Source organism: Glycine soja, chromosome 11, assembly GCF_004193775.1.
Source record: "Glycine soja cultivar W05 chromosome 11, ASM419377v2, whole genome shotgun sequence".
In the NCBI taxonomy this organism is placed as follows: Eukaryota; Viridiplantae; Streptophyta; class Magnoliopsida; order Fabales; family Fabaceae; genus Glycine; species Glycine soja.
This window is the reverse complement of record NC_041012.1, coordinates 44,439,776-44,500,723: the sequence shown is the minus strand read 5'-3', so window position 1 is coordinate 44,500,723 and position 60,948 is coordinate 44,439,776. Positions and strand designations below refer to the sequence as shown.

Here is a 60,948-nt window from a genome sequence, read left to right as displayed (position 1 = left end):
AAGAAGAGAATTTTAGGAGGGGAGAAGAAAAAATAAATTTTGAAAGGAAGAGAAAGCGCAGAGATGTATCGTGAAAATTGACCTAAGATGTCTCTATTTATAGCCAGAGTACTCTCAGCTTATTATTTACTTAATTTATTTATTTGTTTTATAAAAAAAGAACTATTTTATTTCCTGTCAAATGAATAAATAAGATATTTTTTTATTTTCTTTCAAACTATTATTTTAATTAATAAATTCATTTCTCTTTATTTATTTAATTACAAAAATCTCATCATTTTTTAAAAACTATTTATTTTTAAATAAAAAACATTTTTAATTTATTTACGAAAAATGAGACGTTACAAGAACTGTTATTATAGAGAGTATCACAGGTACAAAACAAATTTATGATATTTTGTATGTGCTTGACATTGATAAGAATTTACTAAGTATTGGAAAGCTACTTGAGAAGGGATTCAAAGTCTTCTTTGAGAACAATCAATGTAGATTCAAGGATCCATGTGACGATGAGGTCATGAGAATTAAAATGAGAGGCAAGAGTTTCTTACTTGACCCAATGGAGGAGGAGCAAGCAACTTATGCGACTGCTATGACCAACACAGAGACTTGGCATAAGAGACTAGGTCATTTTCATCACCAGCAACTTTGAATATGCAAAAGAAGGAGTTAGTTCGTGGCTTGCCCCATATTAAGTTCAATCTGCCAAGCTGCAAGGCATGCCATTTTGGTAAACAAGCAAAGCTTTCTTTCCAAAAAGGAGCTTGGAGAGCTAACATAAAGCTGCAACTCATTCATACATATGTTGTCGGACCTCATAAAACTCTTTCATTAAATGGGAGTAAATATTACATTGTTTTTATTGATGATTATACAAGAATGTGTTGGAACTATTTTCTTAGGTTCAAGTCAGAGGTTGCAGGTGTGTTCTTCAAATTCAAGAACTGGATTGAGAACCAAAGTAATTTTAGAATTCAAGTTTTGAGGTCAGATAAAGAGAAGGAATACACCTCAAATGAATTTGATAAATTCTATGAGAAGGTTGGAATTGAGCATCAACTTACAGTATCATACACTCCACAACACCATACACGACGATGTATGTTTTTCCCTCTTTAACACTATTACAGATTTTTAATTTGTGACAGTAACACAATGAGTTTTGATGGCATAATTCAAGTGTTTAGCACCGTCTAATTTATATTTGGCATGAAGTATACATAGGTTTGGCTCCTTGACTCGTACTTCTAGCAAATCTGATCTCTCTTTATGTGAATAGAAATTTCTGTTTGGGTAAGGTATTAGTTTGTTGTGTTCTATAGTTTGCCTCAAATCATTTTGGATTTTGGTGCACTTATATATGATCGAATTCCTAATTATTTTGCATATGTAACTTAAAGTGGGATTCAAATTAAGTTGTGGGAGTATTTCTCATTAATTGTTTTCCCTTATATTAGGTATTTAGTATTCCTATTCTATAGGTTATTAACTTCTTAAAATTTTTAAACTTCTCGATAAGAGGTTTTTGGCCAAGTTATAAAAAAAATACATTTTAGGTAATTTTCACTTTCATAGAAATTAATATTACAATTTAATGTGAAGCATATGTCTGAATACTATTTGTTTTTTCAAACAAACTTTTTGTTTCTAGTTTTATTTTACTTATTTGTTTGCCTAATTCGATTTTTTGAATGTGACTAGCTAAGAGACTCGTATCATTTTTCTATGTTCAGGAAATATTATCTCTAAGTGATTTATTTATTTTCAAATATATTTACTTGTTCTTACAAAACCCTATTTTTTCAAATAATTAATATCTTCACACAAGATATAGAAGATTAATTAACATGCCTTGTCAGAAATATTCCATAGATATGCTTCTCTGATGAATAGTATCTGTCAGAAAATTGCTTGCCAGTGAAATCTTCTTCTCGGCCACACTTTTCGTGAAAGCAATCAGTGTTTTAACCCTAAACCTTATAAGGTTGTTTTGCTATTTTTCCACCTTGCTAATTTTTTAAAAAGATTTCCTTGTCTATATTCAAATAGAAAAAAAATGGGTCAATTTGAGAGAAAGATTAAATGGATGTCAAATAAAACCTTCAAATACCTCATAATAAAAAAACAAAAAATGGATTTAACAAAATTACTGTAGATTTTAAATCTGTTAACCAAGATTCATTTTTCATTTTTCTATAAGCCATTGGCCTTGCCTTCTTGTTTTTGGAGAAAACAAATAATTAGGCCTGACCTTTTGATGGCCAGGCTATGCGCAACTACCTACCGTGTTAAAATGGCGTGACGAGTTGACTCAGTTGGTCGACAAAATATGAGTAAGTTTTTACTTTTGGTATTAATACTATAAGTGTTAGTGATTCAATTATTGATTTTATAAAAAATTTACGTTAGTATTTAATTTTACAAAGCAAACTACAGTATCATTTGATATAAATCCTTATTGTTAATGAAAAATATAATAGAAATTATTAATATATTTTACAATATTTTATAATTCAAAAAATAAAGTAAATATTTTTTAAATTAAAAATTAAAAATATTAACAATAGACTCATATTTAACCAAACCTATAACGAGTAGTTAGGTCCGAATACATCGATCATCCTGATTCCTGGACCTAAATTAGCTAGTTGTGCTCAAACTATCCTTCACTTTAGAAAATCCTAATATAGTTAGACTAATATAATTTCAAATCAGTTGATATATGCGTTCAATGATAACAGAAGGAAGAGTTTAGGATTAATATATATTTTGATAGAAACTACAAACTAATATTCTTCACAATAGAAAATCTTGTTTGAATCATATAGAAATATTACTAGGGACAAAATTCTAAGTATTCAGACATCTACATATAAAAAATTTGAACTAAAAATTATTAGTTAGACAAGAACAACTATTATTTTGTACAGAGACCGGAGCAACCTTGTACTTGATCCACACGCTCAAATATAAATGATTAGTATAAATGCATTTATACAAACACCTAACAAAATTTGATTACTTTCTATAAAAAAAATTGATTACTTTGTCGTGCCACCTTATTTATTAATACAATGCCATTATAAAATAAATTACTATTAAATAACTGTAAGTTAAATTAACAGCATACATAAATTAAATTAAACTGTTGAAGAAAAAGGAGTCAAAGGACTTAGTTGGTAACAGTTGCTATGGTAATGTTGAATTAGTCTCCTTAGCTTGCTGGTCCTTAATTGACACGCCTATGAGACTTTAAAGTCTTCCCTGAACTGGACCCTTCTACACTCCTTCCTCCTTTATTATCTGCCTTCTCATTATTCTTCCTCTTCACACTTTCTCCATTGCAATGCCAATCAGCATGAAGACCATCATTTCCTCTCAATTTGTCCTCCTTTCACTCCTTCCAATTTGCTTCACATGGCTTGCTTTTGGAGCCAACAAACTGCCACAAAATGAGGGTAGGAAATGCATATAAATCTCTTTTAAATATAAATGAATCAAAATATTGTTTAAGTGATCACATTGCTTATGGCACTTCAATTTTGGGCGTTTATTTTAGTGGATGCGCTGAAGGAGATAGCTAAAACACTTGGTAAGGAGAATTGGGACTTCAGTGTAAATCCATGCTACAGCTGGAATCTTTCCAAAGACAATATGGTTTCTTGCAATTGCGATATTTCTAATGACAGTTTCTGCCATGTCATGAAAATGTATGTCCCTTTCTCATCAGTGTCTTTAAAATCGGAAGAGGCTTCACTATTCACTTGGTCTTTATAGTTAGAGTTTTAGTCTTTATATATACAGTTTTTTTGTAAAGGTTTATTACGTCAGAAATTTTTTGTGGTAGCTTTATACCACTGTTCTATGGTATTGGCAATAAACACTAGAACTTGAAATTTTTCTATGTTCGTAGGGATTAAAACTTAGCAGTTTTGCGTTGTTACTAAAACAATTTTTCTCTAGTCAGGACTAAACCTTACGACAACTACAAGTACTAAATTATGATTGTTTGCTTAACAAAAAGAGGATATACTATCTGATATATACTAATACGACGGAACAAATTTAGTACAAGTACTAAATTCTCTTTGATTGATATCAAATATATGAAATCTCTTAAAAATTTTAAAAAATAAATATGAAAATTGACTTTTGAAAATTAAGTTTTTTGGTAAACGTATGTATCTTTAAATTGAAAAATAAATATTCAATTTTTAAAGTATAATAAATAATTAATATTATTTTTATTCTTAGCATGTATCTTTAAAGGCACACGCTAATAAAATCAAAACTAAAATTAAGAATAAATATTACACTAGTATCTTATTTTCTTATACGACAATAGTAGCATGGATGTTTGAAACTATGAACACTACAACTTTTTTCTTTTATGATTGTTCAAACTTCAATTTCTAACCCTTTCATTATCGATCAATGCGTAATTAAAAGAGACTAGTACAATAAACATAACTACATAAACGCCTGTCTTGATAAAAAAAATAATTACTATTTTTCAATTTTTGGTGACAGAGCTCTGAAATCACAAAATCTTCGAGGCAATCTTCCCCCACAACTGATCGAATTACCTTATCTCCAAGAGATGTACGTAATACTCTTTTGAAGGAAAGTGAACTTGCATACTATATATGTTATGTTTCACTATGAATTTTTTTTTATTATTAGAAATTTACAATACTACTCACGTAATCTTGCTGGCGTTTCATTATAAATCTGATTAATTTATTTCTTATCTTTTTTGCCTCATTTTGGTATAGTGAACTCAGCCGTAACTACCTTAGTGGTACAATTCCTAGACAATGGGGCTCCTCCAACCTTCAAAAAATGTATGTTTCTCTTTCCACTTATGAATCATCTTCATTGTATGTCTTTAGCATATGATCTTGTTACATGAGGGTATTGTTTTATGTGTTGTGTTGCATGTGTGAGAAAAGGTATTTTTTTTTTATACAGAATGTGAGAAAGAGTATATAAATTTAATAATGCGCTCTTTAATGTTTTTCTTTCCAACACTTTATCTCCCTTTGCTTAAAATTTATTTGAGTTTCACCGGTTTTGTAACAAAATCCACTAGAAGAAAAATAAAATTCACATATTTAGTCAGACTTAGAATTTTACTTCATAGAGAAAAAATTATTATATAGTCCAATATCATTATATGACCATGGTGACATGCTTCTCATCAATCTACACATAACCATATTTTTCAGTTTACAAAGAAAAATAGTTGATAAAACTTGATTATGTATCATGTGAAAATTGACCCAACTTATAATAGTTTGGGACCATGTAATAATTGTGTCCACAAGAGACTATATTGTTGACATTTCTGAATTTTAAAATTTATTACTTTGTTTCATGTCACATGAATCTAATTTACGTTTTCCTATAGTTCTCTTCTTGGAAACCGAATAACTGGCCCAATCCCAAAAGAGCTGGGAAAACTCACCAATCTTACACGCTTGTGAGTTTCTACTTTTCCTCATTGATTAAGATTCTATGTAAGTCATTTCAATGTAACGTAATTTCTATTGCATAGGATCCTTGAGTTCAATCAACTCTCTGGAAAGCTTCCTTCAGAACTTGGGAATCTTGTCCTCATTAAACAACTGTAAGCCTCTGCATTTTAGTTGTCATTGTCATTAAGAGACACTATATTGTTTCATTTGATTAAGTTTTGCTGTTGAATCTTCAAGAATCAAGATTATGCGCCAGGACAGTGAAAGTGGACTTTTTTCTCTCTATTTTTTTTATATAAAAAAATGCTTCAACTAAGTTTTGTACTATATAAATTGTTAAACTCATGTAACATAATATGAGTTCTGATAATTGCTTGTTACTGTAGACATCTAAGCTCCAATAACTTCACTGGTCCATTGCCAGCAACTCTTGCGAGGCTTACTACAATGGATGAATTGTATGGTCCTTATTTAAATTTTTTGCAGTTACTTGGAATTCTATTATTAATTTTGGTTCTGAATAAATAGTAACTTTGCATGATTATTGTCACATGTGAGCAGTCGAATTAATGACAACCAGTTTTCTGGCAACATACCTGATTTTATTGGAAGTTGGAAAAGTCTTGATCAACTGTACGAACCATTCTCTTTTTCTCTTTTTTTTTTTAATTGAAGTTTGATTCTATTTCCATTGTTGATCCTTATATATGATGGAAATGTATTCTTATTTTGAAGACATATGCAAGGGAGTGGTTTAAGTGGACCAATTCCTTCGGGAATTTCACTTCTAAACTTAACTGATTTGTAAGTATGATTTTTTTATATATATACATATGCATACATAAATAAATAAATAAATATATATATATATATATATATATATATATATATATTGCCAAGGCTGTAGAGTAAATTTTATTTTAATTTTCTAGTGCTAAAAGGAGTTTCTCTAACCAATTCATCATAAAGGTTAAACTATTCATTTAGTTTCTATTCCTTATTTTAAGTTTTAGTCTCTCCACAATATAATTATAAGTAAAGTGTTTAAAAACTTTAGTTTTTTTTTCTCTATTACTAACACTAGAGAACATTTTCTGGCAGTGAAAGCCATTACAAAAGTTTTCTGGCAGTGCTAAATTACCACAAAAAGCTATGTAGAAATTAAAACTTAGTGTATAGTTTTTTGGTTTGGAGACTAAAACTTAAAATAAAGATAAATATAAGGACCAAATGAATAATTTAAACTTTATTTATAATTGGGACCTCAGCATTAAATTGCTTTCTAACTATATTTTTCCTTCCTTAAAATATGAAATGCAGGAGGATTAGTGACTTAAATGGACCTGATTCAACTTTTCCACGACTAGAAAATATGACATATCTGAAATATTTGTGAGTGAATTGCTTTAATTGTTGATATTTTTATTCTAGTTTTTCTCCTTAATACAAGATACGTGATCTGAGAAGTACAAAATCTAACTCATGAGATATTAATAATGTTATTTCTTCAGAATTCACGTATTTGATTGTATAACAGGATATTAAGGAGTTGCAATATCAATGACACATTTCCTCAGTATCTTGTAAGGCTATCACGTTTGCAAATTTTGTAAGTGCTAATTCACTCTTTTTCCAATGATATACTATGTTGATGCTGATTGTCAAATTTTCTTGTATTAATTTTATGTTATTTTAAGATCATGTATGGTCCTTACAATTTGAAAAGTCTAAAACAGCCCATGAGAAAAATGAAAAGATGTAGCTCTATAAAAATAGTTGAACAAATAAGTGGGTTTCATGAAAAACACATCCACCAAATACTTTTGTTTCAAGTTTTCTGCATGTTATGATGTGTCAGATAATCAAATTGATCAGTACCGCTCTGTCCATTTTATACTTTTAGTATTTAGTAAAAGAGAAGAGAAAATTAGAGAAAAATTACAGAACTTAAAAATAGAATTGTATTAAAATAAGAAAGATCATTTTACAAGGGTACAATAAAGCTTATAAAGCTAATTAGAGTAACCAACTTCCTAACTAATGTAACTAACCTTTTAACTAATTTGTGTATCTCTGACATAGGCTCTTTTTTCGAATGGATATAACATGAGTATGCTTTTGTGGTCATCACATCTAGAAGATAAATATTTTGATGTTTCTTCTCTCTTTAACTTTGACTTGTGCTGGATAAAATTTCTCTTGCAGAGACCTCAGCTATAACAAATTAAATGGACCAGTCCCGAAAAACCTTCAAGAAGTAGCATTAGCAAGCTACATGTGAGAACTTTTTAACATTTTTTATATTAATTTTACTCCAAAATAGGAATTGATATTCTTTTCATTGTCAAATCCAGTTAGATAATTAATATCCAAAACTATGGCTGTTACTTTGTAGAAGCCACTATCTATTTATAAATAATCAAATGATTATTAGGTTTCAGATATTATACCTATTCTGCATGTTTGTAATATCTTTATAGGTTTAAAAAGTTCAGGTTGTCTTTGGTATAAGCTGTCTATGTCCAATTGAATTCTTGAAGGAAAAACTCAGCTTAGACACATGTAAAATTGTCATCTTAATAGTGTAGCTTAGGTAGATCAAGGCAAATATGAGATGAAATGGGAGAAAATTTATGAATAAAGGATGCACCCTTTTTGAAATTGAACATGGATAAAATTGTGTGGCATGGTTTTATCATATTGTATTTGAATGGATCATGATCCTTTATAAAGTGCACCTTGCAACTTGGAAAGTAAGGTGCAAAACTCATAAATGTGACATCCTCTACCACATACATGTATTAATAATAAAAGAAATAAGAAATAAAATTTAATTAAAAGTTTTTAAAACATATTTAAATACAACTCACATTCACCTTTCTAACATCATAATAAAATTTATCCAAATAAATAATAAATTTACTTTGGCTCAAAACAATGCGTCTAAAAACTTCATACACTTAATATAGAACCTATACCTTAATGTCACATCCTATCAGAGCATTGTGTTCCTGTATCCTTTAGCATCAGGTTCTTCATAATCATTCACCTATTCATCTGCTTCCATGCACACAAGGTTCGAGATCATTATAGGATCTAAACACAAATAACACCCCGGGGGTGAGTTATCACATTCCTAACTAATGAAGAGTGACAAGACAACATGTAAATATAAATATCATAAAAACAAAATAAAACTTACTTAAACATAGCTCATATCATTTCACCACTTTATCACCCAACATCACATCATAACACAACACGTCTCGTTCATTTTCACAAAATTCACGTATTCAATGATCAACACACAATATCACCAAGTCAATCAATATCGATCAATACACAAGCGTTATGCAACATATACACTAAGACTCATCCATTTGTACTGTCTTCGTGTGATTCCATTATCTCCCTCCGTGAATATTATCTCACAAATCCCAACGATGAAGGTGTGCGTAATTGAATCTTGGAAAACATATCAAAAGATTACGACAATCCAACGGTTAACAAATCTTTGGTCGTAGTTTTACTTAGACAGTTTTGAGTTTCTGCGGAAAAAGAAAATGCTACTATGAGAAGTGTATTTCTCTCACCTCCAACATTTTCTCATAATTCCTAACGGTGAAAACTAACCTAACATCGTTATTTATACCTAGGGTACTCACAACTTATTATTTACTCTATTTATTTTTATAATTTTATAAAAATAAACTATATTTTATTCACTACAAGAAACAAGCTCGTTTGCCAGGGGCGGATTCCCTGGGAAAAGAACAAAAAGCCCTGGGAAATGGACGTTTGCCAGGGGCTGAATCCCTGGGAAAAACGCCCATCGCAAATCAGTTTGCCAGGGATTTCACCCCTGGCAAAAAAACGAGGGGCTGGCCCTGGCAAAATCCCTGTCTTAGCCCCTGTCTTCTCACTGACGCATCTGCACACTTTTCTGACGCGCTGCTGTACTGATACAAGTCAAATCATACAGTGCCAGGGGTTTTGCCAGGGGCAAACCCCTGTGAAACTTTATATATTTTTTTTAAAAAAAAAAATTTTAATAAATAATTTATTGTAATAAAAATCATTTTAATTAAAAAAAATTATTTAAAATAATTAAAAAAAATTATTTAAATTTAATTAAAAAAATAACTGATTTTGAATACACTATTTTCAAAAACTGTTTTCCAACAATAAACCTTTTTTTGTGGTATTTTTATTTAAAAAACAGTTTTAAATTTTAAAAAAATTACAATTTATAAAAAAACCGATTTAATTTAACAAACAGTTTAACTTTTAAAAAATATCAGACTTTTGACTACACAAATTTAAAAACCGATTTTCCTCTAAATTAAAAAAAAAGTTTTAAAAAAACAGTTTTAGTAAATAACCAGTTTTCCATAATAATTAACAAAATGCTATGTATTTTTGTGCATTCTAGTATAACAATAACTACACATAATCCACAAATCTACCTAAAAAGCATATATTCAACAACATGCATATATTCTATTTTGTTAAAAAATAAAAAAACATGCATATATATTCCATAAATAATTTGAATATTCAACAACATGCATATATTCAATAACATCCAACATCATCATCAACATATATCATTCTATATAACATATTTATTAAAATTTCGAATAAAAACAAAGAAAAAATGTTTTACTCTAATTAAACAGTTTTAAAAATAACAGTTTTATTATACATTTTTTTTCTCTAGTTTTAACATTTTTTCTAACTAAACTGTTTTATAAACAGTTTTAAAAATGTTAACATCATATATTATATATAAACAGTTTTATATAAACAGTTTTATTAAACAGATCATGCAAAATTAAACAGTTTTATTAAACAAAAAAATTATACAGTTTCTAATTAAACAGTTATATTAACAACAAAATTCGAAATATATATAAACATCATATATTATAACACATCATGCAAGTAGAAACATCATATTTTCTTTGACAGATCATGCAAAATTATAACATCATATATATAAACATCATTTATCTAAAATTATAAGTAGAAAAATTACTAACTTGTTGAAGCTTGAGAGAACAAATTCAGAGAGCAAGGAGCAGCAGGAGGAGGCAAATTTGGACACTGATACAATAAAAAATATTTATGTTAATAAGTAGTAACAAATAAAAACAGAAAAATATAATAAGTGAAAAGAGTGTTACCAAATTATAGAACAAGTGTATGAACTGAATGATAATGGACTGAAAATGAACTGGTGAGGATGGAAATGGAAACCGAAAATTTTTCTAAGTTTCAAAAACACAACACTGAGCATGAGGATAAACACGCGGTTTGGCTATATAGTGTAAAAAAACCCAGGGAATAACTCACGGAATGCCCCTCGCAAAACAACAGAGTCAAAGGCTAACCTCCTAACTTCAGCTATATGAGCAGAACGGTGCAGCTAGGAAAGCAGGGATTCCTTTTTGCCAGGGGCTGCAAGCCATTTCCGAGGGGTAACACCCCTGTCACGTCTGGGCCGCACAGCTTTTTGCAGTGCATGGTCATGTCGTGTTGACTTATGGGAAGATTCCGTCAGCTTTACAGAAAACGAGGGCATACCCGTGTGTTTGGCCGTGTGAAAACAACATGCTGTTTTAAAATTCATTTTCCGCTCTTTTTTTTGCCAAGGCTTTTGTATTTTTGCGAGGGACAAACCCCTGTGTAAATGTAAGTGGTCCCAGCCTTCTCAAATGTCATTTTGCCAGGGGTTTCCTTGGCTTAGTCCCTGGGAAATTTGCCAGGGGTTAATGTCCCTGTCAAAAATCCCTGGCAAATGGGCATATTTCTTGTAGTGATTCTCTATCAAATGAATAAATAAATACACTCTTTATTTTCTCTAAAATTATTATTTTAATTAATAAAATTATTTCTCCTTATTTATTTAATTATAAAAAACCTTATTATTTTATAAAACTCTATTTATTTATAAATAATAATCCTTTTTAATTTAGTCTACGAAAAATGAGATATTACAATAACTATCAATGAAAAAATTAACAGTGAGTACAAGCATGCTGATAATACATATGGGTAAATAAGAATTCACTCCCTTAATTTTCTGTTGAGTCACTCTACTTTCTAAAGTACATTTTGAATGTCATAAATTTTTACAGTTAACATCTCTTATTCAATCAAGATATCTATGCAGTTATTCTAAATAAGTTATAGGTTAGGAATGAATCAAATACTACTTAGGAAAGAAAAAAGAAAGCATGGCTAGGAATCATTACAGATAACTAGCTTATTTTTCATTTTGATAGCTTCATTAGTAACTGATGTGCTCTATGTTTTGGTTCTTATATACTATTTTACTGTAGATATTTAACTGGAAACTTCCTCACTGGACTGGTACCTGAGTGGACAAGTGCCAATAATAAAAATTTGTGAGTTCTATTTTGAACGTTACTTGTATAATTCACTGAGTAATTCATTTTTTAATTTTGGAACTGTAAATTTACTTTTCCATATTTTGTATCTTATATTCTAGGCATTTAGTCCTTAATCGCCTCGAAGTTTCATGGATTGATTTCTATCAAATATATCATAGCTCATAGCCGATTGACATCATGTATTAAGATAATTCCTCTTGGCCTAATGAAATTGTTTCATCTTCTAAGTTTTGGAATTACCTTTCTCACATTATGCAGAGATCTTTCATATAACAACTTCAGTGTTGAAGACCGAGAGTCAAAGATATGTTACCAGAAAACTGCGTATGAATACTTACATTCATATGATTTTTGGTTTTCTGGCAATTTCATGAAGCTATCCGAGTATTAACCATCTCTTTCTATGCCATAGGAACTTGTTTGGAAGCTTTTCAAGGACTAACTTGTAAGTTTTATATTTCATGTGCTAACTTTTATAAATGTATGTACAAAAAAAAAAAAATCACTTTTATAATGTACATATAGACCCTTTCATTTTTCCTTTCTCTAGTGCAATTTATGTTTTTTATGTTTTGATTTGTGTCCACTTCTTCTCCCTCAGAGGACCAGTTTCTTGTGAGAACAGCACTAGAACCTGTACTAAGAGTAAGTTAATGAAATGTGAAATTTCTGTAAGCTAAACTATCTTACTAATATTATCAGGCTAACATTGTAATACTCGTTCATCAACGTATGCAGCAACTTAAACTGTTTTATATTGTCTGGATTCCTTTAATGGTTTCGAAATTCTGATCCTTTGCCTCTTGTTCCAGATGTTCAATCTCTATATATAAATTGTGGTGGAAAGCAGGTTGTTGTTGGAGGTATAACATATGATGAAGATATGGATTCAGCTGGACCAGCAGTGTATAAACAGAGTAGAAACAACTGGGCATTTAGCAACACAGGTCAATTCATGGACAATAATACTTTAGCTATACAAGGAAAGCTTCCCGCCTATACCACAGAAAATGAAACCAGGCTTTATATGACGGATGCCGAATTATATAAGAATGCGCGTATTTCCCCCATGTCTTTGACTTATTATGGATTTTGCTTGGAAAATGGAGACTACACAGTAAAGCTTCACTTTGCTGAGATAATGTTTACAGCTGATAGCACATATAGCTGCTTAGGGAGGCGTCTATTTGATGTATATATTCAGGTACATGATTTTAACCAACAAGTCACTAGTTTCCTTTAGGATCATCATCAATCAATGTTTAGACTTTAGATCCCTTTCATAATCCATGCTTGAATTATATTAAAATATAGAAACATGGCATCAGATAAATAGAATTTACTGTAATGAATTAAAAAAATTCATTTAGGCTTGTATTTGAAATATTGCAGGGAAGGCGAGTACTGAAGGATTTCAACATTGCTAATGAAGCACAAGGAGTTGGAAAGGAACTCATAAAAGAATTTCCTGCTCATGTGAGTACTAATGACTTAGAGATCCGCTTCTATTGGGCAGGCAAAGGGACAACAAATATCCCGTATAAATCAGTATATGGTCCTCTTATATCCGCTATTTCTGTCAAGTATGCTCAGTATGGTGGGTTGTCTTCTAAGTTTTATTTCTTCAAAACTTCCACCTTAATGGTATTATCTGATTCATATTGCTCTTATGTGATAATCAAACAGACTCTACAGGTGACATGTCTGCAGGAGTTATTGTTGCAATTGTAGCTGCATTAGTGATTGTTGTCATCTTGATTGTTCTTGGCATACTTTGGTGGATGGGTTTCATTGGTGATTGTTGTTGGAATGCTTCGGTGGAAGGGTTATTGTCAACGTCAAACTTCCTGCCTCATTTTGGTCGAAAGAAACATTTATTAATGAAAGGTGACTACAAAGCAACTACATTTGCTATCATGATTGCCATTTTCCAATCATTCAGCTGAAACAATTGAGAATTATCAAACACAAAATTGGCTTTTGTTCATGATATTTGACCATTCATTCTAGTTACCTACTTGCTAATTCTATATAACAAAAGCAAAGGACAATGGATGGACAATCTAATCAAAACATTGGTATCTATATGTTTTCCCTTTTTTGAGCAATGATAGTGGAATAATGTTTTTTCCTCCAAATCCTTAATGAGTAATGACACAAGAATTTCATACGATAATATATGTCTCGTCTTTTGTTTGCTTTCATTGGCAGAGCTCAGAGATCTAGATCTACAAACTGGTGTATTTACCTTACATCAAATCAAAGTTGCAACAAATAACTTTGATATTTCCAATAAGATTGGAGAAGGAGGCTTTGGTCCTGTTTATAAGGTGTCCCAATTATATAGCATTAAATAAATTTTGTTTGATATATTGTATTGATGGATATTAATGACTAAATTCGTGTTTGATGCAGGGCATTCTGTCAAACAGCAAACCAATAGCAGTCAAACAACTATCACCTAAATCAGAGCAAGGAACCCGTGAGTTTATAAATGAGATAGGCATGATCTCTGCTTTGCAACACCCTAATCTTGTTAAACTTTATGGCTGTTGTGTTGAGGGAGATCAATTGTTGCTAGTATACGAATATATGGAAAACAATAGCCTTGCACATGCGTTATTTGGTAATTCATTGCTTTATATACTCAATTTTGGTTTTTTTTTATGTGGCATTTCAATCTTAAAAAGTATATATGGATAAATAACTTGTTGTCTAATTTCTGTCACTGTCACAAAAGACTCAGGAGATAGACATTTGAAATTGAGTTGGCCAACAAGGAAGAAGATTTGTGTTGGTATTGCTAGAGGTTTAGCTTTCATGCATGAAGAATCAAGACTAAAAGTTGTTCACAGGGATTTAAAGACCTCTAATGTGTTGCTTGATGAAGACCTAAACCCAAAGATATCTGATTTTGGTTTGGCCAGGCTTCGTGAGGGAGACAATACTCACATAAGCACCAGAATTGCAGGGACTTGGTGAGATACAATATTTTTGAGAAAATAGGATATGCACCGATAGTGTTAAGTGTTTTTACATTGTCATCTAATTACAAATCATCATGGATGATAAGTTTGTTGACTTTGATAATAATTACCTTAAAATTCATATCAAACATGATTTTTAATTGTTTGAAAGTGTAAAACCTTTTACACTAACAATACATATGAAATAAGCTCATATCTTTTTATCTAAATATTTTTAAAATGTATTTTCCAAATTACACTATGTACTGACAAGTCTTATCAAATCCAATTCAGAAAGATTTTAGATATAAAAGCCAGAGCATTATCAAATTTGAGGTTGCTGGAATAATGTATTTCAATTATGCAGGGGATATATGGCTCCTGAGTATGCAATGCATGGTTATCTGACCGAAAAGGCAGATGTTTATAGTTTTGGGGTTATTACCATAGAAATTGTAAGTGGAAAAAGAAACACTATTCACCAATCAAAGGAGGAAGCATTTTATCTTCTTGATTGGGTAACTTTTATTCTCAACATTCTCCATTGTTTCTTTCTGAATATTCATCATACAATATACTTTCTGTGATGTGTTTAAATTATGATTCAATTTTCATCTTGTGCCAGTCTAGAAGAAAAACATTGCATGCACTTCACCTTTGTTGTGAATTTTCTGAAAAATTAGCCACTTCAAGTCATCTAAATGACATCATTGTAATCTTTATCTCCTGTCAAAATGTCCAATATCCTATGATAAAGAATCTTCATACTTGAAACAGTATTATATATTCAACTGTAACAGACTCTCAAATCAAACTGAGTTTTGTTTTTTTTTTTTCTTTCAACAGGCACGTTTGTTGAAAGACAGAGGTAGCATAATGGAGCTAGTTGATCCAAGGTTGGGTATAGATTTCAATGAAGAGGAGGTAATGTTGATGGTCAAAGTGGCTCTCCTATGCACCAATGTCACTTCAACCCTTAGGCCCTCCATGTCTACTGTGCTAAACATGCTTGAGGGCAGAACGGTAGTTCCAGAATTTGTTGCACTGTCAAGTGAGGTATTGGATGAGATGAAGTTGGGGATAATGAGAGAGTTTTACAGTCAAATGGAAGAAAATAACACAAGTGAGGCACGAAGTTTGAGCTTGACAATGGATGTTCCATGGACTTGTTCATCTTCATCAGCTGTAGATCTCAATCCGGCTCACCTTGATGCTTCCTGTTGGGAGAAAAAGAAATTAAGAGAGTCTGTATGAATTGCATTCATTTGCATAGTTTCCTATTGTTAGGAGAGAAATTCTCTGAGTTAATCACACAATTAGTTTGTTATGATTAGTTACTTGTCAGTGCTCAATAGTTAATATAAATTGGAACACCATGTACCTTTTCAGCATCATTAAATCAATCAGTATTATTCCTCTTGAAAATTACGATATTTGGCATATACCTATGATATAATTTCTATCCCTCTCATTCTCTTGTTACGAACACCTATGAGACTGTTGGTTATGTCAGAGTTCAATCACAGATATAATGACCCCAAATACATCATAGTTGGATCGCAATAATTTAAGATTAATTTAAGACATGGTAAAACCAACATTACTCATCATAGGACACTAAATTGGATGCATGATTAAAGATAACATACACTCTTGATTGACAGAACCTTCATGCATTTTTAACTGATGTTTGATTTATTTCATCATAATTATTTGTTGCTGTCTTTCATATTGTTATTCGATGTTGTTACAAAAAAATCTATTATTATTCGATGTTCGAATAGAAAACAAGGGTAGTAATTTTTTTTATCATCATTATCACTTATTAATCTATCATGAATTACCATGATTCGTTTAATAATAGATATATACAAATAATAAATCCCAAAAAAAAATAAGATATTTTAAATTATTTTAAAAGATAATCAAGATATTATTTGGTATCTTGTAAAAAAAATATTATTTGGTTATTTTCATAGATTCTAACATTTTGTAAGACATATTTTTCATTTAATTTTTGTAGAAACAGTTAAAAAAAGGTAATTTGTAACGCAGGGGCCTAGAACCCCAGTAAAACCTAGAAACTAGAGTCAATAATCCCAAACATCACATAATACCAACCTTTCAACTTTCAATTTTAAGTTTAAGCTAGGCAGGGAAAGACAAGAGAAACTACAACAATCTTCAATAAAATCTTTATGTCCCTTATCTGTATTAAGGTAATAATAAAAAATCAACTACAAAACCAAGAGTAAATTACATATGCTCTTGATCACATCCTAAAATGGCCGTTGGAATCCTCCTAAACTGAATAGAGAATGAATGAAGGCTGATTCACTAACAAGAGGGATTCTCACAAATCTACCGAGAAGGGCCGACCTTATGCACATTATCATTGTAAAAATATATGCCAATGCCACACCAGTCCAGTAATACATCCCCAATGTTCCCCCTGGGAAGTGTATGAGTGGCATGAAATTGCTTGAAGTATACACTATCTGCAGAGCAAGTTCCAACAGCATTCCCATCATTACATGGAATCTGAAGATAAGGGGCAAGTCCTTGTTTTTTACCACCCATACAATAGCCACATAGCAATATAACATAGGGAACCAGATTGGTAATCGGTTGACACCTCCTGGGATATAAAAAATCAAATTCTGAAAGAAAGGAAATTTTTGAATGAAAGGATCTAGATAATATCCAGTTGATGACATCTGCAATGCTATTAGATAGGGAATACAGGATAAAGTCCTCCACCACCATTCTGGCTTCTCAGCATTTGCAGGGATTCGGAAACCAGACGCATGATATTTAAATGCTTGTCCACAGATCTTAGAATTGAATCTTTGAGAAATAGGAAGTCTGAGTGAGAGGTTAGCTTCTTTATCGGTAAATAGTGAAGTTGAAACAGGAGTGAGTTGGATAGATGATTTTCCTGATACAAAATAAAATTGGGGATTAACTGGAAACAATTGTATTTAGAGGATATAAGCCAAAGCAATATTTCATTATTCTTATAGCAAACACTTTGATAGGGGTTTATTGTTTTATTAAAGTTAAATTAATGGAACTATTTAATTTTAAGCATCTAAATTAGATAGAAAGTCCTTAAAAAAATTTGGTGGAGCAAGATGCTAATTTACCGAGAGAGTTGGCTGCAAACGCTGTGATGGCATGATTTTTTTTCTCGTTGGTTATAGTGCATCTTTGTGGAATCAAAACTTTATTCCTAATTGAAAACCAAAACCAAAGAAAACATGAGTTACAAATGCAAATAGAGAAAGCAAGGGAGACCATGATATAACAACACCATCTCATCAGTTTTGAAGCATGAAACAAACATGTATACAATGACAAAAGTCACTCTAACATGCCACAATTACTACACAAAAGCTTAACAATAATAAAGTTCTTTAGCTTCTCAAAACAAAAATTATAAGTTCTTTCTGGTATAAGCACACTGGGATTAACCTAAAGAGTGCACTCTGAAATTCAAAATTTATTCTGAATTAGCACAAAATCTATCAAATCAAATCCTCCACCCTACAAAACCCAACATGACAATTGATCAGGAAAGGCTCCACTTGTTTGAATTCATTGTGGATGCAATAGATTTATAAGCCAAGAGCAATAACAATAACACTAATCATGATGATGATGATAAAATATAAATATAAACATACAACATTGGCATATGTATCAGATGAGAAAAAATAAAAGTATGGAATTGTTAATGGAAGTACCTTCTGAAACCGAGAGAAGCAGAAGAGGGAGAAACATAGAGAAGAGAAGAGTGGGTTAGTGCCAATTGAGGTGCCATCTTCTCTCTTCTTGGTCACAGGGTCACTATCACACAAAGAGAACAAGTTATAGGCACACACTGATGCTTGCAGCATGATAAAAAATACCAAAAGTTTATCAGCTATATTTCTCATTTCTCAATACTTTGGGTTTCTACCTGCGAATAGAATGCAATTACCTTTCTACACAAGTAAAAAATCAGTCCAGTAAATTACCTGACAAGTTAAGGTCACAGCACTACTTTGTTGTAGTTTAAAATATTTACTACCTAAAAATTATTACCAAGAAGGCCAGAATAAGCAACATAGTAAAGTGTATACAACTGAAACTGGTTGACTTCACATCAAAAGGGCTGAAGGGTATCCCAACCACTTGAAAGTTGAAACACAGTGAATAATAGAAATATGGAGACCTCGTGTAAGGGTCTAATCAAGTAAGACAATTAGACAATTTGGACTTAACCTCCCTTGACCTTTATTGAAAAATTATTATATCTCCTAACAGAGAACCCAGTTCATAGACCCGCTAATTTAGTAGCCAGCAGCACATCGTGTACCAAATTAAAAGCTTACTTCAATCAATCCTCCTTCCTTCTTTACAATGCATCAATAAAGTATTTTTACACTCCTCAGGTCATGAACTGAATGACCCCAAAATGTAGAATCACAAAAGGAAATATAAATAAAAACATAAATTAAATCAAATAATAAAAAGTTAAAAGCAAAACAAAAAGGAAATCAAAAGCTAATCACCACCCAATATACAGAAAAGGCACACAGGGAGCAACGAGCAATCATAACAAACTAAATAAAACCTCAGAAAAATTAGAATGCTAAAATACCATACAGATTAACTTGTGAAGTCCATAGACAACCACCTATTGGAGGCTAGGCTAGAAGGGTTTAATGGACAATCAACACCACTAAGAAAGGGAATCAATCATGTAGGGACATACTTCACAGCATATAACCGGGTCCCGGCGTTGATTTTGCAGCAGCTGTATGTAAAAGATTATATGCAAAATGAAATCCCTGAATTTTTTTTACCCCTGCCCCCAAATCATAGGGGATACAAACAAAACAGAGACTGCGAAAATCTCCCAGCTATCATATCTTCCCATTCCATAAATTAAGTGAGCAGAGAAGACACAGCACGCTCATGAAAATTAATTAGGTTTCTTTTCAGCGCAATAATGTGTACTGTGCCTTTCAATCATCTCTTACCGGTTACCACCACAACACAGAACTAACCAACAAATTGAAATTTAAAAAATAATAATAACCAAAATTGTAAAGTCAGAGGTAGCAATCTTTACACTCAACTCTTCTCCGCACCCAATTCAAGAATCTCGGCTACATTAAAATGGAAATTTGATACATGCATAGTTATACACTTTTTAAACATTTTTAGAAACTTGGTTTTTAACCGAGCCGAATGGGCGTCGTGTGATTCATGTAGCCGAAAAGGCTTAGTTGATGTCTTTGTTGTATATTTATACACTGAACAGAGAAACAATGGCGATCGGGGACAGTTGACGATCACAAATATCGATACACGAGAAGCAAACACAACATTGCAGAAATTCAAAAACCCTAAGAACACAAAAAGAAAATTTTCCAAACACTTACTTACCACGAAAATTTCTGAAAACCCTGAAACGGAGAGAAAATTACCAACGAAAGCCAGAGAACGCCTTATGAATTGGGAGGATTAGGTATTAGCTTAGCATGAGTAATGGCGCATTAGCAGCAATAAGAATAGAGGGCAAAACAAAACTACCGGATATAATTAAGCATCATTTATTTCATTTTTTAAATATAACATTTTAATCGGATTTAGTCCTTATAGATAGTATTTAATCCCTAAAAATAATAAATATATATATATATAAGGATTAAAATTTGAATTTTAAAAAAATTCACAACTAAAAATTTAATTAATCCTAAAATAATATATATAAGGACTAAAATAGATATTTTTAAGTATAAAATAAAATTTGTATAACTATAAAGATTAAATAAATAATTAAATTTTTTTAATTTTATCTTTACAAATAATAAAAAAATATAATAAAATTTCGGCTGAATTCCATTTAGTCACTCAATATTGCAATTGTTTAATTTTAATTCTTATACTTCAATTACGTTAATTAGATCCTTAATATTATAATTGTGTAATTTTAATCCTCAAAAATATTTCCAATTGCATAATTATAAAATATTTAGAACTAAAATTACATAATTATAATACTTGACCAAATTAGTGCAATTAAAGTTTGGGAGGCTATCATTGCACATTTGTGATATTGAAGGGTCTAATTATCACAATTCAAAAATTAAGGAATTAAAATTGCAGAATTGTAATTTGGGGAGACCAAATTGGTACAATTAAAAGTTTGAGGACTAATATTACAAATTTCCAACACTGACTTACACGAAAATTCTTTTATATGCACACACAGATAAACTCTCTAAGGTACTAACAAATGATTCAACGAATAAAAAGAAATCATCAACGCCAAATAAATTAAATTATAAAAAAACAACATTAATAATTTAGCCCTACATACTATAAAAACACAGGAGAATTAATTTCGTTTGCGATTCTTATTAGTTAAAAGAAATTATAAATGAAAAAAATTAAATATAAACTATTTCGTTAAATAAATAATTCTCCACATGTTTACAGCGAAATCTTATACTGTTGTTCAAATCCTTTCATATAATTTACTAGGGGTAACCGGATTTTCATAATTAACGATTTGTTATCTTTTATATCCATGGTCAACTTTCAAACCTAAATCCATGCATAAAAGAAGTTTTTTCAACATTTTTTAAAAATAAATAAGTCTTAAAATAAATTATATTTTAATATTAATTACTGTTAGGGACAGATTCAGAAATGCATTAAAAGAGGCCAAAGGCTGAAGTTTTTTTTAATAATTATTTAATTTTCTAATAACTTATAATAAATAATTATTTAATAAATAAAAAATCCTACGAAAATATTTATTATTAATTTTATGTATAAAACTAGAGAAAAAATTTAGGCTAAATTATAGTTTTAATCTTTTTAATTTCTCTAATCTATGATTTTTTATCCTGTTAGTTTTTAGTTGTAACTTTTTTCTCCTTCTAATTTTAGTACATGACGATTTTGGTTGTATTATTAACTAATAATTGTAATTAATAAATTTATGAAGTTAATTATAAATTAATTAAAAACTATTAATTATTAAAATATTTAATAATTGTAGTTAAATATTATTAATTTTTGGTAAACAATTTTAATAATTAATTATTTATAGTTAATTTAATAATTGTATAAATCACAGTTATTAGTTAATATTTTATTGGAAAACATTAAAATCGTTAATTTATAAAATTAAGAAATCAAATGTTATAATAAAAAATCAGAAGAACCAAAATCATAAATTTAAAAATTTAGGAGATTAAAATTATAATTTAGGCTAAAATTTACTATTTGATAAAATCAAGCAAACATTAATTCAATTATCTAATTTTCTTATAATACATCTCTATCCATATTTTTTTAATTTATTTTTTCTTCTCATTTTCTGTTTTGTCTGCATTTGAATTAATGTTGGTGGCACTTTAACACGTTTTTAAAAATAAGAAGTCCTAAATATTTTAAAATAATAAAATATAAGAACGATTTAAGAGAATCACCAATTACATAGATAAATTAGTTTAAAAAACATATTTAATAATTTATGTCTTATTTTACTCTACATACTGACGCTGTGACGATTACGTAGTGTTTGAGTATTCTTGAATCTTCATGAAAGCTAGATGAAATGATACATATTACATAATGCACGAATGCTTCTCCAAGTTGATTTTTCAGCATGCCAATGAAATATCCTAGCTAATAGCACATGGGAATACTGACAAGCTAGACGACGACTTTGAAATTTTTTATGAAATGTCACATCAAAAATTTTAAAATTTCCACGTTACTACTTTTTTTTCTTTTTTTATTATTATTTAATTCTTATAATTTCAAACTTATTTCTTCTAAATTTTTTAGTTTGTAAAATTTAATAAGTAAATTTTTTAATTTTTATAATTTTAATTTTTAATTTCATGAGTTAAAAAATTTTAACAACAAAAATATTTTAAGAATTAAAAATAAAAAAAATTACTTATTAATTATAAAAATTAAAAGAAATAAATTTAGAAACTATAATTTAATCCCACTGATACCCACTTGCACTTAGCTAGCTAGTCTCGTACAATTATTGATTTATAACTCTGCACTGTAATCCCACTGATACCCTCTGTAATAGCTAGCTAGTCTCATACAATTATTTGATCCACTAGTTTATTTTTTCACTGTACTTTCTCCAATCAGTCTCACTCTCACCAAATAAAGAAGATGCATGGAAAAGACATTAGCCAGCAAGTTGACATTGTTTTGTTCTATGGAACACATATGAGGACCTCCCATAATATTTCCACTCCTTTTATATATAAAATTTAATTATTTAATTTATCGCATAAAAAATAGTAATTTATCTGTTAATAATAAATTTTAAACAAATTTATAATGTTTTTTAAATTATTATTATTGTTAATATTTTTTTCTCTTTTAAAAAAAGTAAAAAATATTATTTTCCTAAAATTTGAAGTCCGCCGCCCATCCTTTATCTTTACGAAACTTTTCCAAAGTTCTCCTCCTTTAATATCCGTAATCTTCAGTTTGCTTTCATCTCTTTCGACCAGTATCTTTTATGAAATTGATCTGAACTTCTTTTCCATTCTTAATTTATCTTCAATAAGCATGAAGAAGATCACTTCCTCTCAATTTCTTCTCTTCCTTTCACTCCTTGCTTTATGGTTCACATCGATTGCTTTTGGAGCTGATACCACTCACCCAGAAGAAGGTATAATGTCATGCATGTGTATATCATTCTTAGTTCATTAAATTATTTTAACGTTTAATTTTATCACCAAATCACTCTTCTATTAACTTTTAAATTTGAAAATAATTAATTTAATATAATGCCACTAAATATCACATCACACAGTTATTTTTATTTAGTAAAAGAAATATATCGACAAACAACACCAAACCCATAAACTTGGCTTATTCAAACCCCCAAAGGATCGCAGAGGCGGAGGAAGTGGCGACGTTGGAGAGCATGTAATCGGCGTCGCGGTTGAGGTCGGTGCGCTGCGGCAGAAGCTCACTTTCTAAACCGCCACGCGCGCTTGCGTGGCCATCCCACCGAGCCAGATCTGCTTTTGTGTTGCTGCTACAGAGGAGAAGGAGAATTTGGAGAGGCTTTGAAATCGGTGGCTTCTTCATGTTGTTCTTGTGTTCTGTCTAAGGGGTGATGTTGTTTTTTGATTCGGAGATGTAGAGAGATGTTGCTTTTGCATTTTAGATTATATTTTTTTAAGATTAAAAGTTAATGTAGGAATAATGTTCTTAACGGAAAATGTTAAAAAAATATTAAAATAAAATCTTTTAAAAACATAAAAGAATAAAATTTAACATATTAAAATAAAACAATCATAAAATATAATAAATCAAAAATCACGTTAAGTCTTTTTTTTATTCACAACTTTTGTCCGGTTAAAATAATTTTAATCCTTTATTTATATTTTAATTTAGTTATTTTAAGTTAATTTGAAAACTTTTACTTTGTTTCTAACACGTATCTCTGGTAAATCAAATTTTTTCATCCGTAATGTTTTATATATATTATGACATCTTCCAAAATATAAATAATAGATAAAAATTCTATTTTAGTCATTCCCATAATTTAAAACACACTCTCTCTCTCTCTCTGAATATATGTTTTGTGTGGGTGTGTAAAGAATTTGGAAGATAAATAATGAGTACTTTGCTGATATCCTTCTGAAATTTGCATATGTATAGTGCAAGCTCTGAAAGATATGGGCAAGACGCTTGGTAAGAAGGAATGGGACACTGACATAGATCCATGCTCAGGACAACCTCCCTGGTTCACATCTAAGGAGAACAACAATGTCACTTGCAATTGCACTATCCCCGGTGAAAACTTCTGCCATGTTGTAATAATGTAAGTTTCTCTGCCGTGTTATATATATAGGTCAATCTTTCTATCAACAGAATTTGATCTAAAGATTTTGTGGCAAAATTTTTATGCCAGTTCCTATCTTTAGAATTACTCTCTCTATTTCTCTTAATCTGTTATTTTGGAAGAAAAAATAAAATAGTTCTGTTTATTGTTATTTTAAAATTTGAACGTTAATCATTTTTTTCTTAACTAATTATATCCTTATTAAAAAAAAGAGAAACAATGGTATATGAAATATCAAAATGATAAGTGAGAAAGATAAAGACATACTAACTAACTATAAATAATTTTATATAAATAAAAATTAAGTATATTTTTTAAGAGTTTCATGATTATTATGTACTATAATAGAGTCATAAGATTAGAAAATTTTACATTTTGAACTAATAAAAAATAATGGGTGGTGTGAGTTTAATTTGAAGGTAATTTAGGTAAAAATTAACAAATTTATTATATATGTTAATTAATTTATCATTGGATAACAATATAAAATTATTTTATATTCTTAGTGTAATCTATTTTCTCTAATAAATAGTGTATTATAATTTCAAAACTTCCTAAATTATGTCGTGGTTTTCTAAATTTATAAAATTTAAAAATAAAGATATAATTAAGTTAGTTTATCTCTTAATCCCAATCATAAGTGTTTGAGGATCAATTTACATTGGTTTTGAGAAAAAAAAAAACCATTTGATCCAAAGATCAAAAGGACTTGTGGTTTGGTTCTGTTTAAATGGTTTTTTTATAAAAAAAAAATCCAATCTGATTGGATGAAAATCAAATGTTATTTTGTTTGGAATAGATGATTCGGTTTTTATCAATTTACATGTATTTTGATTTTCCTATCAATGTAATGTAATATAGAGAGCCTATATACCTTTTAATTTCAAACCTTGCATATATTGAGATAATATGATTATGTGTTCAGTTAATTTTTTAATTTTTTTTAATATATTTTCTATTATTGATTAAAATTTATTTAAAAACATAATATTTTATGGGTCTCACTCCTTATTTAATTACTTTTTCTTTCCTAATTTTATAATTTTAATTTCAATAAATTTCAATCAATAATAAAAAAAAATAAGTATTAAACAAAATGTTGAAAACTATGTTGTTAGTATTCTTTCTAAATTAAATTAACAGAATCTAGTAGTGTTAAAGACTAAGACGGTGATTCAGCCTCCACGTGCACCTTTTGTGTAAACCTATGATTATCTCATAAGAAAAAACTGTTATTTATAATGTTAAATAATTGTCAGATTGCTGAAATCACAAAATCTTCGAGGCATGCTCCCACGCGAACTGATAAGGTTACCTTACCTTGAAGAAATGTACGTAACTAATCTTCTTTGAAGGACAATAAACTTGTTTCATTTACTACTAAACTACTAACTTGCATATATACAATTCATTTTCCTTTGATTTTCTTTATTTGATACAGTGACCTCACAAAAAACTACCTTAACGGTACTATACCTACCCAATGGGGCTCCTCCAATCTTCGCAGCATGTGTTCTCTCTTTCTCCACCTTTAATTTTCTCTTTGCTCTACTTTTTTTTTTTTTTTTATGTGTGTAACATTATCTAATTTACGTGTTCCATTTTCATGGTAGTTCTCTTTATGGAAATCGACTAACTGGTCCAATCCCAAAAGAGATAGCAAACATCACCAACCTCCAAAATTTGTGAGTTTTCAGTTATTATCACAAATAGATTAAGAATTTCCCCTTTCCAATTTCACGGTATATGTTTACGAATGACTTATTAATGAATAGGGTTTTGGAATTCAATCAATTTTCTGGAAATCTACCTCCAGAACTTGGGAACCTTCCAAGCATTCAGAAATTGTAAGCCCTGTATTTATGCCTACTTGATTTATTTAATTTGATTCACTTTTTGTTGTTGAATATATATATAAGTTAATCTTTTATCAGTTAACAATATAAAAATATTTACATTATAAGTATATGTTTATCAAACTAAAATGAAAATAAAGAGAGAGAGTAGCACACTCATAATAAAAGAAATAAGTTTGTATGTTAAAGGTGACAAAAGTGAGTTATATTGTACCATACCAATAATTTCACATTTTCGTTATACCAAATAATTGTAATACTATCCAGAAACAACACAATTCCATTTTTTTCTTATATTAAATAACAATGTTATTAACAGAATTGTTCACGCTTTTATATTATATAAAAAATTATTGTCGTTACAGGCATCTTACCTCTAACAACTTTACCGGAGAGCTTCCTGAAACTTTGGCTAAACTTACAACATTGACAGAACTGTAAGCTTTCCATTTTATTGTCTTTAGTTACTTTGTATTTTGTTTTTCTTTTGGTTATGAAATTATGACAAAATTTTCAATGTCTATTTTACACAACGATGTAGCCGACTTAGTGACAATCAATTCTCTGGAAAGATACCTGATTTCATTCAAAGATGGACCGATCTGGAAATGTTGTACGTACGAACTTGTTTTGGACCGAAATGTAACATTTTCTGTTATATTTCTATTGTTCATCTTTACACCTGATGCTATAATTATATTGTTGTTTTACAGAACAATTCAAGGGAGTGGTTTAAGTGGGCCAATTCCTTCTGAAATTTCGTTTCTGCAAAACTTATACGACCTGTATGTGTAGTATTTCAAAAGTAACTATAATTTTAAAATTAAACTATTTTCTTATTGTATACTTCCATCAAAATATTAAATGCAGGAGAATTAGTGACTTGAATGGATCTGATTCTGCTTTTCCACCAATTAATAATATGACAAAAATGAAAATATTGTGAGTTAATTATTTTCATTGCTTTTTGTTTATTTATTTATTTATTTTGTTTCTTTGTATGTTAGTGCCTCAGTATGGCACTGACCAGTTTAAGAAGTACAATAGCCAAATGAAAAGATATTGGCATAATTTTTATGCATAACTCTCGACTTTGATATTGTTTCACAGGATACTAAGAAGTTGTCATATTAATGACACATTACCTCAATATCTTGGGAACAAGACAAACTTTAATGACATGCAAGTCTTGTAAGTGTTTATTCACTTTCGTTTCCAATTAATATGCTAAATTCAATTTAATTTTGAAAATTTTCCATTATTGCAATTTTTTTATTAAAATAATGGCTATTTGAAAAAAATATATTATATTTTCATCCTAGGAAAAATAAATGTCACATTTAAAAAAATTATCCTGAAATAAGTTTTATGTTAATTTTTTAATGTAATATTAATTATTTTTTTTACTAATATCTCTAATAAGTATTACTTTAATTTTTAATATAATATTACTATTAATGTTAATTTTATAAAATTATTTTTTATAATCTATTTGTTAATTTTTCTTCATCTAAATAAAATAACTTAAGATTATATTTATTTTGAAATAAAACAAGTACCTTTCTAAAAACAATTTCCTACTACTTTATAGTAGTAAAAAATGAATTGTATCTAATGCTTTTGGATATATATATATAAACATTCCATACAAAGGAAGTAAGATGATTGGGAAGACGATGTTGTGGACTTGTAGTGAGATCCAACATAAAAATATATTATGTAGTGTAGAATTATTAGAAAATGTTTAATTTTTATTTATTTTTTATGTAAAATTTTACTATACCTAATCCTGTCTAGGTACATCTTTGGAAAGGTGTTTGCCTATTACAAATATATTCAAACGATTTTAATCTAATAATATGATAACACTTGATTTTACAAGGAGGTAAAAGATAATACACATAAATTATTCTTGGAATGAAAAAATATGTGAAAGAAATTATCTTCTTAGTGTTTTGAGCGCTATAGAGCTTCTGACGTATCTAAAATTTATTTTCAATGGGGACAAGAATATAATCTATAAATTTTTTATAAAAATATTATAAATTTTATCAAATATATAATCTCATAATTAATGAATTTAATTCAATTAATTAAATAAGATGTGTGAGTTTTATAAATTCCATAATATCATATTTAGTTGATAAGATGAAAAAAAAAATACAATCTATTCTATCTGTTATCTCTTGTAACTATCTAATTTTTTTAAAAAAAATTAATAGAATTTTTTATGGAGGTAAATATTTTTTTAATATTTTAAAAGTAAAAAAAAAAAAAAAAACTGTGGGGCAATTGCTCCCACCTACTCCTACCAACGTCCATTCGCCACTCGGTGCAAAGATCGTGTTTTTGACATTTGTTTCCTATTTTATGTATTCTAAAAAATAAGAAAAAATTATTTGATAATAATTTTTTTAAACTATTTTCAAAAGTATATCTCTTTTCGATTTTTACATAAAAAAAATTTAATTTATTTTATTTTCTATTTCATTTTTCTACTACTCATATTCTTCTTCGCACTATCTAATATTATTGTCTCTCGTTTTTACAATCTAAATTAAGTTTTGAAAATTATTTTATTCAATAAATTTGAAAACTAAAAAAATAAAAGTATAATTAAATAAATCCATCAAAATAATGTCCTATAACGTATTATTTAATCCAAAGTTAACTGGATCTCGTTCATGGCATAAAAATTATAGATCAAATTTGAGTTTGAGGTTGTTTAACAAGATACTTTAATTAGTTTCTAATTTTTTTATTAGTTAAAAAATTTATTTAATGGTTTAGATAAACATTTTTTAATAATTTCTAAAGTTTGTTTAAATGTTATTCGACGTAGTATTTTTTGAAAATATTAGCTTTTAATTTCTAATTTTTTATATTTATTTCTCTTTTATCTCTCAATATTTATTAAATTTACTTTTTAATCTTTTATATTTAAAGTAAAAATTTAATTTTTTACCTAGGGTTTCTCATTTTACCTTTTTTCATTATATATGATATTGATAATGATGTAATAAATTTTTGTAGTTTTTTTTTTGTTTTTTGTTTTGCATATTTTATAAAATAAAAAACTACAAGTGCTTAAAATTAATTTAATAATAAAATTATAAATACTACAAAATACATTAATGTTTATCAAGAAAATCAAATTAAAAATTGTATAAAAGTGTTACACAAATATGTCTATTTATGTAATTTTATATTTTTAACTATTTTAATAAATAATTTTATCAAATATTTATGATTCAATAAAATATTTAAAATATTTTTTTAATTTTTAGTTACTAACTAATTTTTAACTTCAAAGTTAGTTTCGTCCAACATAACTTTTGTTTAAATTAGTCCAATCTCGCATAATATTTTTAAAATTATATATGGAAGATATTAAATCAAAATTTTATGAGATAATTCTTATTGATATAATTTGTCTGAGATACATGTCTCGGAGCGTTCTTTAGTTTTAGTTTTCTAAACTGTATGCCTTTTTCTTTTTTTATGGAAAAATTGTATGTCTTATGCCTCAATGATAATATAAATTTAATTTACACATATTATTTGAGTATCGAGTCAATTGGAATTCAATCCGTTTAAACTAGAGTAAATTACTAATTCTTTCTGAGTTTTCTTTAGACTATACATTGACTCTCCTGTTTTTCTTTTTTCATATTTTTTTAAAGATTGTAACAATCTAACAGGAGTATAATATTTTTCAAAGAATTAAGGAGGTTAGATAATATTGTATAGGAGTATCAGTTTAATATTGGAGTTAATGTAATTTTTTTGTTACAAGTGTTAATATAATTTTCTCTTTAAATTATATTAACACAATTAAATTTGGGTTTAAAAATTTGATCATTTTTTAATATATGAGTTTGGGTCTAATTCAACTAAAAAATTAACTCACAGGGTAAGAGTTATCCTTTATTTATATATTATATCTTTATTTTATCTCTAATAAATATAAGACTTAATTTTTTTTTCATTTTCCCTCAACAGTACTACTTAGATTCAAGACCGAGTAATCCAACATATCAATGCCATGTATTCATAAATTATCTTAATGTCTTGTTGTTTCTTTTAATTAGCATTTCCTAACTTATTTTGGATAACATTTCTCTTTCAGAGACCTGAGCTATAACAAATTAAGCGGAAACATTACAGAAGCCTTTCAAGACCTACTAGGATTGACTTACTTGTAAGATAATTTTAACTTTTCAATAAAGTAATCCAACCCAATATTAGACTTTTTTTTTTTTTTTTTTTTGTAGTTGCATAACGTTAGCCTATAACTAAATTCAGATTGATACCCTGCACAAGTAACTCATTAACAATACTTACAGATGTTATAGAAAACTAGGAAGTAAATTAGGAAATTATAAAGTTACTTAGGGATAATATGCTCTACGTATTATTAAGAGCCTTCAATGTTATTTTCATCTTTTTCAATTAATTCAATATGTTACCTCATGAATATCAATAGTTTTTATATCTCTTGTCAGTTTGATCTTCATCCCTTTGATCCATGGTTAGTAATAACATGTATTAGCTTGAAGAGGATAATAGAGGTTAATTATAAAACATAGTAAGTCAGTTAGGAAGTTAAGTTTGTTAAGGATTATATGCTCTATAAATTAGAACTTTCACTGTGTAATTTTTATCTTTTCCAATCAATTCATTATGTTACCTCATGAGTATCAATATTTTCTCTATCTCTTTTATCAGTTTGATCTTCATTCCTTTGATCCATGAATTAGTTACAAGTACATATATAGTTTTTACCCTCTTACAATGTGTCACCAACACATTATCTTAGATATGAGAGGCTCCGGATCCACTTAGGCATTGTTAGCAATATCCTTGGGTCGGTTTGGACAAACTTTTTTGTAAATACCTTTAAGATTAAAATGAGAAGGAAAATCAAATTAACTTCTCCCTAAGCTAATTAATTTGTAAAAATTCTTTCATAATAGCTTCTCCAAATTAAAAGTTTATTATTAACTTATGTCTAAGTCAATTTAGTACATGAACACATTTATTTCATTTTTTTCTTCTAATTATATTCTCTTATAAAGTGCTTAATATATAGCATATCTTTATTAACTCCCAAGCAAATGTTATTCTGAAAGAAAAGGTTAGGGGTAAGGATGATTAGCTTATTTATCATTTCAATTAATTGACGAGCAATTGACACGTCCTATGTTTTTTTTTTTATTATTGTTTTTCTTAGATATTTCACTGGAAACTCGTTCACTGGACCAATACCCAACTGGGTAGGAAATGCTAAACGTCCCATGTGAGTTTCTATTTCAAACGCAAATTAATTATATGTTTTGTTGAATTAAATGATTTAGATATTCTTAATTTTTGGATTCTATGTTAGCTTAATTACCAGATATTCATATTGAAAATTTTAAATTTCTCGAACTACTTATTGTCTAAAGCGCATCGACTAGAAGTTACAACAAGGCAAGTTTAATGTACCTTTTATTAATTGGTCCCATAATTAAAGGAGACAAATATTTAACAAGACTTAGTTTTGAGCGTGTTAAAAATTATCAGATAACAAACATTGGTGGGAGCTTCATGAAAAACATAAGACTAAAATATGTTTGAACGTGATTTTAATAAATATTCAAAATTTTGTTTATACTCCCTAATAAAAAAATTCTTTACTTTTACTCTGATAAAATAAAAAATTTGTTTTTGCTCCCATATGAAAATACTAATAACAAATGAAAAAACATAAAAAATTATAAATAAAGTTGGTTAATTTATCAGGAACTAAAATAAAGTATTAAAAATAAAAAATAAAATTATTATTTTATAAGTGATCCAATGAAAAATTTTATTTTTATTAGAAATTAAACGTAAAATTTAAGTATTTATCAAAAATAAAAAAAACATATTTGAGCTAAAATATAAAAATGCAACCATGCACCAAATTTCTTCTTTTTCATAACTACCAATTCAAAAAAAAATCATAACTATCAATTATTATACAATTCATTAAGTTAATATGATGTCACACAATAGCATTATATACTTGCCACTAATTTGTTTTACCAATATTTTAAATCGTTCTGTTATTTGCATATAGAAAAATGATACTATTTTTAATATCAGTCAATAACTTTTTGGGTCACTTTCTATGTTTTTTCAGCAACTTTTTGTTTTATCTAGTTTCTAATTGCAATTTTACATTTTAAGCATAGTGATATTTCGTATAACAACTTTAGCAATGAACCCCCGCAACAACAGTCATGCCAACAGATCCAAAACCCAACAGTGTAAGAATTTAAGTATTTCATTTTTTCTCATTTGGTAATTTTATCAAGCTATATGTGTAAGTGTTAACCGTGTCTTATTTGTCATAGGAACTTGTTTGAAAGCTTTCCAATGAGCCAAAAGTAAGTTTTATATTTTCAAAGTTTAACTGTCATTGATACTAGAATACTTTTATATTGTTGTTGAATCATAATTTGTCGTTAATATAATTTTTAAATTAATTATGATAAAATTTAATAAACTTATTGTATATAATAAATTATGATTAAATAATAATGTAAATTTTTTTATATTTTCAGTATATATTCATTTTTATTATATTATCAAGCTCCAAAGCTTATCCTAGTGGTTCACATCACACACATATGTACACACCATGCCCTTTTTCTTTCTCTTGTGCGTGGTAGCTTGATTTGGATTTTTTAAAATCCAAACCAATCCATTAAAATTAGTTTGAAGTTTTCAACTTAAAACTCAATCCAATGTTTTTTAAAAAAGGTCCGTTTAGATTTTTATTAAATCAGATTAAAACTTATTTTTAAACAAGTCTATCGTTCATGGTTTATGCTGACTTGTTTTGGTTTCCCCTTGATATTCCTCCAGTGGACCTATTCACTGTCTGACGACAACCAATGATTGTCCTAAAAGTAAGTATAACTAATACTTTTTGTGATTGAACTGTTATTATTAAGCCTTTGAACATGTTAAGTGTTAACCCATGAATCTTCTGAGGTACAAAAGCAAAGAGATGAGTTATTATATATCCTCCCAGCAAGTGTTATACTTCAATGCATTAATATGAGATAATTCCATCTTAAATTCTTCACGTTTTGGTATTTATAGTTCATGCCTTTCTTATAGTTGTTGGAAGTGAAGTTCAATATTCTAAAAGAAAAATTAAGTTAATGGTTGAACAATACATTTAATGCATATATAAGTTGTTATTTTTATCCTCTTTCAAAAAGTTATTTTGAACTCTTTGTAGTTATAGGACTTTCTGTTATGAGTTTGACATTCGGTTAACTTTTTTGAGAGTTCACTTTGTCACAAAATTATTTTTGTGCAAAGTACGACCCATTCTTTGAGAAGATTTAACTTTCTTTAAAATGAACAATTTTGTAGATGTCTCGAATATAGACCTTGCAATTTTCTAAGACTTGTTAACATATCAAACTTTTCATCTGTTAGACACTTGATTTTTCAAACACTTAAACATGTAGATGTTTTAATCTTACCAAGTGTTTTAATATTGTAAAAACTATTAAATCAGTTTGCACATCTAATACACTTGTCAGTTTTTTTTTTAAAAAAAATCAATGTTATGATATTTTGTTATTTATCATAATTTTGTAGTGTCATCAATCATCTTGTCTCTAAAAAGTTAGTTTTTAATGTACAAGCTAATAATCATATCTTTTATTTTATTTTCTAGCTTATAAGTATTTGTTAAGAAATTTATCCAAGCTGAACTATTATTACAAACTAACACAATTATTATGATTTCTAAATTCTGACTTTTTTTTTGTAGCAGCCTTTAACTCTTTCCATATAAATTGTGGTGGTGAAAGGGAGCTAAGTAGTGAAGGTATAGTATATGATCCAGATTTAGATCCATCAGGAGCAGCAACGTCTAAAATCATGGGTTCAAATTGGGCATTTAGTAACACCGGTCACTTCTTGGATGCCCAAAAACCTGTATCAGAAACCTATATCCAGCAACAAAATAAAACCGGGCTTTCTAAACTATATCAAACCGCACGTGTATCCCCCATTTCTCTGACTTATTATGGATTTTGTCTGGAAAATGGAGACTACACAGTATTGCTCCATTTTGCAGAGATCATGTTCACTGATGACAACACATATAGCAGCTTAGGGAGGCGTATATTTGATGTTTACATTCAGGTATTGTATGGTCAATTTAACTACTTTTCTAATTTGATCAGTAAAATATTTGATAGAGAATGAAATGAAGACTTTTAATTTTGTTTTGACTATCTGGTTAATAGTTTTCCATTTTTTTTTATCAACATGTTATTTAAGGACAAAACTTTGATGTAATTTCTTAAGTACTATTAGTGATGTTTTTCAAGCAGAATTGAAGTTCATTATACTGGAGAAATTAATCTATGGAGACGGTAATTTTTAATATTTATCTAGGTGAAACTCTAATTTTGATTGAAAAGCAATAGCAAAACCACCAAAAGAATTACATATAAGTTTTTTTTCTTTATTTATATGTAAGTTTAAGTTGCCAAATTTAAACATATGGAATATAACATTACCATAAATAGAATTGGCGCTACATAATAATGCTTTTGACTTCACCTGCAGAATCATTTCACTATAAGATTTTCAATAGCATAGATATATGTGTGTGTGTGTCTGTGCGTAAAAAAATTATAAAGTCAAAAGCCATTTAGGTTTGGATTGGAAATATTGCAGGGAGTGCAGGTGATGAAGGATTTCAATATTGCAAATGAAGCAGGAGGAGTTGGAAAGAATATTACAAGATCATTTCCTGCTCATGTGAGGAATAACTCTTTAATAATCCGATTTTATTGGGCTGGAAAAGGGACAACTGCTATCCCATATGGCCCTCTTATATCAGCTATATCTGTCACTCATGGTGAGTTACTTTGTCTCTGAAATTATTCTTCTAATTTTACATTTACAGTATCAAATGACACTAATTTATTACTCTTGTGCAATACATGTACTGAAACAGTCTCTACAACTACAAGTGGCAGCATGTCTACAGGGGTTATAGTTGGAATAGTAGTTGCTGCAATTGTTCTTGTCATCCTAATCGTACTTGGGTGGAGAATTTATATTGGGAAAAGAAATTCATTTGGAAAAGGTGGATTCTCTAGAATAAAATAATGAACTATAAAATATGTTTAATGTTTCTAATCAGTTCTCCTTTCTAGCTTTCTATTAAAATTTGATAATTCAGTTTTTTTAATCTTCATTTGTGTCCTTTTATATATATATATAGAAATACATCCTAATTGATGTAGATTAACATTTAACACTAAAAATTTTGAATTAAAAAATCAATGAATCTTTTGCTTTTCAAAATTTAATTTAAAGATTTTATAATATTTTATCATTTAACTAATTTTTTTTCATGTATATAAGAGATAATAGTGGAAAAAAGATAGGAGAGATAAAAATTATGTTTTCTTATTTAAATTAAATGATAAAATACAATAATATTCTTGAATGAAATTTTGAAAAATAAAACAACCAATGATTTTCCTTTAAAGTTTTTGGTGTTAAATGCTAATGCACTTTAAGTAGAATGAATATTAAGATTTCCATATATATATATATATATATATATATATATATATATATATAGGTAATTAAAATAATGACTATTTTTTCAACATTATCAATAACAAGAGATTTTCTCAAGATACACAAGACATCTCATTCAATCTTATTTTATTGGCAGAGTTAAAGGATTTAAATCTGCAAACGAATTTATTTACTATGCGTCAGATCAAAGTTGCAACAAACAACTTTGATATTTCCAATAAGATTGGAGAAGGAGGCTTTGGTCCTGTCTATAAGGTATCCTACAAGATATTACATATAACATTTCATAATTATTGTGATTGATATATTGTAATTGTGTAGATGAATCATTAAATAATTTAGAAATTCATAAAAATTATATAACATTTCGGAAATGCAGGGCATTTTATCAAATGGCATGATAATAGCTGTCAAGATGCTTTCATCCAAGTCAAAGCAAGGAAATCGTGAGTTTATAAATGAGATAGGCTTGATTTCAGCCTTGCAGCACCCTTGTCTTGTTAAACTATATGGTTGTTGCGTTGAAGGAGATCAATTGTTGCTAGTATATGAATATATGGAAAACAATAGCCTTGCACAAGCTTTATTTGGTAAATAATTGTCTTACACAATCAACTAATTTGATTGCTTTTGACATGACTTAATTTTCAATCTATATATATATAGATATATGACTAAATGATATTGTTATCTTTGTTTAATTTACGAAGGTAACGGAGCATCTCAATTAAAATTGAATTGGCCAACAAGGCACAAGATCTGCATTGGTATTGCTAGAGGTTTGGCTTTCTTACATGAAGAATCAACATTAAAAATTGTTCACAGGGACATTAAGGCCACCAATGTGTTACTGGACAAAGACTTAAACCCAAAAATATCTGATTTTGGTCTAGCCAAGCTCGATGAGGAGGACAATACTCACATAAGCACAAGAGTAGCTGGGACTTAGTAAGTTAATTTAAGTTCTCAAACTTTTCTATTTTGTGAGTTTTATCAAAAAGCAATTTTAAAAGAGAATGTACATTGACAAACATGATAAAATCCAATTTGGACAACTTATGATACTTTAAATAAAAAACATCTAAGCACTATCTTTTTTCTTGGTGAAGTCTAAGCACTATTTATTTGAAGTGATGTTGTATTCAATTATGTAGTGGATATATGGCTCCAGAATATGCAATGCATGGTTATTTGACAGACAAAGCTGATGTCTATAGTTTTGGAGTTGTTGCCTTGGAAATTGTATCTGGAAAGAGCAATACCATCCACCGATCCAAGCAAGAAGCATTGCATCTTCTAGATTGGGTGCGTAACTTCTATTTTCTTTGTTTATGTGGAAAAAAAAATATTATGATATGCTCTACTTTAGAAATTTAAATAAGGGTCTTGTTAATAGTATCCATAAAACATATTGATTAAGGAATTAAAATGAAAATATATATATTATAAAAATCATAAAAAATATTAAAAAAAAGTTATGACTAACATAATTTTACAAATTTAAATAAAAGTATTTTTTTATAGTTTTTTAATCAATGTCCTAAAAACACTGATTAATATTTTCATATAAATAACACTATGTGTTTAAACTTAACATGATTTTTATAATATCTACCAACATGAAGACAAACCTAAAAACATAGTCTTCCGTTCTTTTTCAAAATTATAGATTTTTGTAAACATAGCAAATGTCTTCCTACTCTAAAGAAATTAGGAACTTACACTTTGATATACTTCTTGCTCAACTATAAGTATTTCAATTGTGAAGTACTCTCAAATCAAACCGATTTCTATATTTTGTTTCAACAGGCACATTTATTGAAAGAGAAGGGTAACCTAATGGAGCTAGTTGATAGAAGGTTAGGTTCAGATTTCAATGAAAATGAGGTAATGATGATGATCAAAGTGGCGCTCCTATGCACCAATACCACTTCAAACCTTAGGCCCACCATGTCATCGGTGCTTAGTATGCTAGAAGGAAAAACTATGATTCCAGAATTTGTTTCAGATCCATCTGAGATAATGGATGAAATGAAGTTAGAGGCAATGCGACAACATTACTTTCAAAAAGAAAATGAGAGAAGTGAGACACAAGAGCAAAATCATAGTTTATCAATTGAGGGGCCTTGGACGGCCTCATCTTCATCGGCTGCAGATCTATATCCTGTCCACGTTGATTCTTCCTATTGGGAGAAAAGAAATTAGGAATATGTATAAATTTTACCTATATATCTAGGTGGTATTCTTTGTTATTTCATCCCCTTGTTTTCCTCTTTAAGCACCATTTTTCATGCATAATTGTTATATATTCAAGTATCACAAAGTCATGTATCTTCCCTCTTAATCTAGTGGTCTTAGTGGGATCAAACAAGTCTTATACAGGAGAAATTATTAGATGATTTATGTCATTACATTACTCATAATTTACACACACACACACATCCTTAATTCTTTACCTCTAAACCTGATATCTAGGACTTGTGTGTGCTTATAAAAACCAATATGAATTCATGAAGGCAAGAAAACTTCATTGTTATATTCAAGTTTATGATATTGTGAATAGCAAATTCTTTTCATTAGTTAAAGTTTTCAGTTAGCGATACAGTAGAGACTTGAGAGGTATAGAAATATATTAAATCATACATCCAACCTAAATTTTAATAAAACAAAAATACAATTGCAACTTACAAGCACGTAATTGTAATCTATAACTGAAAGTTGATTAAGACCTATGTGATTATCCGTGTGTGGCTAACCTTCATACATATCCAATTATCCATATTCCATACATGAAAGTTTGAAAGTTTCTTCTTCTTCCTTTCTTTATCTTCCAAAAAACGATTTACACTAATTTTGAACGTGTTTATTTTAGAAGAAAAAGTTTTGACTTTATATAGTTAGAAATCGTGAGTTTGGGTTCAGACTTAGACTTTAGTAGTTAACCGTTAAGTACGATACTTGACCTAGTTAGGATTATGTCCATGTCCTTTTTTCTAATCTATCCATGTCCAGCCCAAGTAGTTAATTTCTTTCAAACTTGGACCCTAGTGGCTGGTTCTAAGTTCTAACTTCAAATTAATGACGATTTTTAATGAATGTTAAGGACATTCGATGCACAGTCAATAATTAGATATTATTTTATTTTATTATTATTATGTTATTAGTATGAAATATCATCTATTTTATCAAAAATTAATTTCTATATACAGAAAAATTTAATTAATTATCTTTAGTGACTCTCAATTATATTTTTTAAGACTTTAATTGAATATCTTAATTAAGAAAATCAAATATTTACTCGAACCAACAACTTATTGATTAGATATTATTTTCTTTATGTATAAAAATTATATATGTGAATTTTATCTCTTTTAATATTTTTTCTTTTTACATACAATAAGAAATTAAACATTTATTAATATGCTTAATAGATTTAAACAATTAATTCACATTTTTTTATATAAGGTAAATATAATAAGTGTTTTTTTGATGAAATATACTTACAATTTGATTTATATATATATATATATATATATATATATATATATATATATATATATATTTTGTTAGTGCAATTTTTCTTATATTAATATAATGTAACAATAGAGTGAAAATTGTATTAACAATACATATAAATTAAACTCTTAAATCATTTTTTGCATCACTATTTTTTATTTTTAAAATTATATGTTTGGTTACATTAATATAAAAGAACCTTTTAAAATTATCACTTATTGATTAATGAAATCTTTCTCAAGTTAAAGGAGAAGTGAAGAAGGTTCAATTAGATTGAACTAGTATAAAAACAAGTGTTGTTCTTTCTATTCTTATGCTTTTCAATTGTTCTCTTCCATGCATATACATCTTTTGACACATAAGCATTTGAAAATATTGTGTTGAGAAAAAAATTCTTTATGAAAATATCTTTGGACAATAGTTTTGTAATCTTGTTCTTTGTCTTATTTTTGCAAAATCATTTTCAAGAAAGCTTTAAGTTTTTGTTAATAAACTATTCAACTCCTTCTATTGTGTTGCATTTATTACAAAATATTATTCATATTATTTCCTATCATTTTCTGGTGCACACCAAACTTTGGATAAGATTATGTTCTTGTCATATCTTGTTCTCATTTCCTATCATATCATGACCACCAAATGAGACCTAGAGAAAAGAGGAAAATGTATATTGTTTTTATATCATATAATAAAGGAATGAGCAATAATCAATTAATGAAAGCATCAAATCAAACTGATGTTAATTAATGACACCAGTAAAAACCATTATTCTTCCCCAATAAATAATAATAAATGTGCATTTATAATTTATTTTCTATTAAATATAACATTAATGAATACTTCTGAACCTAAATATACGTAAAAAATAATATTTTTAGACCAAAATATAAACAAATACTAACTAACTTTTATCTTATTTAATTATACTATTCCTATTTTCTTTCACTTAATAAAATCATATTTCTTGTGAATCATTTATTCATATTCTACAAGTACTACTATGAATGATATTTTAAGAACATTTTTTGAATTAGATGTTATTAACTGAATTTATTAATTAATATGTCTGGTAGTTAAATTTGTTTATATTTAACTCTGGAGGGAGTATGATTTTTACAACAATTAATATGATTTATTAAATAAATGAAAATATAAATAATTAAAAATAAATTATCTAAAGTGTCCTTATTTTGGATGGAAAAAGTCGGTCCAAACTTTCTTCCTTTATACTCATATTTGTAACACCCAATTTAGAAATAATGTTTATAAGACTCAATCTATATAACACATTAACTTTAGAAAAAAAAATAAAGATAAATTATTTATTATTATTAACTAAATTAATTAATTTTTTTAATTTCATAAAAAATACTTTCTTTAATCTTAATAAATTAAGTAATTAAGTCCATAAATAAAAATGAATGTAGTAGTATCTCATATTCTTATTATAAGATTCAATTAATTAATTCGTCATGATTAAGAAATTTAATTAGTTTAGTAATTAAGTTTATCTTAATTTTTTTTTCAAAACTATCATGTGAACTAAACTATCAATAATTAATGTGTTATGTTTTTTTCACTATCATATCACTCTAAAACTAACTTTAATAAAAGATATTTTTTGAAAAAATAATTAATGCAATGAACATTTTAAATTAAATTTTGTAATAAAGACCAAATCATATTTTTAATTTGAACCTTACATCAGAGATATTATTATCTTGTAGGGTATAAAAATGAAGTTGTACTCCTTTTCCTATTTATAAAACTTAAGTTTAAAATTATTCTTGTTCATATTACAAGACTCAATATATAATATTTATTATATTAATTACTTTTAAACTAAAAATATCTCTCGTTAAGAAAAAAAAAACAATATATTAACCAATCATTTGAAGAGAGAGGTATTAATGATAATGATAGTTTTGAAAAAAAATTTATAAATTTAAGATAAATTTATTGTTATCAACTAAATTAACCATTTTTCTTAATAATTTTAATTGATTATATAAAATCAATAGTTTATATCATATAATAAATGAATACATTTTAAGAAGAAAAAAATGAATGCGATTCATTAATGATAATTAAAACACATTATTCGTTCTCCCAATTATACATAACAACAAGCATTTAAAACTCACCTTCTATTACATGTATCATTAAGTAATATTATGTATTAAATAAAAAAATGTTTAAAATACCATTATTTTGATTTTTTTAAAATATTTTCCTTATTTTATCATAAAAGATGAGTGAATATTTCATTAATAAACTTTAAATCAAAGTATAAAAAAAATTAACAATTCATATATTTAGAAATGATAAAATGTTTTTATAATTATAATAAAAAAATACTTGTATTATGTAGAAGGTTTGGTTTTAATTTGAAGAAGATTGAGAATGAAATTAGCGCATCATGAAAATCCAGTAGAAAGAAATTAGAAGCCCACAAGTTTCCCCAATGCCTTTTATGGCTTTGATTTTAATTAATTTGAAAAGGAAACAACAAAGTACTGCAACTCCTTCTCTCTCCAGAGTGAGAGTCATAAACACATGCAGCAAGCCGCAGTTGCTGTGTATAAATACTCATAACTCATGTGAGAGAAGAAGCTTCTCCTTTCTTCTGCATAGCTCTCTTTCTTTGGATGGGGCTTCTGTTCTTGTTCCTTCTTCATGCCTTCTTCAGAGGAAACCCTTCTTCTTCTTCTTCGGGTTTGGATCATGTGTTCACGGGGACCTGGGTGGAGGACCAATCTTACCCGCTCTATGATCCCGCCACCTGTCCCTTCATCGAGCGCGAGTTCAAGTGCCAAGGGAATGGACGGCCTGATCTCTTTTACACCCACTATCGATGGCACCCACTTGCCTGCAATTTACTCAGGTTCCTACCCCACATTGCCTCCTTTTTCAATTCTCCATTTCTGCCAGAGACCCAAAGTCTTCAAAAATCAACACAACACCATGTCTATCTTCCTATTTTAGTATATGCTAATTTTAAAATATTTTGTCATAGCTTTTTTTTTTAAATTATCTTTCAATAAATTAATTTAAAACCTGTTATGATTATGTGATTTATATATACTAATATATAAATATAAAGACTTAACTATATTTTTCTCTATTCTTTAATTCCATAAATTTTTCTTTTGTTTTTTTGTGTTTTTTGCAAATTTGATCTGTGTTATATTAACTTAACATTTTATATTTAACAGAGTTACTAACACAACAGGGTAAAAAAAATGTCATGTTAATGTTTTTTTATTAAATACTGAAAGTTAAATTATGAAACAAAATTACACAATTAAAATATTTATAAAATTCATAAAATTGAAAAAGTACAACAAATAAGTACTGCCTATAGTTTGTTTTTAAAGAATGCTTACTTTTACATAATGTTTGATATCTTATTCTTTTTCATGATTTTACATTAAAATTTAAGGATTATGTCAGGTAACTGATTTATTTTTATGAGCATTAATTAGTATTCAAAGTAAGTTACTACTCCTACTATACTAAGATTCATTAAATATTAGTAATATTAATACTAATTATATACATTAGTTAGTGAGTATTCTTATTGTTAAAAGTACTGTAATTAATTACTCTCAATTCATATATATGGAGTTTATATATATTACTAGTTTAGTTTGAACTCAAAAAATGGTAAAAGAAATTAACAATTTATTTAAATATGAAATTCTTTAATAACTTGAAACATTTTTGATTCTACAAATTATCTACATGAAAATTTTCTTTTCATTGTTGGTGAAATATAGCACATCATGTGACCTTTTTGGAATGATCCCACCATCCAGTCTGTAAAATAATAGGGATTTTTTCTTTAAAAAAATGAGAAAGACATTAGCGGAGAATTAGAGGCCGAATGTTTGGCTTGGGTTGGGAATGCAGCTTCACGTGCACCCATAAAAGCACTTTAGCAGCTGTTTAGAAAAAAGTACTTAACAATATGTCAGTTACAACAAACAAACAACACAATATTTCACTAGATTTAGCTTTTCATATTTTCCAATTTTTTTATTTTTACTGCTCCGATAAAAATATTGTCGCTTGATTCACTCACGGGCTCGTTCGTTGTCGGAAACTCATGCTTTATTTTTCTCCCTTTTCCTTTTTCCACCTTCCACATTTCATCGAATTCCCAATGAGTCCCCTTTCCTTTTGTACCAATTTTTGCTTTTCGAGAAAAATGAAGACAACTTGAACTGGAAAGTGAAGTCAGCGACAAATTATAACAGTAATTGACGTTTCGTATGTAGTTGTTTCATTAACTTTTTCTGAAAAGTGAAGCCAGTGAAAGTTATAACCATAATTGACAAATCGTATTCAATTGTTTGATTCATTTGTTTTTCTGAAATTTTAAACTTTCCAATGTTTAATCATTGTAGATTTAACGGGCTAGATTTTCTGGAGAAGATGAAGGGGAAGAGCATCATGTTCGTGGGAGATTCACTGAGCAGGAATCAATGGCAGTCATTGACTTGCTTGCTTCATTCAGCAGTGCCCAATTCACCTTATACTTTAGATAGAGTTGGAGATGTTTCTATTTTCACACTTACGGTATGATTTATAATTCTGATTTCGTTTTATACTGTATATGAAGTCATTTAATTAGTGTGTAAAAAAAAAGTCATGTTAATTAGAATTAAAAATTCATTTTGACAATATATGTTAACTTTCTATGCAAAAATTTGTTTATTGAAATTTTATACCATTAATTAATCAGAAATCATAGTTAATAGTAGTATAAATGTTAAAGTAATTACTATAGAAAGTAACCAATTTAATATGTATAGTATTTTTTATTAAAGGACTGTATAAAAGGTATATAAACTATCATTTCTCTGTTCGCAATGAGCGAGATAGAAGAGAAAAAAAATTGAATTGGAAGGATGGTGGAAAGATTTTTTTTTATATAAAAAAAGTCCACTTTTTTTTTGTCAGTATTTTCTCTCTCTCTCTCTATTTTTCTTCCTCTCTGCCAATTATACCTTTACTCTAATACTACAAAGTTTCATCATATAAATTATGATAAAATTCTAGTTGTAACTGAAGAACATGAATAGAAACACTAAAACATCTGCACCTAACTTGTATCCTTTTAGAGTGGTCATACACATCATCATTATTTTAATTATCTGGATTCTTAATTAAAGTGGGGGAAGAATCTCTTTTGCAAAGAGATGGTGGTCTAAGAAATTGTTTGTAGTGCAACCATAAGGGATGGGCAACGTGGGGTAAGGTGCAAATATGCGCAATGGCTAAGCCACAAGTGGTCCCTTAATTTGCTTGTCCATATTCATAAGTCACTTGAGGAAATGGTTGTCTTCCATTTTTTATTTTTTTTTACATTGGTTAAGTCATGAGGTGTCCCCCTATTGCTACTTGCTAGTTGCAACTCCAACTTCTTTCTGTTTGATTTTTTTTCATATTTTGGATAGAAAAGCTTTCAAATCCCAAGGCGTGGAAGGAAAATTTTTCACCTTTAGTCAATTGTCTATTAGATTCTAACTAAAAAAAGGCACTATAAATCTTCAAAAACAAGCATCCTCTTTTCTCATCAAACACATGCCAAAATTACTAGGTATTTTGTGATGGGTATATGTTGTGACACCACCATGCTTTTTATTGCATTATTTGATTCCATTTCATCTTTATCTTAGGGAATCTTCATTTATATGTGTATTTTTTTATAAAAAAAATAATTTGCAGGAGTACAAGGTTAAAGTGATGCATGATAGGAACGTGTATCTAGTTGACGTTGTCAGAGAGGATATAGGCAGGGTCTTGAAGCTTGATTCAATACAAGGAAGCAATCTGTGGGAAGGGACTGATATGCTCATCTTTAACACATGGCACTGGTGGTACCGTAGAGGACCCACTCAACCGTAAGTTTCATAAATGAATTATTTTCGGGCATCTAATTAATCAAGTTTAAACAAAATACATTTAAATATTAATTACCTTTTTCATGTTTACATTATAAATTATCTAAAGTTGAAATCATTGTTTTAGTTTTCGTTAATAACGAATGAATGAATTTCTTAGATGGGATTTTGTCGAATTGGGAGGTCATATTTATAAAGACATAGATCGGATGAGGGCTTTTGAAATGGCACTTAAGACCTGGGGTGCATGGGTAGATGCCAACGTCGACCCTACTAGAGTGAAGGTCTTCTTTCAAGGAATTTCCCCATCTCACTACAAGTAAGTGATCATAAACCTATCCATTTTATCATTTGCTAGTCAAAACTCAAAGTAGCTACAAACTCATCAACAGAAAGAGATTTTACCAGTCCCACTAGAAGTATGTTTTCTTTTTAGTTTTGAAACAAAATAGTTTGGATATACATAGTAAAAATCTCCAAAACTTTGATTTGGTTAATTAAAAGGTACAAGAAACAAACTTTTCCCAGATAATGATTGGACTTTTCAAACACCCCATTGTATTAGTATGCTTGTTAGTATTAAGTTCTTAAACAATCGGATCCAATCTAAAAATCTATAAATGATTACGTTACAAAATTGAGTTTAATTTTGATACATTTGTCGTAAACTAGTTAGAAACTATCTAGGATTGTCATCTAATAACGTATGATAAGTTTGTTCATTTTATAGTGAGTACTTAAAAAAAGATATTTCTAATTTGTTGATGGCATAATATTTTCTAAACAAATGTAATGTACCTTTCCACTTTCATTACATACCAATTAAATTCCTAGAGAATTTATCGGGGCATGACAATGTTTCTCTGAACACTGATTTCAGCGGCAGCTTATGGAACGAACCAGGTGTAACGAGCTGCGTCCGGCAGAAGACACCGGTGCCGGGATCAATCTACCCCGGCGGATTGCCACCGGCCGTGGCGGTGTTAAAGAGTGTGCTGAGCACAATCAGGAAGCCAGTCACTCTGCTTGATATCACAACCCTCTCACTGCTAAGAAAAGATGGCCACCCTTCCATTTATGGTCTCACTGGAGCTGCGGGAATGGATTGCAGCCATTGGTGTCTTCCTGGGGTTCCAGATACTTGGAACGAGATACTTTACAACCTTATTTGATGACTAATTTTTTATTCATCATTTGATTGGGGGTTATAAAAAAATTTATATAGAAAAATGAAAACTGGGTTGGATATAATAGACCATATATACCCTGATTAATTGGAATGTGCCTTGTGGCCTAGAGTGAATAATAATAATTTTTTTTTAATAATAAGTCATACATCATACATCTATCTATCTATATTTTCTTTCAACAACCTCATCCTTTTGTTTCCCTACCAAGCTGATCGCTAACTTGATCAACAATTTGAACCAAGGGATGTAACGTATTCGAGCAGGGAACTTTTTTGGCAAAATCGTGGGGAATGCCGATTGCTACAATTTTCATTTACTTTTTTAGAAAAAAGAAATTTAATGCGATTAAAATTTGATGGCATAGTGATAGCCTACTACATCTGTAAGGAAAGAAGGTGTGGTTCATCATTAGGTGAGTCTCAGCAAAAAAAATTGCGTGTTGTTTAAAGCGCTATTGATGCTGGGGTGTGCATGAAAATAACATCATAACAATATAAAGTCCCAATGACAAATGACAGCCAACAGAAAATGACGTGAAATATAGAGAAAAAAAATTAATTGTCAAGCACTATCAGAAATGTAAAGATTTTTATACTTTTAAGTAATCAGAAAATTTTTTATGACTTTAAACTAATTTTATTATAAAAGTTAATAAATTTATTATACACTGCATAAATAAATAAAAAAGTATACGGAACTGAATGAATTGTTTATTGCTTTATCTAATGTGAAGATTTGCTTAAAAAAATATCTAATGTGAAGATATAAATACAGCAAAGAGTGACAAATATTGTTACATAAAAAAATGTGTAAGACTGTACTTAATTATAAACAATCCTAGCTAACAGCTGATAAAAGTCTTCTGAATCAAAAAATCAAAAGAAAGATAATGCTGTCTTCTATTGGAGGTAATTTCAGACTTGACATGCTATCTTCTATATAATTAAATATATAAAATATTTACATTTTCAATATATTTTTATTAAATCACATAGAAGTAACCTGAAATATCTTAACAATATTGTGATTAAAAAGAATGGAAGACAAGTACTCACTTAAAAAGGAAGACAAACAGTTCCCTTCAATGGATTAGATTAGGATTTTTTTTGTTATAATAACGGATAACATTTATTGATAGACAAAAATCTATATAATAATTAGTTGGTAATCAAATTCACTCACTAGCAAATGACACCTTATAGAGTTTCTACTTTCTAGCAATCAACCCAATCCAAAAATTTTGTTGTTAAGTGTTATGCATGCCAGTTATATACCCATGCATTATCACACCTTTGACACCACCCTAATTTCTTTTTCAACTCTTGTGATGTGAGCCTGAGAGATGGGATTCCAGTCAGCGGCATAGTGGAAGTCATGGTGGATCTCAAATGGCTTTGGTTTGTGGTACTTACAGATCAGACCCTAACATTCAAGTCAGAAAGTGTTTTAGAGAAATAGTGAGAAATGAGTAAAATTATCTATACCTGAGGAGAGTTTAAGTATATATAGACGTATTCGATAGAAAAGTTCGTTAGATTGATTACGTTTCGCATAATATATAAGATATTTGATCATATGTTTAAGCATGATGTTGGGTCGGGTTTACTGATCTTTATGTCCTCTATGGCGGGTTTTGCCTTTTGCCTTGGGCGTGATGAGGGTAAGTCAAGATAACCTTCATAACAAAAGTGCATGTAATTATGAAATTCTTGAGTTTTAAATATTTGTTATAACTGGGACCAGAACGAATGTCAACCTAGTCACCTAATTTCTAAGATAACCCGCAAATTATTTTCTTGTTTTTAATTTGAATAGATCTAAAATCTGATGAGTTGTTTGTTTGTAGGAGGTAGAGCTTCTTACGTAAGTCCTATATCATCAATCTAAGATTCTTTTTAGTGTCAACCACTGGAAGACATTTGCATGTATATATGTTGGTTGTTGCGGTGCCCCAATCGAAATTTAAAACTGACAAAACTAGTTTAGCTCCTTTTGTCGGTGAGATTCAAATATCAAATACAAGGTACATTTACATCAATACATGTATGGATCAATTCATCAAGCTATATACCCAATAATTTATCCTCATTCTTCTTGCAATCATTAGATCCATCTAAGTTCGTGAAGTAAATTACTTTAGCATACCTGTCCAGAATAGAATTTTAAAATATGAAGAGTTATGATTACTACATAGCTATTAGATTTTGAGTTATTTATTTATACCACAAATTCAGACAATAGTTTTTATAAAATTATTTTCTCTTATTTTGTAGTACATTAATTATTTTATTTTATGTTTTTCTTTTTTAGTTTCATCTCATTTCTATTTGTTATATATTTTTACAAAAATTATATATAAATATAACTTCTTATGTGAACCTTCAATCATAGAAAATCATAGAAGCTTTCTTATTATTAATCCAATAGAAAATTTATGCTTTAGTAAGGAAATTAATTTGTCTAATAGAAAATCATTATATGAACCCTTAATCATAGAATTTTTCTTGATATTTAATTTCTCTCAATTTTAATTATTTGCTTTTATTCTAATTTGAATTCTTAATTCTCAATTAACCTTCATTGATTCCCCTTTTGTATCCATTTCCAACATGAAATAGACACTAGTTTCCATTTTGAATTGAGATATATTTGCATTGGAAATGTACATTTCCAATATAAAATGGAAACACATTCTTGTTTTGTTTTAAGATGAACAAAAAGGTATTTTTATAAATAAATTGAAGAAGGGGATATCTTAGCAACAACTAGGGTGCCATTGACAAAGCCCACGAATTGATGCCTTGGGTATTAGTTGTTGGGGACTTTCTTCTTGATCAACCATTTTTTTCTTTTACACCAACAAGTGAGCGAGAAATTTCAAAAACACCCTTCCATAGGACTCATGCATACAAAATGTGAATCTGTAATAGTCTTACAGATTATCAATCTGTATGGACATATGGATTGTAGACCCATGCGGATTATGATTTTTACGAATTAATGACCCACACAGGACTTGAACTTGTAACTTTTAGCACGATACTCTAACAAACTGAACTAATAGGTCAATTATGTTATAAAATAATTAATGTCATTATATATAATATTAAAATTTTTAATGTATATATAAGTTTACATAATAATTTTTATGACAATTAATTTTGATCTAATAATTAACTTTTTTACATATATAATTTTTTTATTAAACCTATGATTTTTATTTAAAATTTATATATGAAAAAAATATAATATTAGATCAAAATTAATTGTAATAAGAACAAAAACAATAATCTAATTAATGTAATAATATTTACACAAATATTATAAACAACTATAACTAAATTTATTTAAAAAAACATTAAAAATATTTTTTAAAAATATAATTTTTTTTATTTTTTTTTAAAAAATTGGTCATATAGATTGGCAATACATATGATTCATATGGATTTACATATGATTCATATGGATTGACATGTTTATTAGCAAGAGACAATTTTGGAAAATTCAAAAAAAAGTTGGTGTAGAAGAAACCTATATGGTGCAGGAAGAAAAGGCCTAGTTGTTGTGTGCATGAGTCTTAACCAGCTAACACTAAATTTAGGTTGTTGCTTTTTGTAGCTCCTAGTTGTTTTCTGCATCTTATCCAAAATGTTTTTTTCTTCTTATGGATTGGTCATTTTAGAAGGAAAAGAAAAAAAGGATGCATTCTAAAATATAATTTTACATTCTAAATTTTTCATTCCGAAAGTCAAAGAAAAAGGTGCAGGAAGCAACAATCCCAAATTAATAGCCTACAAATTCAAATTCAATCTGAATGTGAGAATTCTATTGAAGTGTTTTTTTTTTTTAAATTTTTTGAATGATTATCTGGTGTTCATTTAAAAATAATTGTATAATTGTTAATTAAAGTGAGAAAAAAATTAAACATTATGCGAGTTTTTTTTTTTTTTTGACAGAAAACATTATGCGGTTAGGAGTTCTTGCACCGTTTTTGTTAATGTTAATGAGTAATTTACGTTATCTGATTTTTTACCATTCATGGGTAATTTTTTTAAAATTACCAAAATAGATAGATTTTGAATTTATTATCAGGTGTGGGTAAGTCGTGTTTTACACGACTTCTGAGAGAGTGTTTGTTTTAATGTACCAGTTATATTCCTTGGAATCATATTTTCAGCACTATTACGACGATTAAGAATGTTATTGTTATTCTTTGGTATATTTAAAAGAGTTTAAGAACGTAAGATCTCAAATGACGTGGTGGACATTTCGTATTAATTTTTTCTATTCTTTTGTTACATTTTAATTTTTTGGGATTTTTTAAATTAATAATAATTTAAATAAAAAAATAAAAGGTCTAATATTTTAGAAAATAACTTTCCCGACGATATCACTCTTTCATCCTCTTCATGAAAATAAAAATGTAAGAGAATAATATGACATAAATGAAAATTACAACTTTTCTGCGAGTTAACAATATTCAAGAATAATTTTTCAAATCTCGTGACAAACATACATTATTCATAATTAACTTCTAATCCATAAAACAAACACATGCACTCAAAAAAATAAAATTTAAATATTAAATAATTTACAACAACTCAAATATACTACTCAATAAATTAAACTAGATTCTCTAGCTACACCAACTGACATCTACTTAATAACTATTTATTTTATAATATAGTATTGATTATTGATAGTTGATTGCTAATTTTAAGACTATATGATATATCCGGCAAGGTTGAAGGGAAGATTCATCATTAAAGGTGTGCCTGAGCAATATTGTCTTTGCAATCGAACAACAGAGTACGTAATATATATATATTATACAATATATTATTAATTTAAGTAATCTTGAGACTTAAATCTTAATTATTTATATATAATTTTATGAACTATTTTCTTTTTCATTCTCGTATCTGCACATACAATTTTGAGCATGTAACCATATATTCTACTGTAATTATATAAATTTGGCACATCTAAATAAATGTGTACTCAATAATAAAATATAAATCACAATTATTAATTAAAATATCATTATTTAATGATTTATTACATATGTGATATGCATTTATATTTCGTAGATAGTTTAACAGTTAATGTCTTGATTAATTAATGAAAATAACTTTTCATTTTAGCTTGATAAACTAACTGGAAACTAGTAGTTAGAAAATTTTAAATTACCTTATTAAATAAGTATTCAATCAAATTAACTGTTAAAAAATGATATAAATAATATATTTAAAAAAGATAATAAAAAATTAAATAAATATTTTAAAGATAATAAATAAATAAAATATAAAAGCTAAAAGTAATATTTTTTTAAAATATTACTTCAAATAAAAATTCAAAAAATAATAAAAATTATTAAAAAAATAATAAAAATTAGTTAAAAAAATTATTTATCAAATAATTAAATAAATTTTTTAACTAATAAAAAATAAAAAATTAATTAAAATAACTTGTGTACCTCATATATGAAAATAATTCCCCATTTCACTTAATATGACGCAATCTTTTCCCTAGGGAGAAATTAAATCAGATCACATGATCTAATTAAGGCTGCGGGTTAACTTTTATTTGATGCAGCAACTATTTATGAAAACAATTTCTGCCAATATTATTTTCAATAAAGCTACAGCTAGACAAGCCTATGAGACCAACCACATTTTTGTTACACATATAAAAATACAAACGCAAACATTGTTTTTCATGCGGTCCCTGAGGTCTCAGTGCAATTTTCAAATATGATGTTCACATTGTGGTTGAGGCCTCTGATACAAGCCTCTGTTTTTTTATGGGCAGTGGCATCTCATTCTCCACAAGGATGTGATTTTTCTCAGGGAAAATGGGTCATTGATGAAGCCTCCTTCCACCCTCTCTATGATGCCTCACGGGACTGCCCCTTCATTGGATTTGATTGCTTAAAAAATGGCAGGCCTGATAAGGAGTACCTCAAGTATAAATGGATGCCCTCTGGTTGTGACCTTCCAAGGTAATGTTTATTCTTGTTGCTGTAGATTAATTGACACAAGTTTATTTTTGTTTAACCTATAGTCTTGAGTTTAAATCTTATGTTAGTTCAAGTAAGATTGTTTTTCAGGAAAAAAAAAACATATGTGGTCTCGTATCTTTGTAATGTCTAATCACATGGAAATTTACCATATTTGTTTAAACTTTTTTTTTCTGACTTGCTGCAAGATGGCATCTTGAAGTTCAAATTTGACTTTTTTTTTTCTTCCCTCTCCAAACGGTATTATTTATTGTATTATATTGGTTAACAGGTTTGATGGTACGAAGTTCTTGGAGAAAAGCACAGGAAAAAAGATAATGTTTGTGGGGGACTCCATTAGTAACAACATGTGGCAGTCACTCACTTGTTTGCTCCACATTGCAGTCCCAAACTCAAATTACACCTTTACAAGTCAAATACAGGAACTTTCGGTGTTCTCAATTCCGGTAGTAATTCTTTTCAGTTTACATTTTCATTTCAAGAAAGTTTTGAACCTTTGTAGTTTATTATTGGCTTAATAATTTAGTTCAATTTTTTTTTTTGGGTTGTAGGAATATAGAACTTCAATCATGTGGTTGAAAAATGGGTTCCTAGTTGATTTGGTTCATGACAAAGAAAAAGGAAGGATTTTGAAATTGGACAGCATTAGTTCTGGGGACCAGTGGAAAAATGTGGATGTTTTGATTTTCAACACCTACCATTGGTGGACTCACACTGGACAGTCTCAAGGGTAATGAAGCTTTCTGAAATTTTTAACTACTTTTTTGGTGTTTTTGAGAGGAGGTAGCCATGTGGCTAATGGTTTCATTTTAATGTTTTATTGTAGGTGGGATTACTTTCAAGTGGGGAATGAATTAATAAAGAACATGGATCACATGGAAGCTTTCAAGATTGGGCTGACTACTTGGGCTAAATGGGTTGATTCTAACATTGATCCTTCAAAGACTAAAGTCTTGTTTCAGGGAATCGCCGCTTCCCATGTTGAGTAAGTTTTATGCCTGATTTTGGTTTCTCTCCAATTGAATTTCGGATTTGTCTTATTTAAAGTGAGGAAGGTGAATAAAGTACATCTATCGTTGTTAATTAGAAAATCAATGATTGAAAATTGTGATAAAATCAAATACATATATAATAAAATGAAAATTAATTACATATCTAACTATCGATTTCTTAATTAATGGTTGTTTAGAAAATGAATGGCATAAAATAAAAATAAATAAATAAATTAATGGTATAAAATTAAAATCTCAATCGTTGATTCCCTAATTAGTGATATAAAATCGAATTCCCTAGTTAATGGTTGATTACAAAATTAATGGCTCAAATACATTTATGACAAAATCTAAAATCAATTATCATTTTAATTTTTAATTTTCTAATTTCTAATTAATAATTATTATTACACTTTACCATCTAAAGTACATTTCTCTAACTTAAGAAAAGGCTAAAGCTTGAATTTCGCATGAAGAGTTACAATAATTGCATGTGCGATCCATGTATATTTATATACTTATTATTTATTCATTGTTGGTGCTATTGTCATGAATATTTAGATATCAGTATTTAACTTTGTAGTCTGTGTGGGTGGGTTACAAAATGGGAGCTAACTATAGTATTTTTTTTCCTCTTCCTTTCACGTGACATCTAATTTGGTTTTTAAGTGCTTTTACATACTGTGAAATATTTTTGCCGGCTTATTAAAATAAAATTAGGTTATATGGCAAGCATGTTGAGTAGTATCACTATAGTGTGCCATACCTCACTTGTTGAGATTTTAGTGGTTAATACAGAAGCTTCATTATTGAAATTCCATCCCAGTCTTCTATGTTTATGCTTAAAAGTTTTTTCTTGAACTTGGGTTGGGTGCGGAGATTACAAGACATTTTGAGACATTGAAATAACAAGACAAATGCTCCATATAATCACTAGGATCGGCTTAGTTATTTGAATTTTGAAGTTGTATGCATAAGATCATATGTCTAAATTTTAGTGGGATCATTATAAAAATAAAAAAAAAAAAAGACAAATGTCTCATATTATTTTATTTTATATTTTTAAGGATGGATTGCTCCATATGTTAATATATATGATGATTAGTAATTAGTTACTATTATAAAATTGTTGTCAAGGACTCACTGTTTTTTTCTTTCAATTGAACAATCCAGTAAAAAAGGGTGCCTAAGGCAAAGTCAACCAGATGAAGGACCAATGCCACCATATCCTGGTGTGTACATTGTGAAGAGTGTTATAAGTAACATGACAAAGCCTGTACAATTGCTAGACATCACTTTGCTCACACAACTGAGGAGGGATGGTCACCCCTCTATCTACGCAGGGCGTGGCACTTCTTTTGATGACTGTAGTCATTGGTGTCTGGCTGGTGTTCCTGATGCTTGGAATGAAATACTGCATGCTGTTCTGTTTGGAAATTAGTATCTTCATCTCATTTGTCTTTGATTATTTGTTGCCCTTGAGGAAATAGGGCTCCCATAATAAATTTGGATATGAGCTTCTAATTAAATTGAAAATATATTGATTTTCTCAAACCAATAAAAAAATGTTGATGTATTAATGTACTTTACAGCCCCTAAATGCAGAATGCTAATATTGCTTTTAAGTTTTAACTATAGCAGAATTGCAAATTGGACTAATCTAAAAAAGTAATGAAGACAGGAATTGACGACACCTTCATGTGAAACATTGGCATTCCTTGATCTCAGTTACGATGCAACTTACAATATCTCTTATTTTTCTTAGGATGTATTTTTCTTCTTCTAGTATCCAGAATCTAGCCCTTTTTGACTTAAATTTTCTTGAACAAAGCTGAACAAAATAAAAAAGGACAATTATAGTTGTAGGTTAGAATCCTTAGATCTTACATGTTTCAATAGTGTTTTTTAGTATTTCAAGAAATTAGTTCATGATTCTGGACTTGGATATACCCTATGTTAAAAAACAATTAACAACATTCACTGTAAAGTGAAAACTGAAAACTATATGGTCAATTACAATTCACTCCCTGCATCAAATCCGGTTCCTCGATAGTAGGTCCTCTATTGCCTTTTTTTTCATACGATAAATATTAATTAATTTTTTTTTGTCTATAAGAAGAGTAAAAATCTCACTATCTTTTTTTCCTCCTGATTTTTTTTTCTTTTTTTTTTTCGTTTAATTATTCAATCTACCTTATATCTTTCATGGTCTTTTCTAGTTACACCCTCCTTTACTTTGAAGCGTTTTTTTTTCCTAAACCAAAATGATCTTCTGACTCCATAATCCATAGTCATAGCCTTGTAGATTATTAGAATGTACAGAAGATGCAAGTAATTACGTAGTGATCAAAATATATAATTGATGTAGTGAATTAAAAACCACGGAATTATTAAAATACACATTACGAGAATTTGAGGAACATAACTAAAAATCCCAAACAAAACTACATTATTATTCTCATATGGTAGTATGCAATCCACCATTTCTTGTCACAAGCAAATATATCTAACATGATCAATTTATTTCACAACTTTCTAGTAGAACACACCTTCAACAAATTGACCAAAACATATATGAAGGCACACTTGGACAGAATAAAACCACTGTCTCCGCCAATGAGGATTGATCCAAAGGATTGTCACCAATACTATTTGTACCATGACATAGCATGAAGCAAAACTCCAATAGAAGGAAGTGAAATCAATTGCAGAGTCTTTTCCCTCTCCATCATGCAATAGAATTGGTGGTGGTGACAGCGGTGTTGGATTTCTTCTGTTACTGTTATTCCAAATAAGATATGGATTTCCTTTGAAGTTGTTCTCATCAAAGTTAGCAAACTCTCCCTGATCAGGTGCTTTGGCTGACAAATTGTTGTAGGAAACATTGAAGGAAGATACAAAGTTCAAGTCCTGTAACTGAAGAGGGATTTGTCCACTCATGTTGTTATTTGAAAGATCTAAGCTCTCTATGTTTTTTAGATTGTTGAAGCTCTGCGGAATCAGTCCATGTAGAAGGTTATGAGATAAGTTGAGTGAAGGGAGGCCACAACATTTTTAAATAACATAATAGTAGTGAGTAGTTATTAAGAAAGAGCGGTAGAAGTTTAAAAACTCATAAGGAATAAAATTGTCTAAAATTTGTAGAAATCAAAATAGAGTATTCCCTTTATTAATAGTATAGATAAATATAATGAGCTTGCAAATAATCCTGTCAAATGATATTAGCCTGGCTGCCTGGGGTTTTCATTCTACCATGTGAAATTAGTAAAAGGCTATCACAAATGTGAGAGTTGGGGCACTATGTGCTAATCAAGACATGAATGTTGAAAAAAGAGTTATTTTCACAAAATTTGAACAAGAATTTAATTTCAGTTTAATATATCCTCCACAAATAAGAACACAACAGACTGTTAAGAGCAACACTTTTGTTAAATAAGTTTAAAAAGTTTACATCAACATAAAGCTATTAAATTTAAAACTTGAATAGATCTGCGGAGCAATGGTGGATGCACCTTATTTGATGTGAGATAATTATTTCCATCAGATTTTTTTTATTTGTTAATATATATAAAAACAAAATTGCCCCATAAAAAAATATATAATGTCCCCCCTTGGAATTTTTTTTAATCCAAAGTCAAAACAAACATGACACATTTAATATCGAAACTATATGCCCAAATCATTTAGTCCAATTCTCATTATCATCATCGTAATAAAAACATCACACACGACATATAACACACCGTTTCATGTAATATTCCAAAAATAATTCAATAATTATTTAAATAAAGATTATCTAAACATATCTTTAAGTAAAGGAAAAAAATAGATTAAATTGTTTTAATATATTAGATTGTTATATTTTATTAAAAGATATTATTATAATAATATATTAGACTAGATAAAGATAATAAAAATAAGAGATAAAGAAAGATTGATTAAACAAATCTCAAAAGATATAATTTTAAATTACTTACAACACTTATATAAGGATGCATGATTCTTTTTCTTAGAATCACACAAATAAACCGTCTTTCTTGGCATTAGTTGGTTGCTCAAGGATAGAGAAGAAGGAAGAAAGCGAAAAAAATTTGTTTAGGCAAAGATAACGAAGAACTCGAATTACTTGCTTCAAGAGGTGACGTACCTTTTCAAAACTTTTGGGTATAATTCTTTTAGCCAGAGTTTTAAAACTTGGGTTGACCCAGCCTATCCGATCGGTTGAACCGCGACTCGACAGCTAGACTAGGTTTTGTCTTACATTCGATCGGGTGTGCTTTCAACCCAGAGCGATCCGGTCAGGTTTGCAGTCAAACTGTTGACCCATTGACCTGTAACAGGTCATTTATCCTTTTTTTTTTGTTACAACTAGAAACGGTGTCGTTTCAATTTCAAGCCATTTTAATTTTAGAAACCCTCCCCTGAGTGATCTTCCTTCCTCTCACAGTCTCGCTCTACACCACCGCTCACATCCTCAGTGCCTCACATTCTATGCCACCCTCAATGCCTCCCCTTGGCCATACAAAAAAGTTGAACTTGTTTAGGAACATATGTTGAACTTGAATTTATTTATGTTTGTGATATTTGTTACTTATTTGTTTGAACTTGGACAATGATATTTTTTTAACATTTTGGTATCTAATTATTTATGTTATGAAATTATATTAATTTATGATATTATTTTTAAATATTTTTTTGATAGGTATAAATTTTTTATTTTTTTATTATAGACCGTGTCATGCGAGTCAATTAATAACCTATCGATTCAACCACTGATCCAATGCCATGACCAAGTTAGTCACCGGTCCAAGTTTTAAAGCTATGCTTTTAGGAGTATTTTTTTACTGTGTTCTTGATTTAAATACTTTTGATTTTTTTTATCATGATATTATATATTTTGTAGTATGTTATGATATTTTACTTTTGTGAAAATATTAGAAATTATTTCTTGTCTCCACTAAAAAAAAATTAGATTCGCCACTGCTGCCAAGGAGATGAAGTTAGAGTACTTGTTGCAGAAGTTGGAAAACTTTAATACATTCCTCAGAAAACTTCAATACAAAATCATACTGAGGAGATGAATCTATATTAATGTCACATGATTTTGTATGATTGATGTTTTCTGATTTTTGTTTTATATTTTTAAAATGAAAATATGACAAAGTTATTAGATTTAGAGAACATGTAATGTAATACCGAAAATTTGCTCCAAAAGTTGAGCAGGAAAAACAAGTAACGAAAATTACCAACGGTTTGCCTTCTGACGCGTCAATCAGATTCATAAGACTTAAATACTACAAATCAACATCACAATTGCATTACAAAATTTGCATTAGAAAATAATAACTTCAATAATGCAACCTTATTTAGGTAAATCTTGTGAAGCCAATTACATACATTGTCATGCTTCGGAAGCATACTATCGATGCAAAATATGAGCAGTAAGACATCAGCAAACTATCAGAAGAAAAAAAACGAGGATGTCATTCACATGACAAAAACAAAATTTCACATCCAGAAACTTTGAATTTGATCACCTCCTTACCGGAACCAATAAAATATATTGAAGTGTACAATAGCTAATAAGAAGCCAGTGCATCTTATATGCATGGTAAAACTGCAGAAGAAGTGTCTTCAACTAGACCGATTTACATTGGTCAGTGGCCGCCCTTAAAGGAAAAAAAAATGCTCTCATCCTTTAAACTGCCATTCACGACGGCACATGGGGCAATGCGCTTGTGATGTCTGAGAATGCACCCATTTCAGGATACAGTGCAAATGAAACGCATGATTGCATACACCCCAAACTGCAAGAAATAGAAGAATATAAGTTTTTACTCATTTCTGGTATAACGATTTACAGAATCCAGCAATTTGATAAGCAAATCCTGTTACCAAGAAAAAGACAGATTATCAATATATTAATTCAAGCATTTGTTGTTGTGTGGGGCATAAATTTATATCCTATAATGTCATCTTACTGCTTTCTTAAGAAGTTCTCAATCCAGTGAGACTCCTTGGGCATAAACCAGAAATACCAGCAACACACTAACACTCTTACACACTCCTCTACCATTGAGGGAAATTTGTGTGAATCTTATTAAATAACAAACGAAACTCACATGAATTTCACCTAATACTAGAGTGTTAGAAAGAGTATTACCAAAATACATAGCTAGCATTCTTTTAAAGGTTTAGAACAAGTCACCATATATGTCAGTGACAACAGTATCTTTGCAGCAGTACAACACATTCAAAGCAGGGGAACTATAGAACTTGGAACTTATATATTTTTGGTAAAGACTTTGAACTTACATATTATCATTATAAATGTGGAACTACAAGTGATAAAATTTAGAGGTAATTAGAAAATTGAGAGAGAGAGAGAGGACAGGGTGATTCAATGTCCTACATGTGGGGAGCCAAAAAATAACTTTTAAACAAAGCTTGGAAACTTCATTGATTCATTCACACCATGTTGATGGTTAGTTAAATAAGGTCCAATTGTGATATCAACCACTTAAAAATGGTTTTTGAGGCGCTACCTTAAGGCCTCACAATAGGACCACTATCCACACAAATTCATTTCAAATAAGAGAACAAATAAAATCACAAACATTTACACAATGTGTTGTTGACTTCACTACTACTTTACTGGAAAATTCCCAAAACACAATGATCAATCAAGAAATTTAACCAAGACAAATGGATTCAAGTAAAAGAACAATGGCTATCACCATGTAAAATTATCAGTAGCTTACTCAGCGGGCAGTCATCTCCAGGAAGTTTACAGTCAGGACAACATCCATCAAAGGCCATCCTACAAATTCCACACGTTTCGTCCTGTGCATCCCAAGTCCAAGAAGCAATAGCATGCCATCTATATTTCACAAAAGGGAACCAAAAATTAGGATGTTCTTGGTTTAGTTACAAATGAATAGATAAAGAATTAAGGAGGCTGAAAATTCAGAATAAAAATTGGGTTAAATTCACCTAGCACAATAGAAATTTGGAGCAATTGAAATTGCAATGCAACTAACTCAACTTCACACCATATAACATAAATGTAATTTTCTACCAACTTTTTGTCTTCCTAG

The 60,948-nt window shown here is 28.9% G+C and overlaps 7 protein-coding genes across 10 annotated transcripts in view; 4 read left to right on the top strand and 3 right to left on the bottom strand.

Moving 5' to 3' along the window:
- Positions 1–3,293: 3,293 nt before the first annotated feature.
- LOC114377258 (probable leucine-rich repeat receptor-like serine/threonine-protein kinase At3g14840) lies at positions 3,294–16,305 on the top strand. The gene is made up of 24 exons (XM_028335695.1): positions 3,294–3,458; positions 3,560–3,710; positions 4,531–4,602; positions 4,776–4,844; positions 5,411–5,482; positions 5,558–5,629; positions 5,864–5,935; positions 6,039–6,110; positions 6,213–6,281; positions 6,798–6,869; positions 7,015–7,086; positions 7,683–7,754; positions 11,822–11,887; positions 12,152–12,217; positions 12,306–12,338; positions 12,495–12,538; positions 12,706–13,097; positions 13,286–13,490; positions 13,580–13,780; positions 14,105–14,223; positions 14,309–14,519; positions 14,634–14,871; positions 15,227–15,377; positions 15,706–16,305. The coding sequence occupies exons 1-24, from the start codon at positions 3,347–3,349 to the stop codon at positions 16,111–16,113; spliced, it is 3,111 nt and encodes a 1,036-aa protein (XP_028191496.1). The 5' UTR covers positions 3,294–3,346; the 3' UTR covers positions 16,114–16,305.
- Positions 16,306–16,970: 665 nt separating this feature from the next.
- Positions 16,971–20,440, bottom strand: LOC114377263 (protein TIC 20-IV, chloroplastic-like). 2 transcript variants are annotated; one of them, XM_028335702.1, is made up of 5 exons: positions 20,296–20,431; positions 18,879–18,931; positions 18,606–18,708; positions 18,006–18,091; positions 16,971–17,797 (listed from the first exon to the last, which is right to left on the bottom strand). In XM_028335702.1, the coding sequence occupies exons 3-5, from the start codon at positions 18,680–18,682 to the stop codon at positions 17,139–17,141; spliced, it is 822 nt and encodes a 273-aa protein (XP_028191503.1). In that variant the 5' UTR covers positions 18,683–18,708; positions 18,879–18,931; positions 20,296–20,431; the 3' UTR covers positions 16,971–17,138. The 2 variants fall into 2 exon arrangements, with proteins under 2 accessions (XP_028191503.1, XP_028191502.1); XM_028335701.1 differs by lacking the exon at positions 18,879–18,931 and having other exon boundaries at positions 20,296–20,440.
- Positions 20,441–23,380: 2,940 nt separating this feature from the next.
- LOC114377259 (probable leucine-rich repeat receptor-like serine/threonine-protein kinase At3g14840) lies at positions 23,381–38,740 on the top strand. Of its 3 annotated transcripts, XM_028335698.1 has the most exons (25): positions 23,453–23,569; positions 23,791–23,994; positions 24,571–24,733; positions 26,014–26,085; positions 26,196–26,264; positions 26,368–26,439; positions 26,530–26,601; positions 26,976–27,047; positions 27,152–27,223; positions 27,324–27,395; positions 27,481–27,552; positions 27,721–27,801; positions 30,740–30,811; positions 31,844–31,909; positions 32,829–32,903; positions 32,991–33,023; positions 33,505–33,548; positions 34,430–34,806; positions 35,347–35,530; positions 35,630–35,761; positions 36,362–36,480; positions 36,605–36,815; positions 36,936–37,173; positions 37,380–37,530; positions 38,035–38,740. In XM_028335698.1, the coding sequence occupies exons 3-25, from the start codon at positions 24,588–24,590 to the stop codon at positions 38,428–38,430; spliced, it is 2,898 nt and encodes a 965-aa protein (XP_028191499.1). In that variant the 5' UTR covers positions 23,453–23,569; positions 23,791–23,994; positions 24,571–24,587; the 3' UTR covers positions 38,431–38,740. The 3 variants fall into 3 exon arrangements, with proteins under 3 accessions (XP_028191498.1, XP_028191497.1, XP_028191499.1); XM_028335697.1 differs by lacking the exon at positions 23,791–23,994 and having other exon boundaries at positions 23,381–23,569; positions 34,433–34,806; XM_028335696.1 differs by lacking the exon at positions 23,791–23,994 and having other exon boundaries at positions 23,381–23,569.
- A 3,497-nt stretch (positions 38,741–42,237) lies between these two features.
- Positions 42,238–46,994, top strand: LOC114377262 (protein trichome birefringence-like 41). The gene is made up of 5 exons (XM_028335700.1): positions 42,238–42,625; positions 44,151–44,322; positions 45,475–45,650; positions 45,811–45,969; positions 46,531–46,994. Exons 1-5 carry the CDS (start codon positions 42,390–42,392, stop codon positions 46,820–46,822), a joined length of 1,035 nt encoding a protein of 344 aa, XP_028191501.1. The 5' UTR covers positions 42,238–42,389; the 3' UTR covers positions 46,823–46,994.
- Positions 46,995–52,524: 5,530 nt separating this feature from the next.
- Positions 52,525–55,490, top strand: LOC114375416 (protein trichome birefringence-like 42). Its single transcript, XM_028333192.1, has 5 exons — positions 52,525–52,841; positions 53,131–53,305; positions 53,411–53,589; positions 53,686–53,844; positions 55,025–55,490. The coding sequence occupies exons 1-5, from the start codon at positions 52,594–52,596 to the stop codon at positions 55,290–55,292; spliced, it is 1,029 nt and encodes a 342-aa protein (XP_028188993.1). The 5' UTR covers positions 52,525–52,593; the 3' UTR covers positions 55,293–55,490.
- An 896-nt stretch (positions 55,491–56,386) lies between these two features.
- Positions 56,387–56,791, bottom strand: LOC114373338 (receptor-like protein 1). The gene has a single exon (XM_028330821.1). The coding sequence runs from the start codon at positions 56,789–56,791 to the stop codon at positions 56,387–56,389; it is 405 nt and encodes a 134-aa protein (XP_028186622.1).
- Positions 56,792–59,164: 2,373 nt separating this feature from the next.
- Positions 59,165–60,948, bottom strand: part of LOC114373337 (anaphase-promoting complex subunit 11-like) — a gene marked incomplete at its 5' end in the record, with an annotated part of 2,282 nt that continues 498 nt past the window's right edge. The window contains 2 exons of the mRNA XM_028330820.1: positions 59,165–59,658; positions 60,613–60,731. Of these exons, the coding sequence (XP_028186621.1) occupies positions 59,543–59,658; positions 60,613–60,731 (235 nt within the window). The remainder of the gene's footprint in view (positions 59,659–60,612; positions 60,732–60,948) is intronic.

Excerpts from the sequence above, each read along its gene's own strand:
- LOC114377258 (XM_028335695.1), top strand. The coding sequence starts at position 3,347 with ATGCCAATCAGCATGAAGACCATCATTTCCTCTCAATTTGTCCTCCTT. Across the intron at positions 4,603-4,775 it reads TTACCTTATCTCCAAGAGAT|TGAACTCAGCCGTAACTACC; the intron begins GTACGTAATACT and ends ATTTTGGTATAG. Across the intron at positions 5,630-5,863 it reads CTTGTCCTCATTAAACAACT|ACATCTAAGCTCCAATAACT; the intron begins GTAAGCCTCTGC and ends TTGTTACTGTAG.
- LOC114377263 (XM_028335701.1), bottom strand. The coding sequence starts at position 18,682 with ATGGCACCTCAATTGGCACTAACCCACTCTTCTCTTCTCTATGTTTCT. Across the intron at positions 18,092-18,605 it reads GCTTCTCTCGGTTTCAGAAG|GAATAAAGTTTTGATTCCAC; the intron begins GTACTTCCATTA and ends GTTTTCAATTAG. Across the intron at positions 17,798-18,005 it reads GTTTGCAGCCAACTCTCTCG|GAAAATCATCTATCCAACTC; the intron begins GTAAATTAGCAT and ends ATTTTGTATCAG.
- LOC114377259 (XM_028335696.1), top strand. The coding sequence starts at position 23,467 with ATGAAGAAGATCACTTCCTCTCAATTTCTTCTCTTCCTTTCACTCCTT. Across the intron at positions 27,396-27,480 it reads CTGCAAAACTTATACGACCT|GAGAATTAGTGACTTGAATG; the intron begins GTATGTGTAGTA and ends TATTAAATGCAG. Across the intron at positions 30,812-31,843 it reads CTACTAGGATTGACTTACTT|ATATTTCACTGGAAACTCGT; the intron begins GTAAGATAATTT and ends TGTTTTTCTTAG.
- LOC114377262 (XM_028335700.1), top strand. The coding sequence starts at position 42,390 with ATGGGGCTTCTGTTCTTGTTCCTTCTTCATGCCTTCTTCAGAGGAAAC. Across the intron at positions 44,323-45,474 it reads TTTCTATTTTCACACTTACG|GAGTACAAGGTTAAAGTGAT; the intron begins GTATGATTTATA and ends AATAATTTGCAG. Across the intron at positions 45,970-46,530 it reads ATTTCCCCATCTCACTACAA|CGGCAGCTTATGGAACGAAC; the intron begins GTAAGTGATCAT and ends CACTGATTTCAG.
- LOC114375416 (XM_028333192.1), top strand. The coding sequence starts at position 52,594 with ATGATGTTCACATTGTGGTTGAGGCCTCTGATACAAGCCTCTGTTTTT. Across the intron at positions 53,306-53,410 it reads TTTCGGTGTTCTCAATTCCG|GAATATAGAACTTCAATCAT; the intron begins GTAGTAATTCTT and ends TTTGGGTTGTAG. Across the intron at positions 53,590-53,685 it reads CACACTGGACAGTCTCAAGG|GTGGGATTACTTTCAAGTGG; the intron begins GTAATGAAGCTT and ends GTTTTATTGTAG.
- LOC114373338 (XM_028330821.1), bottom strand. The coding sequence starts at position 56,791 with ATGAGTGGACAAATCCCTCTTCAGTTACAGGACTTGAACTTTGTATCT.